The 60,948-nt window shown below is 31.9% G+C and overlaps 1 protein-coding gene and 2 long non-coding RNA genes across 3 annotated transcripts; 2 read left to right on the plus strand and 1 right to left on the minus strand.

The window, feature by feature from the left end:
* Positions 1 to 15,383: 15,383 nt before the first annotated feature.
* LOC139526140 (uncharacterized) lies at positions 15,384 to 35,046 on the plus strand. Its single transcript, XR_011665142.1, has 4 exons — positions 15,384 to 15,440; positions 20,890 to 20,984; positions 28,973 to 29,287; positions 35,005 to 35,046. It is a non-coding gene; the product is annotated as an uncharacterized lncRNA (long non-coding RNA).
* Positions 35,047 to 41,509: 6,463 nt separating this feature from the next.
* Positions 41,510 to 41,962, minus strand: LOC139526489 (uncharacterized). The gene has a single exon (XM_071321642.1). It carries the CDS (start codon positions 41,960 to 41,962, stop codon positions 41,510 to 41,512), a length of 453 nt encoding a protein of 150 aa, XP_071177743.1.
* A 3,855-nt stretch (positions 41,963 to 45,817) lies between these two features.
* On the plus strand, positions 45,818 to 53,569 carry LOC139526141 (uncharacterized). The gene is made up of 3 exons (XR_011665143.1): positions 45,818 to 45,873; positions 51,087 to 51,149; positions 53,432 to 53,569. It is a non-coding gene; the product is annotated as an uncharacterized lncRNA (long non-coding RNA).
* Positions 53,570 to 60,948: the final 7,379 nt, after the last annotated feature.

A 60,948-nucleotide genomic window follows, 5' to 3' on the forward strand; every position in this document is an offset into this window, starting at 1 on the left:
ACCAACTCGTCATGACGTCCGTAAAAGTTACGAAGTGATGATTTCAAGTTCACCATTTGGAACTCTTGGTTTAATAACTTCCTTGTGAGCAGCAGCCTTCTATCATGAAAATCATGATAGGAAATACAAGCACGGGGATATCGTATCAATTGGGAAATATATACACCGTATGCAGGTGTTGCTGGAATATTGCTACTTAGAAATGGAAAGTTCACAATTGGAAAGTTGAAATCATCTCTTTTGTCGTAAAGTTTTGTTTTCGACCGACCCTCATTGTCAATTTCTAGATGTAAGTCAAGATATGAGGCCGACTTAACTGTATCTGTTGTATTTTTTTTATCGCTAGTTCGATGGAATACAATGTAGATGCGTTCAACATAGTCACCAATTTTTTAATTATTAATGAAAAAACGTCATCTATATAATGTTTCCTCAATAGAACTTCTATGTTTACTTATGTTGTATCATATGAATGATTGCGATTACAAAATATGCATACTATTTTGCTTTACTCCTTTATTTTCAAATGTCATAATCATATATTTTGTAATATGCTATTCCGCAGCACACAAGAAGTAATAATATTACAGAGGTTGTCTTCAGGTGAGAACAAAATGTGTATTTATAAACCTCAGTCTTTATTATCTTTTGACATGTTTGTTTCTGAACGACTAATTGGAGCAGAGTAACTCTCTAGATAATCCATTTCATTAGTATTTAACGGAACATACGGGTTTAAATAGTCATCTTTTTGAGGGCTGGTTCCATCATTTCCAGCTGACGAATGAGTGCTGTTCGATGAGTTGGAAGAATTCCTGGACTCAAAAAGAATTTTAAACGACTCCGCTGAGTCTTTGTCGTCTGATGTACCTGTTTTAAATTGTGGGATTCTTACCTCCCGGATTTTATCTGTTGGGAAAATTGTTTCATAATCCTGAAGTTTGGTTTCTGAAGGTTTTGTTACGGTCGAATGACAACTAGGCGTACTACCATGTACACGTTTCTTCTGCTGTTGATAACAAGTATCATCAATCACATCCAAGTAAGGAGATACTTGTAAAGCGGAATTGTTATTTTTCACTTTTGAGTTTGTGGAAGCTTGTACATCATGATCTACGGCAGAGAAACATCCGTTCCTAATCATTTGCTTCTCATCAATAGATTCGTATTCGGAGGAGTAAATTTCATAAACAACCTTCTCGTCAATTCCAAGTTCTTGCACCGGTTCATTAATATCATTATTGGGCATTTGGTTTTCATTTTTAGGTGGAGACTTCTGCCCTTTACTGTTACGATTGATACATATGTTGCTCCCTACTGATAGACTTAGTATAACTATAAGACCAAATGCAAGTAATATGTAATACAAATGTTCTTGTAAAAACCCTGTAAAGAAAAATCACTGTTATAAAAACCGTTGAATCAGATCTATACGATAATCAACATATATCTATTTGAATTTTCCCTTCAAAACTGAACTTTAATCAATAAAACATACATGTACATGTACAAGGTGCAATTCAAACATAATTGATATGTTTATCAACATTTTCTACAACTATAAAAACAATAAAATATTGATATATTATTCCCAACTTTATCAAATATTTGTGATGATAATGCCCATTACATGCAAAAATACCCAAAGACTGCATATTTGGATACAAAAAAGAACATTAAAAAAACTGTTCTAGGATGCATATATGCGACAATCAAAAAATATTATAAAAAAGGAAGGAACACATCACTTGTGTATGGATCGACCAGTCTGATTTCTTCCTCCTTATCCTTATACCTGTACATGTACATACGGAAAAACACTATTAACTAATTTTTAAGTTTTCGATTAAAACTACTTGGACCCGAAACTGCGAGCTTCCATACTCGTGGCAAGCATCCTAAGTCAAATATAAAATTCCAATAGGAAGTGATTTTTTACTTGATGTATACAGATTATAATACATGTATAATGTTTTGAAAATATTTACCAATGCAGCTCGAGCCGATTGAAAAAAAAGAAAAACAATGAGTTCACATATGTTAGTTATATTTACAAGGTTAAAAAAAACTTCAGTTTCTTAAATACTATTTTGAATATTCTAGGAAAAATATTGACGATTACTTGCAAGTACTTGGATTATTGTAGTATCATATCATTTAAAGATAATAACAATCAAAACCAAGGAGTAAACAAAGACTCCCAAACCTAAAGGACATTTACATCAACAGTTATAAACAATAATTAAGAAACAACACGAACTCTACTAAAAACCGGGAGTGAAATCAGTTGCTCCGGAAGGCTAAGCATTTCCTGTACCGAATACGGCACCCGTCGTGTTATTTCTTTGTTCAGTTCGGTAATGATGGAAGGTTATTATGACTGAGGAAAAATATCAGATATGATTTCTGACACACTTTTGTCATAATGGCCAATCAGCTTATGATGGCGACCGTAATTTGATTGATTCATAGCCCTGTCTTCTGAATCTATTATTATTAAGAGAGAGTACATCATGAATATACCGAAATGTCAAATTAAAAGACTGGGCTAATTTCTTTTCTCCTTTCTGTATAAGCCCTTGGATACATTCTGCTTCATAGGAATATAAAAACAAATCTGCAAGTAGAGGAGCGCAATTGGTACCCATTGGGATTCCAATAGTCTGTTGGAAGACCAAACCTCCAAATTCAACAAATATGTTGTCAATTAAAAAGTCCAGCATGGCAGTGATATCCTCGTTGGCATATTTTCTCCTTGACTTTGTATGATTTTACCAGCCCAAAACTAGATATTTAAAACGCCTAGTGCCGTTTTTGTTAAAGAAACATAAGCTGACGAGTTCTTTCAGTCGAGATTTTAATTTAGTATGTGGAATAGTGGTATTAAGAGTTGAAAAATCAAAGGTTTTAATGTTGGTACAATGTTTTAATGATTGAGATTGTAAATTCACCAATAACTCTTAAATTTTTCAGTATCCACATCTGATAAACACAACTTCTTGAATATGCCATTTTTGGAATATATGTAAAGTCCTTCTTTGACTGCAGTGAGTATGGCAGGACGAACTTTAGAAAGGGGTTTAGTGGAAGACTTGGAAGAACCTGCAATATACCTTTCCTTATACGGATTCTTGTGAAGCTTAGGAATCCAATATAAGGATGGAAGATCCTGGTTTTCGTCCTTTGGATTAACACCAAATGAGATTAGAACCGATTTGTGGTTTTCCAGGATCGTACTTAGTGTATATGTTGGATTTCCAAGTGTGTTATTTATCCCCAGTTTCTTAATCAGGCAGTCAATGTAATGTTTCTTGCAAACAAAAACAATATTGTTTGAGGCTTTGTCAGCTGGAACGACAACATAATTGTCATGGAGGCAAGACAACTCCTCTATAACACGAGGGTCTTTAAAGAGGGAAGGAGCTTTGGTGCTCATTGACCCTTTACACTTACTTACTCTTATCTGAATCAATGATCCCACTGATTTTACCCACTCCGAAAGGGTGTCAACCTCAACATTTTCTCTTTTTGCACAGTCTTTTGTAAACCCTCAACAGAATCAATTAGTAGTTTGAAGTTCTGCTTCCAATTGATTGGCTGTGACTCTCAGTTTTTCGGACCCTTGGACAAAAGTTGTCTCAACTTGTAGTTATTGACTATGTTTAGGTCTCCAGAAATTACATGCAAGCAGGATTATACACGAAATGGGAATGTGAACAGGCATAATCAGGTGGTTTAGCTTTGAGGTCATCAATATTTAGATTCTGCATCACTTTTTTGTGATTAATTTTTTTAGATGCAACAGGGTTGTGTAGGAATACGATACTATAGAAGAAGACTAATCCTTAAAGTAAGAAGGAATGTTGCTTTTTACTCTTTTATGGTGAAGAGTTTTACGTATATGTATAGCATCAATACCCTTGTTTGTGAACTTCAAATTGAAGAATGAACATTTTTGCAGTTCCTCCGAATGTTTAAAAGCTGTCATGTGTTAATTCATGTCAATTTTGTAATGTGACCACTTCTTGGCTGTGTCTGAATATATTATACACTTATTAACCTTATAATGATTCAACTGATTATAAATCCCATTTTGAAACAGCAATACTTTGAGTTGTGATGAGATACTGCAGCCAATCAGAACAGAGTTTTCATTTTACTCTGGTTTCTGTGTTATAAAATGTCAGAAACTAATAGACAACTTTCGAATTCGATGCATTTCCGTCAAAAACTCTGGTCTAAAAAACTGTATGGTCAAACAAATAACATAAGAGCTGCGGTTCCGCAGCTAATAATTAACCATGAATTAAATAACTTTTTTGAAACTTATAACAAATTTTCATGCGTTGTGCATAATGATTATCTATCGTTCTGTAATTGTACCTGATGTATTTGTTGCGTCATTTCCATTTGCTTCATTTTGGTTTGTATCCATGGTAACTGAAGGTAAACATACATTATGCTTTTTAATTATATTAATAAAATAATTGTTTTCAAAACAATGCATCTATTAGTAACATTTCGGAACTGAAATTATTTAAAGAATTCAAATTAGACTAATCTCCTATTTGAAACCTTTCGAAATGCACATGTGGTGCAAACAAATGGGTACCGTTCATGTTATTACTACCACAAGGTCCATGCCTCTGCTGTTGGACTGATAGTCCACAAGGGTATCACCGTCCCAGTATTTATTTTTCATTGATAAAAATAATTAAAAATATTTTTTTCTTTTTTAACAAAAACTCTATGGGGAACAATTTCTATTTTGTTTTTTGGTAGATCTAGCCTTGCTGATAATTTATACTGTTCACCATTTGTATATCTTTAATAGTTTAAAGATACAGCAAATACTGTGGTATTTTATAGGATCAATAAAAAACATAAGATGATACCAGTCTAAGTTTGATTAATTAACTGGTCTCAAAAGGATTATCGTACTGAAAAGCATTGTAATATAAGCTACCACAACATTTATGTCAATTATAGAATGTTCTAAACCTTTCACCAAAACCATAATGTAAATAAACAGGGGGTGGTCAATGCGACAACAATAGTGTACAGGAAAAATGGTACTGTTAATGTTATTAACATCGCTAAAACTAAACCAGAACATGTCTAAATAATGATTACTAAAATCCGAATTCGAAGACGTCACAATATAATTAGAAACACACAAACATATTTTTGGCGATATTTTTATATAAAGAGCCTCCGATAAACACCTGCAGGATTGATACCAGAAACTTTAAAATATGGAACATTACAAGTAGTTTTCTATCGTAAACCTTTATCATACGAAAATTTTTAACAATTCATTGGATTAAAGGTAACTTATACTGGGATAATGTAAGACGGTTACTTTATAGGATCTTTTATTTAAAAACAAACTGAAAGTTATAAATAACTGAACTAAGATATAAAATAGTATGAGCCAATCCTCTTTGCTTATTTTTGACTGGTTTGAGAAACGTTTGCAGCTTGTTTCTCATTTATCAAATTGGTTTTATTTTCCAGGAACCAATGGTATAAGGATGCCTTGATACTTAATTGTTGTGTTTTTGTTCATATTGAATTTGTTAATTTTTTTTATTGAAACGACTTTTCGCACAGAGTTTTATGCTAAACTTTCAGTTATTACACTTAAGTTGTATATTTTTTCAATCTGCTGCTGAACTCATGTCAGTGTGCAAATCTAAAATGATTAGGTAACATAGTTTTTGCAAAACCTACGGAACAAACATATGAGTTTAAGTTAATTGACGTGAGCATTCGAGATTTAAGAAATGCATATTACAAATGTATTTTCACTCAATTTCTGAAACATAGAAACAGCTTGACTCTGTATGATTTTGGACGCATTTTGTGCAGGTCTGCCTTGAAAACATTCGATTTTTTTCAAAATATTTTAGTTTGTATATTCAAATATTTTTTAGTTTTTTGTGTGTTTTTTTAATCTCCGATGTATTACCATTATATTTTGATACCTAATAATAAAATTGTATTTTTAATTTGTACATGACATATACTAAAAGTTGAAAATAAAACATTATTCATGTAGCAACCCGTTGCCATGACACAGAATTGAAGCTAGCAATATGAATGCATCTCACTATATCCCGTCTTGAAAAAATAAATATATGAAACTGTTGGTTGAGACACCAGAACATCGAACCTGACAACGATTTCGTGATTGTGACCGTTGTATTCTTATTAATTTGTCGATTGCAGTCACTATATAGTAGTTTCTTCTCATTACTCAACACTTTTTAAGTAATGGGGCACAGTAAAAACGATGTTTGGTCATTAATATATACCTGTACTCGTTTGCTCTATTTGATAAACAGTTATGTTATCAGCAGATGTTGTTCTAGCTTCTCTTGGACCATCTTTATGAAAGACTGTATGATCAATTAAATAAAAAAAGGTCTTTAAAATACAATTATATTGATATGTTGTATGTAAGTTAGATATATTTTTAGTTAAGACTATATTTACAGTTCAGGTTTACTTTTGTCATGTTCATTCCATTTATATGTATGCATTTCGATAATCTGGTAATTGGTCGATCATTGAAATCTGACTTTAGTTTACAAACGTTTAAAAAATTTTCTATTACATTGCTAAGTGGTAAAAAAAAAGGCGAATTCAAAATCATGTAGCCTAACAAACCCGTCTAAGAAACAATGCATATTTAATCTCGAAATTGCCAAATTGGTGAATGAAATTAAATATTTGTACAATCAATATTTAAACCGTTCTGCATCATGATTATTTGACGAAATTTTTTGTTGTGCAAGTTGTCATCTGCATGTCAAATTTTGTTTTGATGCTCATTATTACTACATGTAGAATATGTAAAAAATAATATTTATTGGGTTTTGATCTTTAATGTCATGCATACCTTGCTGTATCAGGGTGATTTTACTCTTTAATGTAAAAACCCCCTGTTTGTTTTGAACTAGGCATTTGTAGTTCCCATAATCAGAGTCCCTAACATTTGAAATTAAAAGATTATATTTGTTATCTTTATAATTGACATCAATAGTATGTCTTTTGTGACCATTGTTTATTTTTCGGCCAGTGGTTAATATGGAACTTTCTTTTAACCATCTCTGATATGTATTATTCATTGCAAGTTTACAAGGCAATACAACGTCATCTCCAAGGAAAGAATACGTTTTATAACTCTGAATATAGTCTCCATTGCAGTCTGAAATGAAACGAAGAATATATATATACAACTTTTTTCCAAGAACGGTAATTAACATGCGGTCTCATAGTTGAAATGGCTAGTTATATAATCGAGCCGATCCTTTTTAAAATGTAACTACATGTGCAGCCTAATCATATAAACAGCTTTGATGCATGCCCAATTAACAATGTTTGATGAACCATCCATTACGGAACCCGTTTACTATATATATATATAGTTGTATATATATATATATATATATACATATTAATGTTCAAATAGTATAAGTGTTCATATAACTTGAAGGCTGATTTACATAATGTTATATATCTTACATTTAACCTCACTAAATAAACCAGGTTTATAAATTTGTACTACATAATTTTATTTATATAGTAAAAATTATTAGTGGTGCTTGAATTACAATCTGAAGGCCAAAGCAAATACGGAGTTGTAGCCGAGACATTACACGACTAAGGCTATCTATATGGCGATATCAACAGGAAACGACTCAAAACTAAAAATGCATTGTTTATAATCAATTTTATTAATAAAAAATCATTAGTTATTTCGATTTTGGGAGAAAGCATGAATAAAATGTCAAACTATTCACTTTATATCGATATGTATAAAGGTTAAAAAATTGCCATAACAGTCTAGGTAAGAGGGATGTTATTGATATTCATAACTCTCTATAAATAACAATGTTAAAGGCGGCCTCAAATTGTTGATATTTAACTGGGATTATTGAATCCTCCATAAAAAAAAAACAACGTCAAAGTTTTTCGTAAATGTTTTTTTTTTCTTAAATCGCGAAATTTAACACCCGCAAAAATAACCCGCTATACGGTTATACCAGGATGCAATCAGAAACAGGAGGTCGTATGAAAACAGACAACACCATTGCAAGCAGAAACAAGAATGTGTCCTCAGTACACGAATGCCCCACTCGCACTATCATTTTCTATGTTCAGTGGACCGTGAAATTAGGGTTAAATATCTAATTTGGCATTAAAATTTGAAAGATCATATCATAGGGAACATGTGTACCAAGTTTGAAGTCGATTGGACTTCAACTTCATCAAAAACTACCTCGACCAAAAACTTTAACCTGAAGCGGGACAGACGGACGAACGAACGGACGGACGAACGGACGCACAGACCAGAAAACATAATGCCCCTCTACTATCGTAGGTGGGGCATAAAAAAATCAAGTCAACCTAAGAACTGCAAAGAACACTAAAATTAGGCAACACAAACTCAGCATGACAACAAGGTTAACGCATGTGTGACCCGCTGTTAGCCTTCAACTAGTGACTTCCGTAATAATAATGTGTATCTAAATAGTTTATATACGGGAATTGATAAAATTTTGATTGGGTATTTCATGTACATTTTAAATGTCCCTAGCACTCACCCCTCCACCGCACGTTTACATGTATATCATTTGTACCCAGACGTGTAGAAAACAGCAACATGAAGACAATATAAACAACAAGATGTGGTATGATTGCCAATTAGACAACTCTTGACAAGAGAGCAAATGACACAGAATGCAAAATAGAGGCAAATAGAATTACATCTGACAAAAACACAGTGGACGTGGCCGGGTACCTTTATATACCAACTACAAAAAGACACTTATTACTGATCTGAGAGTATTCGAAGTTACAAACAGCTAGTTCAAAGCCGCTGGCAACTAATAAAAAAAAATCATGGATCTAATACTAAATTATCGATCAGTACGCATCCAACATCCAATGGATTGAGTGTAAAGACGTAATAAACAGTCAGAGAAAAACATAAACATGTACAATGCCAAGAAACAGGTATCGACATATTGCAGGTCCATGAATGTGTATACATGTATGTATATATCAATAATATTTGTTATATACATATCAATGATATTTGGTTAGTTTTTAATTTACTGATAACAAAATAAATATTAATACCAATATGAACAATATTCAATGATCTAATTACAGTGTTGAATTGGTAACCAATTAGATAAAGTTTATTTAAAGGAGCGATAGGTTTACCAGGATTATTTCTAAATTTCCGTGCACGGTAAACAACATTTCCGTTAAAATGAGGATGTGCTATCCCGTTTGAAATAAGTTTTTTACAGGTACAACCAAACTTCAAAACCAAATCTTGATATCTATGGAAGAATTAAGTAAAGTTTTAATTAATGTGTGCTAACGAAATACTTTGCTGAATAATTTACCATTAATTCATAGATTACGTTCGTTAACATCTAAAACGTCACAACAGACATGGGCACAGCGAACTATTAATACCGTATCACCATCACCACCCAAACAGGAAACATTAATTATAGGTAACGAATAGTCGTCCCTCTCATACACACTGACTAAGGTGTGAAAACTAATGATAGCTGTGATACATTTGACGACCAGTAACACCCTGAAAAGTGACCACACATAGCTGATAAGAATTAGTTTTAATGTTGGAACCAGCAGCAAACATCCACAGTCTGACAGACATATTTTAATAATTCTACACAAAGTGGTTGCGAGAACAGATAAAAGACAATTGTTACTTCGTATTGATACAAAATGCAGTGGTAGCAATCAATAAATGATATTTTGGTAAATAGCATACATATAGATTCTCGTTGTGAGGATAATTAAAAAAAAACGGGATAATAGTTTATATGGTAATAGTCAACCTAATATTATGGAAATAGTGAAAAATACATTGCAGCAGCCTATTTAAATGTACTACAAATTAAAATTGAAACGGAAACAATGAATATTTAAAAGGGACGACAACTCGACAACAGAGACAATAGAGACAAACTATATTCATGTATTCTAGTTAGCATATGTTCGCGCTTTTGCACTATATTTAGACAATACTTGTATTCGTTGTTAAGTCATAATTTTTAAAAGATGAACCGAAATAATAATGTGAAAGTAAACACTAAATTATAAAGGAATACTTCGTTAACTATTTCATATACATGATCTTGTCAACAATTGGTTAATGTTTGAATGGTTTTACACACGTGATTTACATTGTTCTGTGTGAGCCATTACATCTATCATATAACAGAAGTGAATAATAATGTTTAAATATTTGGTTTTAATTACCTTGTATGAAACAGATAAAAAATGAAGCTAGTAAACACTTGTTTGGTATGATGGCATTCATAATAATTCCTACGAAATAATAAAATATTAGAAAGAAAACCAGTACAATCGCTAAATAGATTTTTATCACATCAATATAATTTTCTATGACATACATCCACATTTGTTTTCAAAGTTACAAATATCTGATATAAAGGAAATCATTTTTATTTTTTGCAAAAAAATGCACACATAGACAATCTTACTGAATATCAATTACAGTCCGTAGAGGTTCAGTAATGAACCATAAAACGAAATTTATCGCACGAGAGACATTTTTTGCTGTGTTTTGTAGAAAAATAAATAATGAAACACAGCAACATTAATAGATGACGGCATCATTGAAAGTAGACGTGACCTCATGAACCCCTATGAAATTAACTATTCCCTACGGATCCAAATTGGTTCACCACGTGATGGAATTTAACCAATCACAACATGATAATTTACCCACGGTATCTAAAACACATATCAAAACATACATATTTGTGAAAGATAAGTTTTTAATAAATTGTATTTTGTTAATGTGACAACCTGTTTATTTGCAATGCTAGCGTAATGCAAGAGCAATTCCAATTACTGGTTGGCTGCGGATTGTTATCTTACTATTGATTGCTGTTAAAATCCATTCAAACACCCATCAGTTGAACATTGAATGTAAAACATTTCCAATTGGATTTTCTTTTAACTCTAGTTAATAACACTTACTGATTCCATACAGAACTGTATAAGTACAGCCACATTTAACTCAACATTAACTAAATGCAGTTCGTCCACCATTTAATCTTTCTACTAATTGGTTACTAGAATGTTCACAAGAATTTTCACTCTTACTCGTACCTAACGCCTTGATACAAATTGTATCCCTGTGTAATTACTCATACTCTTCTAATATCAGCGCATACATATTTTGAATGTGTTAAGGTTTTATACAGAGGATGTCATTTGTAAAAGGAAATGTTTACATAACTTTCGCGTAAAATAAAAACGCATCTTATACATACCTTTATTGTTAGAGTTAATGACAGAGTTATATATTCAAAATCAATGCATAATGAATAATTTCCTGATATTTTGGTTTTCGACGGCGTATGTATGCGGTACAATAATCCACATATTGAATTTCTGTTCAAAGGGCATATCAAGATTATTTTAGACTTTTGACATCAGATTATTTATGAAAATTTGAAAAAATAAGGACAAAGAAAAAGAATTATATACATATAGATGTCTGAATTGTATATCAATAATTAATGAAAATCTGAAACTTGAACACATTTAAAGAAATGAAAGAGTCAAAATCAATATACTGAAATAATGAACAATATAAACAATACGGGGGTGGAAGTTGTTCTCAGTCGCATAATATTCCTTTCAATAATGGGATTTAGGAGTAAACATGAATTAGTATTTGCCCCAATACAGGTATATTTCATATGTTCTTGAAAATAAAAGTTAAGTATGTCGGCATATTTTGATAGTTTCATGGGAAACATTTTACCTATTAACTGCAAATGGAGTTTGTGGAGCAGACACATAAACACTTTAAATACACAAGGACTTGAAAAAAATACGTTAAAATTATACAAAGATGCACGGTATTACAATCACAAATCAGAACAAACGGATTAAAAACATGATTTTGTATATGGTGTACATTTGTCACTATAAAATGGTATAACAAATATGTACCATAAATTTAACGTTTTAGCCATTGCTAGTACTAGAACAAATACAGCATAGGCTTCATATTCATTACAATAGAAACGTGTATATAAGACTTATTTAATTTTAGAAAAATTTCAACATGTTCAAAGTCTTACATATACATAGTGTGAGATTTAAAAGATTTGCAATTTAATTGACAACATTGGAAATACTGGTAAATATCTTTGAGTTGTCAATACTTGTATACATTTTGTATTTGCGCAAAATCTTTAATTGATTTTTTTGTTGCCCTTCTACAAACAATTATATTTGTCATTTATGATTATGATGTTATAAGACTAATATACAATACAATACAACACGTTTGCCCTTTTCGTCTCTTTATTTCAAAATATTTTAGAAAAGAGAAAAGTAAGGGGACATAGAAAATAAGTAAAATCAAACCCTACATCTTTAAATTGCAATACATCGAGAAATGACACTGAATAAAAAGCTCCATATAACAAGAAGATAGGAGATTACAAAGGAGTGTAGATAGACTGAACATCTGAAAACAGGATATCAACAAAGTAAACTGACAATGGATGATGAATAAAGGTACCAGCAGTATACCAATGTTCACAAGCAATAATCGACAAAGTATGTGGTAGTCATAATTGCGCGTGTAGTGAAAAGGCACAGGACATGAATATAAAAAGTAAAAACACAAAAATACTGAACTCCGAGGAAAATTCAAAAAGGAAAATCAAAAATCAAAAGGCAAAATCAAAAGTCCAAACACATCAAACGAATGGATAACAACTGTCATATTCCTGACTTAGTACAGGCATTTTCTAATGTAGAAAATGGTGGATTGAACCTGGTTTTATAGCTAGCTAAACCTTTCACTTGTATGACAGTAGCATCAAATTCCATTACATTGTCAACGATGCATGAACAAAACAAAACTACTCAAAGAGTAAAAATGTAAAAAATAGGGGTACAGCAGTCAATATTGTGTTATCATCTTAATATCACTATAAAAACATCAAATGTAACGAAGAAGCACAAAAAGGCATACATTAAATTTAACATACTCATATTGCTTTTCTTATACGACTTAATTTATCTATGTAAAGTCTACCCGTAAAGGATAGAAGGTTTTCAGTACTGGTGTAAAATTACGCGTTTGAAATTCGCACAGGTAGACATAAAAATAATTTTGTCGTTCGATTGACGGTATACATAAATGCAGTCACGTAAAGTAGATATAACAAAAGACAGACTTAACAGTAGAAGTAATAATAATAAATAAAATAATTGTGTGGTTCAAAGTATGACGGGATACATAAGATCAGTTTCACGTCAAATGTATATCATAAAAAACAGACTTAACAAAAAAAGTTGTATTATTGAATAAAATAGTTTTGTCGTACATAGTATGTCAAGATCCATAAGTAAAAGTAATATTAATAAATGAAATAATTTTGTCGTTCAAAGTATGATGTTTTACATAACCACAGAGTCACTTAAAAGCAAGAATCCTTCACATGTTTTTTTTTTTTTTTAAATACGCAAGTTTAAATTCGTCAACTGTTTTTATAGTACAAGTTCTACGTTTGAATAAATATACAAGTTCAGCAAAGTATGATGAGATATCAATCCACATGTATATTTTTAACATTGAATGGTAAGTCCCCATCAATCAAGAAATAGCACCTCTCACATGACTGATTAAAAAACGAAATTGAAATTTCATCAATGTTACTTTACCACAGGCATCAAATATATATTGAAATGGTTTTTTATTTTGTAAACAACACAGATTCAGCTTCATACTTTTTCCGAACTTAAAAGGACTTACATGTCCCTCTAATTTTATATTTTCCCATATATAAATAACGTCCTTTCACTAAATGTCACTGTGCTGAACGTATTTTTCAACTTGGGATTATGATGTTATAAGACTAAAATCAATACAACACGTTTGCCCTTTTCGTCTTTTTATTTCAAAATATTTTAGAAAAGGGAAAAAGAAGGGGACATAGAAAATAAGTAAAATAAAACCCTACACCTTTAATAGAACCTTTAACATTTGAATTAGAAATAAATGATATAAAAGATACAGTTATATCTCCATCGTATCTTTACTTCTATCTTTTGGCAATGGACGTCGATCGACAACAAAAAAATGTGATAAAAGTTATAAGTTAAGCTTCCAAATTGTGAACTTACATTTCTATATAGCAAAATTTCAGCACCTTCATTGTATGGATATGGAGTGTACAGTATATTATAGCTATTCCTTGACAAAGGGTAAATGCGTACAAGAAAGCGATTTAATAAAATACTTTAGGGACAACACCACGTGTTAGTCGACCGTAATTGAATATCTGTTTCACAGATGACAAAGAGGTTATTGTCTTTACCCTATTCTCATTCATAACCTCGTCCTACAAGGATACATTTGCTTTTCTGAATCACCTGAGATTACTCACGGATTTCTTTGGGTTCGTGTTGCTCAGTCTTTTAGTTTTCTATGATATGTTCTGTGTACTGTTATTTGAACTCTGAACGAGAGGTTCAAAACCCGCTCAGCCATGGGATAGAGTAAATTGTCTCTCTTGTATTAGCAAATCAAAATTTGGCATTTTAACGTGAAGTGAAATAATACTATTTAGTTTGCTTTTAATTCAATTTTACACAAACAATACTACTAAATGCAATATTTAAAGATCTTACTACAGTTTTGAATTGGTAAACCTATAAGAATAAGTTAATTTAACTTGTTCAATTGATTCATAAGTTAACCGAGATCGTTCCTAAATTTCCGTGCACGGTAAACATATCCGTAAAAATAAGAATGTGCTATCCCGTTCGACGGGTACAACAAAACTTCGAAACCAAATCTTAATATCTTCAGAAAAGAAAAAAAAATAGTAAAGGTTTTACCAGTAATGCACGAATTATGATAATTAAAATCCTAAAACGTCACAACAGACACTGCCACAGGGAAAGAGTTGTAATATATCAACACCGTTAGGATGGTGTCATGGAACATCAGCATCCATAAAAAGTAAAATTCAACATAGTGAACGAAAAATTGCCCCTTTTGTCGTAATTTGTTGTGTGTAAATTCTGAAAGAAAAATAAGATGATATTTAAAAAGTGTAGCGTAGAGGAGCATCAACTTATTTGTTATTATCAAAAGCAGTCTCTGAATGTCAATTGGCGTAGCTGTTCATTTTACATTTCTTTAAGTTTTATAATAATATTCACAGAAGTATTTATAAAAAAAGATTATTACGATAAATAGTAGGTTGCTACTTTCCTCCGAAAATGTATAGATAACGCTCGATAATTATCTGTTATTTCTTGTTAAAGGCAGCCATTTTGTTTTTGTCACATTTAAAAGGCGATTATCACTTTGTTGTGTAGAGGTAAGACATTTGTATTTGTTTTCGTTTTATTTTATTGTTCGTAATACGAAATTATGACACAAACCAAGTTTTCTTCTCCTTGTTAACCTCAAAATACTTATCTGTACTCTTAGATATTTTATCAGTATATTAGAGAATCTCTTTGTATGTATCCTGCCTACACCCTGGTGTTTGCAATCCAGATGTAACAAAATAATAAAAACCACCAACATGATTCTTTATCCTTACATATTTACAGTCCTAACTAAGAGTACTTTGCCTTGTTTTTTTTTATCATCCAAACGTATACATAAAACTGAGAGCAGAAATGGGGAATGTATATTTGCAAGCTTGATTTAGATATATCAATCGGACCTAATTGAAAACCTCTTTAATATATATGTTCAAGTATTAAAACATTTTTAGATTAACCGTTTAAAATATAGCTGGTGTTATCATTTAATATGTACTTGATATGGTACACTATTTACATGATTAAGATATATATGATGGCACGCTATATTTAACCTGGTAGTCGAAAAAGGAGATGATCATGTTTATTATTTTTGTTCAAGTGAAAATATTACAAGTGAAAATATTATGTCTTATATGAATTAATAAGGTTTATGAGCGAGGATAATGAAACAGTGTCATGTAATTTTAACTCAATATTGAACGACAAAACAATGTATCCTGTTTTATACATGTGCAAGTCCGTAGCGCCTTTCTGTAATAATCTGATGTACAGTAGTTGTCGTTTGTTTATGTAATATATACGTGTTTCTCGTTTCTCGTTTTGTTTATATAGATTAGACCGTTGGTTTTCCCGTTTGAATGGTTTTACACTAGTAATTTTGGGGCCCTTTATAGCTTGTTGTTCGGTGTGAGCCAAGGCTCCGTGTTGAAGGCCGTACTTTAACCTATAATGGTTTACTTTTTAAATTGTTATTTGTATGGAGAGTTGTCTCATTGGCACTCACACCACATCTTCCTATATCTATTAAAACGGCACTTTCAAACATTTGAAACTTAAAAATGTAAAGATATCTAAATAACATGAATAGTTTTCTGAACAATTAAGATATAAAAGTACAACCAAAATTCAAGATAGATTTAATTTGATGAGGCACTACCATGACAAGATATAATCTTAAGCTATAAACCAATAAGGCCTTGTAATATAGTGTCGAATCCTTATTATATAAATGGAATTGAATAATCAATCAATCAAACGTCACCAAATCTGAAACTGTAAATTGAAACTATTATCACACAATACGAGATCAAACTGAGGAATTTGATAAAGTGTGAAAAATACATTCTTTACTTTTTCAAAACCTGAAACAAAAATGAGGGTTCGGTACATATTTTGAAACACACTATCGGTAATATACTCTGTATGCATGCAAAAAAAGAAACAAAGAAAATCAATAAATGAATATGAATTACATTCCAACTCATGTTTCTTATCGTCATTTTATGATATTGGTCGTTTGCTAGAAAAAAGATTGCGAAAAAGTTAACCATGTTTACAACTGATAAAAAATATTAACGAAGACAGATTGTCCTTTGCCATTGACCAGTAGCATATACATATATTTAAAGACTTATTATTATAAACATGATAAAGGGGGCTCCAGGGTATAAACCCATTTCTTTTTTAAATATAGGATTTCCCTGTTTTTTCCCCTACGAATTCACTTGATCATATTCCTAATAGAAAAATAAAATAAAAAATGGGGTCACCGTTCTTTAAGTTTATAATCTACCTTTGAAAGAAGCATGTATTTTTGTTTAGGAACTTTTTTTTTGTGGAACTGATAGAAGTAATAGAAGTTACACCGAAATAAAAAAAAAATTACAGAAATCGATTAAATTTTACGATTGTTAAGTTTAAGTACAACTTATTTGAAAACAGTAATAAACAATATAGGTCATCGATGAGTTCAAAAAAGGTATTTCAATTTTTGGCAAAAATGTCAAAAAGGAGATAATTTGGAGCCGTTTCAATGATATAAACATTTCAAAAGTCATCTGGGGCAAAAAAGAATCGATTTTTTTGGTTAATTTTTGTACCATACTATAAGGTAACAACTAATAGAGTTGGAATGAAATACACAATGAATGAAATGTGTAATGAAAAAAAAATGTTAAATATTTTGCTGAAATTTTTGTACCCTCGAGCCTCCGTAATACATTTTTATTAAGTATTGACTATTCTTTTGAAAGCGGTGTGAATTCAAATACAAAACCAAACACAACTTAACAGTATCAAATAGATATATACAATGTAACATCCATCACAATAGGAACAATTTTAAACCGAAAAATAATAGGAAAACTGTTTTCTTTGTATCTTCTATAACATGTATAATCATGACAATTTTATCATATAGTTGTTGATAACATTGTTCGACTGAAATGATTTGAGATAATTAGGATTTGTAAGTAAATACACAATGTTTCAAGATATTTTGATATACTTTGATAATCTATTTTTAAAAGTTTGCATAAGATAAAATATCGTTTTTACGTTTACCTTAATTGTACGCCGTGATCTCTTCAACAGAACATATGAATATACATATATGCATTCTTCGTCTACATTCCCAATTGTACTCCTGACGAAAAATGTTATTATGTAATTAAATGTTTATTCAGGTAGACTGTAATTTTTACTAAACTGTACTCAATCATAAGAACACACTTTTATTTAATATGTTCTTTATTAGAAATTTCAGGCTGGCATTTTTAATTTTAGGTACATTGTATATTGTGTAAAACGACTCGACATTAGTGTACTAGCCACATGATCTTTGTTTTTAGTAAAAACATACCGTCTCTGATCTGTTACTGTTGTATTTAATTTGTTACACACATTGAAAATTCAATAATTGTGATAAGTTTACTTTTTTCTGGTTTGCCGGAATGCGGCTATAAAACATACTAATAATACAATTGCTGTAAATTTAAATGTAAATAAGTTACCAAATCGATTGTAGAATATGGCATGTAGGGTGAATGAACATCGTTCAGCAAAGATATCGCCTAAATTTGAACAAATATGAATTATGATATGCCTATGTGTTTCCATAAATTATAGTTATTAAGCCTTTTTGTTTTACATAGCCTATAGTTAGCAAACATATTCTTGTTATACAGTAAGCATGGTGATATACATCTTCGCTAGCCAAGGGTTACGATCCACTCCCGCTCTCTGGAGAGAGCGGGAATGGATCGTAACCCTTGGCTAGCGAAGATGGGTAATATATAACAATTATATAGTACTGTAGTCCTGTCATGTTATGTTGTCATTCCAGTGTTATATTTGATATTCCCATAAAAGCTCGAGGTTTGGCTAGTCACGAAACCAGGTTCAACCGAACATGTTTTCTTAAAATGTCCTGTACCATATCAGAGAAATGGCAGTTGTTATCTTATAGTTCGTTTCGGTGTGTGTGAAATTGTCGTTTTTTTTGCACTTAAATGTTTCTGTTGTTTCGTAGTTTCCCTCTTATAGGTGACGTGCTTCCCTCGGTGTTAGTTTGTAACCCGGATGTTTTGCTTCTCAATCGATTTATGACATTTGAACAGCGGTATACTACTGTTGCCTTTATATAATACTTTAAACGACTACACTAGGTTTTCTGTATATGTAAACACCTTTATGTACTTCTTCTGATTTTTAAGTGTTACCTCATTTCAATAGGTTTATAGTGATTATATTTTATGGATATCATTGGAGTATCGCAATATGTTAAGCACTTAGCAGGTGATATTGTACTGTTATTGCGATTTTTAAACTAACCTTTTTAACCACAATATTGTCACTAATAACAGTTATCTCTCTAAACAATTTTCGTTACGTCTTCTTAACCCTAAAATAAAACAACAATGTTTTTTATCCCCAAATTGCTCCGTATATCCTTAGAATTTTGAGAATCATTAATTTTGACTGAAACGACCCGGACACCTCTTATATATAAACATGTTTTGATCCTATTAAAAAAACAAACTTGACATTTAATTTTAACCTTTAAACTGTAAGTTATAACAATACAAGTCCTATTTATTTGATTTGATATGCAATACATTCATGTTTTCTTCACTTTAAAGTTTGAAATACGCTCAAATTGAGAACTAACTTAAGTTCAGTTGATGTAAAATGTTAGAATTCATATTGGGTTCAAAAGAGGTTTATTTTAAACAATAATTTCTTGCACAACATAATTAATCATACTTAAACAAGCGAGTTTTCCTTGTTTTTAACTTAACAGGAAAATCTCTGTTAAATGAAGTCTTGATTTCTTTTATGTACATGTAGTGGTTTAAAGGAGTAGGTACGGTAAGGGCCCGTTTTGGCCTCAAATTACAGGTTCATCTGATAAAAGATTTTGTACGCTTTTTAAACACCTCAGTGGCTACTTCAGTTGATTCAATTAGTTTGTGTGAAAGATTTAAACTGATTTAGTCATTTCAGACGCTCATATTCAAGCTTTAGTATGACAAATCTATCAAATATGCCTTAATATGTCATTTTTCAGATAGTTTTTGTCAAAAATTAAAGTGGCCGCATCCTTGTTCATCGTTAACCTTTATATATGTTATGTATTATCATCAAATACATCTTACATTAAATATTAAGAATGAACACGGATGCGGCCACTTCCATTTAAGACGAAAACTGTCTAGAATTGAACTCAAATGCTAGAAGATTTCAGTAATTTAGCATGATTAAATGATGCTAGTACCCGATATATGTGCGTTTTATTGTCATAAAACTGCCCATGTTATGTAGCAGAAGTATTATACTTTCCATTAAATAGCTTAAAGTTTTCAATTTAACAATTTTGTAAAACTGATATACTTTTAGGCCAAAAAAGGAGTCTTACTGAACCTTCTCCTTTCCACAAAATTCCCTTTATCTGTTACATACATGTGGAGTAAAAAAATAAAATATGTTTTGTATCGGTAAATGCCAAGATCGGCAGCTTACATTTATTCAGTATTTTTGTTGTCTTCATATTATTGCAATTGAAGTTTTCTTGGCACTAAGACATACAAAAATCCATAAACCTCCAGCTTTAAATACAATCTGAGCTATTCATTTCTATTGCAGTATATATTTTACAGTATGAAAAGGATAGAACATTTTATTTCATTATGTTTTTAGTCTAGGTGACAATGTAATATTACGTTAATGCAAATAACAGAAAATTACGGAATAACGATGATACTCAATATTTATTCTCATGCTATAAAAATAATAATAAAGAAGTTGTTGAATATATATCTAGAGTTGTCGATATAAATATATTGATTATTAGGTAACAGTGTATAGTTCAGAAATTATCTTTAGATAAGAAATATTTGTACTCGTAATTTAAAATGCACTAAGCAAGATAATTCATTTTAAAATGTGGTTACTTGTTGTTAATCGTTTAAACTTTATTTGATATATTCATTTCAGATAAACATTGGCACATTTGAAGAACAGATTCCTTTTCGAGATGATACCAAATTATACCATATATCTTGTTTTGATATCTTTCTTGAAAACAGAAGGTATTATTTAAATCGACAAAATTTAGTTTGCTTCCAAATATTGCTCAACATGATATAATACTGTGTGTGCATATATTGTATGGTATTTTAAAGTTGTGAAGGAGAAACATGTCTTTCTTTATTTTATGGATTAATTCGCCTTTTCAGAATCTAAAAGGACTGTGGGTAATCTCATTGTTCGTACAACAAAATAAAAATAACGGTACGTCATTGTATGGATTTCAATTGTTCAAAAAGTTTAAAACCAATCACAACGTGTTGGTGTACGCTTTTAAAATTATTTCCCAGAATGCATTAGATTCTGAAACAGTTAATTAGTAGGATCCTGTATTTTATTGCATATGACAGCAAATTGACAAGAAATCATAACTAGTATCATTTAAATACATTTCATGTCGCTTTCAAAAAGAATCAGTTTGTCAACAATATCCCCACACAGTGTACTAGTGGTAAAGTATTTTCCAATTAAGGCACATCAAGTAATCAATCATCAACTGCCTACCTCTACATTGATACCTAGAATATAAAAATGATTTATTTGGTTAATGACGATGTAAACGTTGACAAATCAAGTAGAAACTCAATCGACAAGTATCTTTGTAAACATATTCGTTTTTCATTTCTAAAAAAGAAACATTTTTATTCATTTTTCCGTTCAGTCAACTGTATCAAGTCCTGTTAGATTACTGAAAGTGTTGTACATATATCTGGAATCCTTGGACGAATGATGTTGGAAGCCACAGTTTAATAACTTGTTTGCAATACATAATATTGTAATTACTGGATGACAAAAGGCCTAACTGAAATACTCATGATTGTATTTCGAATCAAAACAGCACAAAGTGTGTGTACAAACCGGCATGGTATGAGGTAAATACGTGACGGAGTTCTATAAAATTTAATTAGAAATTCCACCACAGTGTTATCCATGTGCTCCACAGAGAATTATCTAATAATCAATCATTTTATTACAAATTCTCAGCTGAAGGCCATTTGAACATGTTGAAATTTTCTACTGTTATCATTACCTAAACTATACAAAACAACATAGACTATCGTTTTATCTAGACCTCTTGTAAGTTTTCTAAAACTTATTTTTTAGTGCTTTGAACTAGTTCCCAAATTTTTTATCAAAAAGCCGTTAATAAACTTTTGTAATAAAGCAAACGCTAATAGTTGAATGAAACTCAATTAAAAACCGATCTCTCATCGCGTCGCTCCCGTTTTCTGATATGTCGCGTGAGAGATCTAACGAAACCCGCTTTGAGGTCACATGTGAGTGAACTGGAAGTTATGAATTTATAATGATATGCAAATGAGTTGACGACCTATTAATAAGCCAATCAAAAAAGTTTATGAATTATTTTGACAGACGATTTCGTCGTATATAAAATTAGTTACATCCCTTTACCTTACGATAAACTTTCAAGATAGTGGAAGACTCAATTTCATTGGTCGGAAAAGACACACCTAGGAGGTCACTCACAAAAATGTGACCTCAAAACGGGTTTCGTTAGATCTCCCACGCGACATATCAGAAAACGGGAGCGATGAGAGATCGGTTTTTAATTAGATTGAGTTGAATAAACCTTTTGTTTTAGCAAATTTATAAAGATGTTAAACATGAATAAAGTGCTTTTGGTGATCATTTTAATATGAAACAAAGTTAGGTTATCGTCTAAAAATTTTTATTGTAGCTTTATCTACTGTAACTTTTATAACATGTGTTTAATTGCAATACTCATATAATAGACCCTATATCAGTACTGAACGAATAACAATGAGATGAAGAACAACGATCAAGAGTTGTTGACGTATTTTCTAAACTATGTTAAAAATTAATCTAGAGTTGTTTCTCTTTGTCTGTTGTTAATTATAATTCACACATACCAAAATTAAAATACTACAGATTTTCTGTATATTATACTCATTTGTTTAGAGGTTCCATCCTAAGTATTTCATTTACAACTTATACAAAAACAATCCTTTGAATTAAACATACATTTTATTACACCAACTTGTATTTACATTTACATTACTAGAATATACATTTTTACTTTTGATGCATTACTTTGGCTACAGAGCATTCTATAATATTTTGTTGAGGCGCCAGGTTGACTACCAATTACCTATACACAATGGCTATCAGCTGACCTATGTTGACATAGTGTCATTAAACCCCTGGTAGTTAAACACGGTTACACCACCACCTACGATTGGGAGTGACCGGGGAAAACACTCGTATTACCAATGCTCTAGTTATTAGTGCCCCACCTGTTGGCAGGTGTAAGCCTCACCTCTATAAGATGAGGTGGAGGATGTCCCAGAGTCACCCATCTGTAGACCCCACTGTTACCACTAACCACATTTTACAAACCTGAAATTTTAGAACTTGTCAGGCACAGAGCAAGGAGAGAGTAAACTAATCCCCCAATCACTATCAGTCTCCCTTGACCTTCCCCCATTCAAAATTGACTCTGCGCCTAAGGATAGTAGAAAATAATTAATTTCTTTAAAATGTCTTGTTTTCTTTCCAATTAATAAAATTGTTAATTACTAAAAACTAAAATTAATTTTGGATGCTTAAATGACAATAGTCCATAATATGTTAATAAAGTGCTTAATAACGGAAATGTCCAATTCATAGAAACGCAAGTTTATTCGAAATTATCCTGTATATGTCCAATACTATGAAGGTCCTGCTTGGATACTGGTAACCATAATATTTCAATCAAATACAGCAAACAAGTGCCTGAAAATATATAACAAAAACAGTAGCATCTATTCTCATAGAGAGGGTGGGCGGGTTTTAAAAAGTTTAACTAATTTGTGTAACACCTGCTTTCTAGTCGACAGCAAATTGACAAGTGCCTGACACGGGAATTTCAAAATTCTAATTTTAGCTGATACAGGAATTTCAAAATTCTGATTCAAGCTGCGAGCGCCCTATATGGCCATGCCGAATATGGCAATGAGCTACAGGCTGCAACACCCACGCACCCTCACAAATATTTGATTGAATTAAACCAGATTATTGAAAATATAATTTTTTTATAATCTCTATTAAGGTGGTACCTAACACTACAGGGAGACAACTCTGTAAAATCAGCAGAACGTTTTAATGACGTTGTGTTCTTAAGGGAATATAAAGCTTCTCAATGATCAAAATGAGTGTTTGTCAAACTGCTATATAACCAGTGTAATTTTTCTGATTAAACGGTTGGTTCAATTTTTCTGATTTTTTGATAATTTTGTCAAAGGGTCAAAGTTAATAATATGTCAAAATTTTAAGAAAATTAAACGAGCCAAATTAATCTTAATTCAGGTGTTAGGTACCACCTTAATTGCAATACTCATATAAAAAGACCCCATATCAGTACTGAACGAATAACAATGAGTGTAAGCCTCTCCTCTATAAGATGGGGTGGAGGAGATCACAGAGTCACCCATCTGTAGACCCCAATGTTACCACTAACCATATTTTCCAAACCTGCAAATTTTAGAACTTGTCAGGCCCAGAGCAAGGGCCTAGTGAAATAATCCCCCAATCACTACCAGTCTCCCTGGACCACCACATGAGAGCCCAAGTCAGCTACCATATCTGACATGGGTTCTAACATTAGCTCCACAGTAAATAATAATAAGATGAGGAGATGGTGAACAAATATTCTGCATCCAGTAGGGCGGGAGTCCAACTCTTAAAGACACTATAGAGACACTTACAAGTGGAAACAAGGAGTTACCGTTCGTAAACTTGGAACAGTAACTTATCAAGTCCAAGTTGGAGATTTAGTATGGAAGAGACATATTGATCAGATTCGTGAAATCGTACCACAGGAAAACAAAGACATATATTATACTGGATGATACGACGCCCAGGATAAAAAGGTGTCAATCGGCTGTTGTCAAGGACATCTTAAATGATGTTACCCCGATTTTGTTTTTTGTCCATGGATTTATGAGTTTGAACAGCGGTATACTACTATTGCCTTTATATACCAAACATACTTGAAATTACCTAATCTGATATTGACACTGAATTCATTACAGTACCAACATGTAATTCAAACTGCGATACCAAAAACTCTGAAAATAACAATGAATCCGAACAAACTAAAATAACCGAAAAAAAACCAGTTGAAAATGCTAATGACACTATCGTTACGAACCGCACAGAAAGAGTAAGAAAGGCACCAGAGAGACTTATTGAAAACATGTGACTGTAAATATTTGTGGTTAAGTTAGTGTAGTGATATAACTGTAGGTTTAGGATTTCATAATTGAACAATTAATATATAGCCAGTAACGCTTGTAGCTATTTAGTTCAATATTGAGTGCCAATTGAATTTATTACTTTCATTCACTAGAGATTAATCTTGTTTATCTTGATCTTCTAAATTAAAAGGGGAAAGATTGTTATGTTTACATTATACGTTATAACTATTATAGTTGAATTGGCTTATAATTAATACTGACAGTTTTATTGACAGGAATTTATAATCATCAAATAAGTGGGTGTTGTGTATTTGGTCTATAACCCTGTGATTGCACTGACACACTGTTTTGTACTGTGGGAGATGTGATGTGTAATAGCCAATATTCACCGTGTATGTTTCCCCAAGATAAATTTTGATTATTTTCTATTTTTAGCCTAAGTTACTCGTCATAGGTGGCCCAGTTTTCTGACCTCGTTGCCGCTAATCTTATATCGCGCATATATTATAACGATTCCTGTGCCCGTGTACTGTATTTCTCAATGTAGACACTCATAAAAACTATGAATGCTGAAGTCCATTCATTTATGGACAAATAAACACTCGACGATCTTTTGTCAATGCAAATTTTCCCCCTTTTTAATTTCAAATCGCCCTCGTCTACCTCTTCCCTTGCTTTTTGCGTTCTCAAAAGAGAATGAAGCTCAATAAACTTTCCCTCCCAAATTTGTTCCTTAATTTTAAAAGGCACGTGTTCCCCCACTGTGTCACGAATGCTAGATTCTTGTGACGGAGTAAAATCAATGGAATTATTTGCAATTTCAAAGTTTTGGTGTACCGAGTTTTGCCTTAAAGCGGGGAACGCTCGTGCATCCTCCTCCGACTCATTACCTGATGAGAAATCAGTAGTTTCCAACAAAGTTAAATAATCGTTTTACAAAATCTTCTGATACATTGGAACAGATATGATAAGGTAACAAAAAAGGCAAATATGCTAAAATACTTTGTAAAAGTGTATTGATATAATAAAAACATGTACATTTTCTCCTTGATATTTATGTATAGTTTTACCAATAATGATCATATAGGCACCAATTATACCTTTTTGGAGCACTTTTGTTGCTGCATTGTTCTACATATCATTTACATGTTATGGCTACACTCATTTAAGATGCGTCTCTTTTTTTCATTTACAATAAGTTCCCCAATATTACCTATTCTAATGGTATTTTTTGTTAGATAATCAACAACTATTAAAATATACTGCCGAAATTACCAAAGGAGAAATAAACTCATTACAGATACCTGGGTTAAAAGTGTGTACGACAGACGCAAGTTGACTCACAAAACAAAATTAATATAATATAAAAAGAAATAAATGTCATTCTCAGATCAATAGAAAACAGGTTTACACGCGAAACTCTCCTCAGTTATTGACGCTAAAGGGTCGAATTTTCAGTCCTAACTGGGGTTTTTTTTCTGATTTTTTTTTTAAAACGGGGCTTTTACTTCTTACAACATCTCACAGTGTAAAAATATCCCTGCACATATGTTGGTGCTTATAGTGAGGTCTTATGTGTCAATGAACGTAATCTATGTATTGAGTTAAGTCCTTCCAATTTATATTTTATAGTATGTATGTCTATGTTGTGATGTTATACTACTGTTTTAACAAAGACAGAAGGTTTGGTACCGTTAAAACGTTTAATCCCGCTGCAGTTGTTTGCACCTGTCCTAAGTTAGGAATCTGATGTTCAGTGGTTGTCGTCTGTTTATGTGGTTCATTCGTGATTCTCGTTTCTCGCTTTTTTATATAGATTAGACCGTTGGTTTTCGTTTGAAGGGTATTTCTCTAGTAATTTTTTTCCGGCCCTTTAAAGCTTGCTGTTCGGTGTGAGCCTAGGCTCAGCCATATGATGTTTTCATATTGTAATTGTATAACTAAATGTGTCATCATCTTTATAGCTAATAACTCAAAGTGATGGATAGTGACTGTCTATTTAAATTCTGATATTGATGACAAAATGCCTACTAAATAGATAGAGTGTGTATGCGTCTATGTATGTCAACACAATATTACGTACAAAGATGACATAAAATAAATAATTTATTTTTATTTGTCTTGACTGATTATTATAAGTCGATATCTAATTGGACTCGCTTATATATAATAATGACAGTGGTTTTAGTGATACAATGATAACAATTGTATATAGGCATATACACTGAAGTACAACAAATCCTTCAAGCAGGAATGCAAAAGAACTTATGCCATTTCTATGAATTTTCTTTTTCTAGTGAAGCCATAACTCTTTATAAACAGGAACTGCTAAAAGTTAGGGGCTATTTATATAGGTGTCATAACTTTCTAGTAAGACATTGGCGTCTTAACTTGTCCAGTCAGTAAGAAGTGTCATGATTCAATTCATGAGCAAAAAATAAAAAAAGTTACATGAAAGGTATTAACACTGCTCCAAAAAGGTAAAACGAAAAATAGAAAATGCTTATTTTATATTTTATTATACACTAGTAGAAATAATGTTTGCAATTTAAACCCTCTTGAAACAGGAGCACTCCAGATCTTTACGCAATAGATGTATAAAATTGAGAATGGAAATTGGGAATGTGGCAAAGAGACAATAACCTGACCACAGAAAAAAAAACAACAGCAGAAGGTCACAAACAGGTCTTCAATGTAGCCAGAAATTCCCGCACCTAGAGGCGTCCTTCAGCTGGCCCCTAAACAAATATACACTAGTTTAGAGATAATGAACGCCATACTTATTTCCAAATTGTACACAAGAAACTAAAATTAAAATATTAATTTTTAATAGTGTTTGATTTGATTAAATAACTTCTTCTTTTGTTTATCTTGCTCACTTAATTATAAACGTTTTCCGTCGCTCTTTCGATTTTGTTGATAATTTATCATAAATTACCCTGCTGCTACAATATCAAAATCAAATAGATGTAAGCAATCATCGGCAACTGTACGGCCTTAGACAATGATACAATAATTTACCGTATAATCAGCTCAAAGACCCCGACACAAAAGTATGAGAAACACGGATTAATTTATAATAAAACAATTTACTAAAAACAGACAATAAAACTGACAACCACTGACCTATATGATCCTGGCTTATGACAGGCACATGAATAATGTAGCGTTGATAAACATGTTTATGATGCTCAATGTCATACAAACCTGCGACAAGTGTCTCCATCAGAATTGTTTTAAGGATGGGTTAACTGAAGAGCAGTGGTCATGCATTTTGAAGGAACTGCATTGGGTTGATTATGTAGTTAAACACGAACGGGGTCTTAATTAATGCATAAAGACATCACCTTGCATACGTCTAATCGTGTTTCATTTTACTGTTTTTTTTTAAAAAGTCAATTTTGGCCACCACTGTCTAGAATAGAGCCAAGCCTTTTGAGAAAACTCACTAAACGGCTCCCTGATAAACTTTTAAAACCAAAGGCCTCACTTTCACAATTTGGAAATCTTTTATAAGGGTCTTGGGGTTGTGGTAGCTGATGAACTGTATCATTTGATATGGGTCGCTAATTTAAAAGTTAGGGTTTCGCAGCTAGGCTAGTGGCTGATTGTGAATATTGCAGTGTCCGAGCATAACACGTTCCAATACACTACTCAGGCGTTGACTTAGCTTTTTTAAATTGAGGAGGGGGTTCCAACACATGCCGGTCATATAAAAAGGGGGTCCAACCATATAATGGATGCTTGTGATTGACTGCAAGTTTTATTTTCAGGTAAAATAAGCTGGACTATTAAGAATAAAATATCAGATTATGGACAAAATTTGACTTTGATCTGCAAGATTTCAAGCTGTTGTTCTAAAGAGGCAGGATGGGAAGCATGGGATCCAGAACTAAGGACAATATTTATAGATATACGTACATTGACCGTTCCTGCAACATCAAAATATACTGGAGACGTACACAATTTTGGATATAGCCTTATAATCAGGAATGTTTCTTTTGAGGATGTAAATATTATGTATACATGCGTCTATGGGACTGACAGAAGTGACAAAAAAATGTTATTTGAAAAAGATATTTTCCTTAGTAAGTTTCAAATCAGACTCCCCCTTTATTTAGCTGTAAAATGTTAATAAGTGTTTCAGTAACATATGTCAAATGAACAACCGGTCCAATAAGTCAAATTTGCTATGTACAACTGTATCAGTTGTTGTATCTCAAATAAACATGATCACTGGGTTAATTGGAACCAATATTTTTTGCATAATTATAATGCAATTTGTTATGTAACATTTTTTTTCGTTGGCCAAAAGTTACCGTCAAATCCACAGAAGACCAGTCGTCACTAAGGCAGGACCCGCCATTTGGAATTAAATGGATCAACAAATATTCAATTACTATAACATTATAGAAAACAAAGCAGAAAAAAGAGTTATTCGGAAATTCTAAAAATAAAATATAATGCACCATTTACTATCTAATTTTGAGAATTAAATAGTTGTTCTCCTTTTAGAAATATTATATGACGGCTTTAACCGTCTTCTCATTTTAAAGTTTGATAAAATGCTATTAAAATTGTGCATATTGCTTAACTTAATATCAACATTTCTCACATTATTTCCTTCTATATGGAACCATGACACTCCTATATTTATTAAGACCACGTTTTTATCAACTTTATATATTTTTTAATTTATATATATATTGATATAAGCTACAGGTTCGGCTAGCTATAAAATGAAGTTCATCCCACCCCTTTTTACTCAACTCAGGAACATTACAGTTGTTATCAGATAACTCGTTTCTATTTATTGTATATATATATATTATACATTATGTACACAGCCATGTATCACCATCATTGATGGCGATCCGATGGATACATCTGTTGTAGGGTTGTCACTGACTCAGACGTATATGTATATATATATATATATATATATACATAAATTGAAAGGGGGGGCCTAGATAAAATGTAAGTGTACTTGTATTGTTTAAATCTGTATTCTCATTGTTTGACCTCATGATGTAATTAATGAATCCAACGAATAAACTATAAATCAAAATCACTAAAGAAATTATGTTTCATTTGGCTGTAAATTTGTCATGGCATTTATTGCAAGAAAGAAACACAATCAACTTGTCAATCAAAACTTGATGACGATTGAATTACTGAAGGGCGATCCAGCAGTAACAAAGTTATATCAGGAGCCACTGGGTAGTCCATAGCAGCTTAAAGTAAATTCCGCCTGTCCATTCACAATACAAAAAAGCTCCAAACTCAGTCTGTTATATATGCCATGACGCTGGTTCTATAATCATTCTTCCAAAACTGAAACGATAAATGAAAAGCAGCAGAAAATATTCATAATGGGGAAAAGGGAGGGCGGGTAAATTCTATAGCTTTGGTCAAGCTCCGTGTAAGGTTTGAATTCAAATGACCAAACCACACGAGGTAAATTGCACGGACTAACATTTCGCGGGCTAAACTAATTAGCATATTAAAGTGACCAGTATAAAATGAATCGAACACACCGTCAATTTAAATCAATAATAGGCATACCAAGTTATATAATTACAATAACTGAATTTAATTATTATTGAATTAAATTCTAGTATGTTTTTATTGTCTCAATCATTTATGACGTGTATACAACTGTTGGCGTTGTTAATTTGAATGAAATGAATGATATTTTAAAAGTGGCAATCAAATTCAATTTGTAATGCACAAAAATACGGGTATCATTCAATGATACATCGTCTCAACGACAACAGAAAAGATTTTATGTTTGTATTTGTGTTCGCATGACAATACTTCAATTGTCAAATGCATTTATTGACAATCAACATTGCATTTATCGAAAGGCAAACAACGAGTATTTTTTTCACAAAATTCATAAGCAAATTATTGTGCTCTCAAAACAAATAGTTTCCTTCTCAGTTTCATGAATGGTACATTAAGTCCAAGGATATCTGATGATATCTTATAAAATGTATTGGCCTGGAAATATCAAAATCTAAGGTAAATTGAGTGTCACTAAATTACAATACATGATAACACCATAGGGCCTTTTTCAAAGGCTTTGGTGACATATGACCTTGTAAATATCAAACGGAACGTAAATTTTATTGCAGTTATGCAAGGGAAAAAGTACTTAGAAACAATATATATTTTAAGAATCAGAAAACAGTAAACATAAAATGACACCAAATGTCACCTATTCTAAACCGGAAGTAATACATTATTTCCTTTAATTTAATGAAATATAAATAGAAACCATCAATTTTTGTAATCAGTTTAAGTACGTAATCGTATGCCCGGAAAATCAGTAAACCAATCGTGGCTCCCCTTATTTCAAGAAATAAACATCGCATCTTTATATTTTTGGAATCCGTGCAAAGAAAGCAATCATATAACGATTGAAGGTGACTTCTAATTAACCTGAAGGAGCAAATTATCTCAAATATTTAATACAAACCTACAGGTCACCTACTTGTTTTTTAAATCAGTGTTAATATAGGGATCATCATAATCATACGATGCCAGAAGTACTATTTAAAAGATCCGGAAGAAGCAAATATCTCCCTTATTTCAGACAAAAGTATATCGAAACCATACAATAAATGTCCTCATGTGCATATTGAAGTATTTCGCAAAATACCTAACAATTCATATCACATGTCATGATTATTGATGATATCAAATATATGAACAACAGCATTAACTAGTAAACGTTTGCATTACCTATGCGCATGATGAAGATCATACTAAAGTTTTAAAACTATGAGAAACATCAATAGTTTTTTCTCAGTTTCATAATATTTGTCTTTAGTCAAGTTTTATTACACCTATACATTGAAAACATAATATTGATGTATAATGTCCAACATGTGCCGAGATACGACGAATTACCATCCGATAGCGTTACTGACATGTGATACTTACCGGGCACAGTTATTGTATCTATATTTCAGGCCATGACGGAACATACGAAATTTAAGCGAAATGAAAACATTTTATCTAAACACATTGTTGTGTCGACATTTTATTGTTTTATCCGTTATCTATTTTTGTAATTAGATTATCATTTACCGGTAATAAACCATTTTGTAATCCTTAACTGACTATTTTTTTTAGAATATTTGACAGGTGAAGATAGCATAATGAATTTTCAACGGTAGATTATAGTCCAGAAACTAAACAAAAACAATCAAACGCACAATTGTTTTCTTTGTGTGAAAAAATAATAAATCGAAATTACACAAAACCATTTTATCAATGTAACCTTCAAATACAATCATGTTTTCAATCTTCAAGACGGTTTCAAAAGAAAAAAAACCTTTCATATTGATTTTACCATTGCAGGTACTTATTTCACAGCTGATTTTCTAATGTAAATTTTTTGAAAAACTAAGAATTTTCTTATCTCAGAAATAAATGAACTCGGTCGTATTTCGCACACATTTTTGGAATTTTTGGTCATTAATGCTTTTCAACTTTGTACTTGTTTTGCTTTATAACTTTGTTTGGTCTGAGCGTCACTGATGTGTCTTATGTAGTCGAAACTCGCGTCCTGCGTATGAAATTATTATCCTGGTACCCTTTATAACTATTTACACTATTAGGTCAATGCCACTATTGGTGGACGTTTCGTTCTCCAGGGTATCACTAGCTCAGTAGTAAGCACAAATTAAGGATGTTCTTATCTCAAGAATGATTACCTTAGCCGTATTTGGCAAAACTTTTTGAAATTTTTGATTATTAATACTAAACAAGTACAAAGTTGTAGAGCATTTAAAAATTACCATATAAATTCATGTGAACACCGAAGTGCTGACTACTGGGCTCGTGATACCCTGGAGAATGAAACGTTCACCAACAGTGGCATCGACCCAGTTGTGTAAAAGATTATCAAAGGTACCAGGATTATAACTTAATACGCCAGACGCGCGTTTTGTCTACATGAAATTCATCAGTGACGCTCAGATAAAAAAGTTATAAAACCAAACAAGTACAAAAATGTAGAGCATTTATGACCCAAAATTCCAAAAAGTTGTGCCAAATACGGCTCAGTTAATCTATTCTTAGGATAAGAACCACATATTGTTTTTTTTTCTCGACTAAATCATTAATCAAGAATTCGATTAACAATCAAAAACTCACCCTGTGTACAAAATGTCAATCGAGAATTTGCTACATAAACTAGGGGATATCATAAGTTTAAATAATTTTTTCAGATGTCGACTTAAGGTAACAATTTTTATCCTCATAAATCTTATATGTTCTCTTGCATAGGAATATAGTGCAAAACTAGGCTTATCGACGACAACAAACAGTTGTTCTGGAAATATATGAACACGTTACTGCATGTTATCGGTTAAATAAATATGTGTTCGATTCGCACTTTTTTCGTAGTGATATCTTTTTTTAAACCGATGTACACTCTTGAATTCAAATATGCGTAAGTACTAGATTTATATAACGAATCACATGTGTGTTAAAGAGGATTAAGACATTTTGTATTGTGTTATGTAAATATGATAACACAATCATTTCCTGTATTGAGTTAGTTGAAATAGTGGGGATAATGAAAGTAGTTTTACTATGTTGAACATAAAAGTACTAATTACATTTTTCTCTCTCAAATGTACTTTCGAAACAGTTTCAGACACGTCACATTAGTTAGGTCTTAAATTTAAAAAATATCGAACGCAATAAAGATTTAGCAACGGAATACGACAATGTACACTTAGAATGCAATTTACCAACCGATATGGTTGAACCTGTTTCTTCACCGTGAACATGTTTCCACATATTTGTCTCATTCATCTAATAACAAACAAAATCCCAAAAAAGGAATTAATAAGAGATGACTAGATGCAACAACTAATTCCCCTTTGTTGTCCGGAATGACATCGAATAACTCTGAATACACATTTTATTTTAGTTCAAGTTTGAAACAACCCGATTACTGATAACGACATCACTTTCCTAATATTTTGCATTAGGAATATACTTTCCGTTTCACGAACATTTTTAGTCCTAGTGCAAGCAAAAATTATGATACGCATACACTGTATTTTAATGTGTATGTAGAAATACATGTTGTGTGACTTCAACTGTACTTTGTTTCTGTTAAAGGGGTCAACATGTGATACATTTAAAAAGAGTCAATCTACCACACGTGTTATGAAAATCAATCTTTACAAAATTTTGTGTTTGTTTGATTTTTTCATCTTATTTGAAATATTAAACAATATTAAAGTCAAATAAAAAAAAAAACCTTAACAGTCAAATCTGAAAAAATACGACAGCTTCAACGTTTCCAACATTTTACAGATTGGACTGCTTATATCCTTATCAAAATGTATCAATTTCAAATTATTAAATATAATTATGTAGTGAAATAAACGAAATATACGATTACAATATATATAATCATGTTTATAATGAAATTTTACACGGTTAGGTGCCGAAATAATGTGTCACCTTTTTTTTGTATTTCATATGTTAATCAATAAATAGATTTCAGTAATAATAATACATATGATTATGTTAACAGTTTACATCTTCCTTTTTCGGAAATATAGTATAGGACATTTAGGAACACGTTACTGCATGTTTTCGATCGATGAATGTTTGCGGTAATATTTATTTTAAAACAGATCATAATGGTGCCATGAAAATGTAGTATATGGCAACCCGACTCGTGTAGTTGCGGGCGACGTTTCACGAATATTTTGATTCAAATGATAATTTTTAATGCATATTATTTGATCTGAAATTGTGCTTTCTTTTGTAGCTGAGAAAAAAAGTACAAGCGGTTACAAAAATCTGCATATAGGCAAGTATAGCACTTTTCCAACAACAGTATCACATAATTACCGACATTTTCTATTGAACAGTTCTGTTCATACTTATAAATGTACTAATTATATTCTAAATGTCTAATATCCTAAATTTGTTTCGTATAATTATTTACATCAAATCAATTACAATAAATAAGCTTTCGGGTAGAAAAAATCTCTACACAAAGTCTAAACTTTTTGAAAAAAGTTTGATCCCTATTCAAATTTTATTTCGTATTCAAATGTCCCAAAATCAATAAAAATCAATTTCTGGAAAGACCAATTGTATTCGTTTTGATAATTATTATGTTTTTCTTTTTATTCTCGGTATAACTAGATAATGTAAGAGGTCGCTATGATTTAATGTATATCATATCAAACGGTAGTGTGTATTTTTAAACTTACCCTGTGTAGCCAAACCAATTTTGAAAGAGCTACTTCCAAAAATCCATTTGGTTCTTTGAGAGCGCATCTCTTCTGCAACCGTAAAAGAAATCACATATATCCGTTTCCAAATTTCTCGTTTTAATTGATCATGATTTTTAATTTTCTCGCGGTATAATGGGGTTATGCAAGAAGTCGGTAAGATGTATTGTAAATTATATTGAAAAGTTATTTCACATAAAAAAACATAATTTACTGGTTACATTCATTAAGCATTCTAGTTAAAAACTTTAAAAAAATGCACTTATTGAATATTTTGTTTGTAGCTTTCCAACCATCCAACACGAACCAAAATGAAATAAATATAGAAAATACAGAAAATATAACCATTGGTCTGTAAGTATATATGTAGTACATCTTCGCAATTGGGCATTGTGTGAATTTTTCTGAGTCTATCTTTGAAATCTAATAAAAAGGAATACACTGTTTATTAATGGCATCGTACATGTATATGCTATCACAATTGTTGAACAAAAAGTACGACATAGAGTTTAGAAAATAAAAACACAATATGAAAACGAGATCATCACTTTTATCCAACAACAAAACGAAAATAAAAATAAAAAATCTCGATTATTTATATTTCTTTAAAGATACATAATTGAAGTTATGCAATGATGATAAATCTTTGTGTCATGCATAACCATTCTATTGCAGAATAGGTTTGGGAATATTCTTTGCATCCTGTTTATTACTTGTTGTTTATTGCATGATAAGCAATCGCAAAGAGACAAGGTCAAAATCAGAAAGTTGGTATAGTATTCTATAATTAGTTAACGAGTATTGTTACTTATAAAGCAATGGATATTTTTGGCAAAAGTCGATGATCATGTCACTTGGTTATTCGTATTTGTTACGTTTAACAATAACATGTAAAATATAGATAGTTCTATCAATAAGACAGCTATACAGTTAGGTTGTTAAAACATTGTGTGTTTTGTGAACTATACATGAAATATGTATTTGATTGAATGAGACGTGAATCACTTGATATAAGGGATGATAAATTAAAGCTTTTCAGGCTGATTTTTGTTTAACGATTATTTTTATACAACACTTTGTTTAATGTTAAAATTTGAGCATCGCAACAGGAGTTTGGCTTTATTTAAATAAGAACCATTTTTATTAGAGGAATAAACCATCAAGTGTATGTATATTCTCCAACATGTGAATTTGTGCTACAGTTGTAAATTTTTGTAGCAGTTGGATGCATATCACAAAATATTCATGTGTATATAATACTAAGTAAATACATAACTGGGTCGATACCTCTGTCGGTGGACTATCAGTTTAAAATGGTATCATCCACGCAGTAGTCAGTATTTCAATACTGACATGTTATAATGAAATTTACTGTGCGTATTGCTATGTGTTACTTTATTCTACATTGGCCAGAGGTATAGGGGAGAAATGAAAGCTTACAATACGTGTTTGACCCCGCCGCATTTTTGCGCCAGTACCAGGCCAGAAGTCTCTTCCCTATGTTAGTCTTGTATATTTTTTTTAATTTTAGTTCATTTATATTTTTACGAATTAGAGACGAAACAAAATGTTTCCAAGAGTTTGACAGTTAATTTATCCTACGTTGCATTGCAGTGCATAAAAACAAACTTCCATAGACATATATCTTGGCTGTTTCAAAGCATCATTTTTTATCCTTTTGGTGTGTCTATAGAATATTTTTGAAACTTGGGGTTACAAGGTTGCTAAAGATAGTACACAGGAAGAAAAAAGGACAAACGTTCGATTGGTCAACTCACAGTGATGGTACTTCGAATTCTCATTTATTCAATGGAAAATTATGTGAATTTTTTTCTATAGAACTGGCCAGGATATTTCTTTACTCGTTCCAAGTATTTCTTTCTTTGAAGAAAAAATATCATCTGCACAATTTTGTGAAAAGTGCAAAAAAGAAAATCTAAAAATGCCCAAATACTGTTAACTTTTTTAGCTTAAATTTCAAATTCAGGATGTGTTGACCAATATCACAATGAATCATACCTAATACAATTACTAGATATAAAATAAGCCTATTTGTTAAAAATTTACGTTCTTGTGTTTTATTAATGACGTCACAAATAGTACTCATTCTGATTAGCAATGAAAATGGGTAAACTTCTATAGATTATTATCTTCGCTAGCCAAGGGTAACGATCCACTCCCGTTCCCTTCACCCTTGGCGGATTGAGATAAAATTTCGGAGACACAATGTAAGGATTTTTATTGGTTGCAGTCGAAACTCGCTGCATCCAATCAAAAAGCATCTCTTACATGATCACCTGTAAATGTAGAAAGTGTTTGTAAACAATTGCCACGCGTGTATTGTGCAACAAGTCTTTACATCCCTAAACTTACGACTACATTTAGTGAGAACTTGAATGTTTTTAATCAACTAAAGAAGTTCCGGTGTATGTTCCATGCACAAATGCATGAGTATTGACGTATAATTTTCTTTCCGGCTTCACCAAGTGTGTAGAATCTAGACGCACTGTGTTTTACCTCCAAATTGAAGAGTTCAAGTGCTACCATTGGTCAAGAATAATGTATTTGGAATGGGCGAGACGACGTCTGCGCTCTATATGTTCTGGTCTAAAATGTGGTTGACATTTGGTCGAATTTGTCAAATGTTGCCAAAATCTCTTATCTCGATTTTTTTAGATGTAAAACTCAACGATTTAAAATAAAACTTTGACTATTTAACTTTCTCATATGTCTCTACGTCAACTTTTAACATTTCTTTATCTTGTAACATTGAATTTTATATTCGGGACCAAGTATGGCTCTTAACGATCGTACTCTTTTAAAAAAAAGACTAATAGGGGAAATCAATGGTGATATAACACCTAATACTACATAGGTTGCATTTCTGTAAATATTGACAATGGAATTTCCCATAGGAACTTCTTTTACGGCTAAAACTGTACCACTTGTACTATGAAGTTTTTAAAACAATCTTATCCTAGAATTGAAAGTTCATATGCACCACAAATTTTTATCAAAGATCAAAATATAGGGCTGTGCGGCATATTTTCAACGTTTATATGCACTGAACTTCTCAGAGTTTAAAATGACACTAATTTTCTTAACAACCCCTACCTCGAATGAAAGGTTACTACAGATTTAAATGTTAACAATATGCACATGTTTATTTGCTGGTAACATTCCCAAGTTATGTCTCTGTGAGATGGAACACAGAGAGCATAACTGGGAACCAGTATGTAAACAAATTAATTTTCTATGAATATTCATGCCCTTTCCAAAAGAGGCGTGGTCTGAGAAACAGCTGTATTTACAAAGTGCAACCTACAAGGTATAGATTGCGATGACAATATATTTGTCCGACAATTTTTTATAGAATTTTTGACAACTCTACATGACCGAAATTTAGAGATACTAAAGTTTAATGTATTGTTTTTTGTATTACTTGTCATTTGTTTTTGTTGCATTTCAGTGTTTCTGTTGTTTCGTTGTATTTCTCTCGTAGTTGGTGTGTTTTCATCGGTTTCAGTTTGTGACCAGTATTTGTTTTCTCTTAATCGATTTGTGGCTTTCGAACAGGGTATACATGTACTTCTGCCTTTAATCTGTTATTTTGGTTTTTTGTTATTTGTTCTTTTTTCACTATCTTCAAGATTAAAGGAATTAAGAGAATAATTATTTTCATTGCCAAAAAATGTAAAGTATAATTTATAGATATTACACGTGTAATACAATGTATTGTCCCTTTTTTTATTAATAAAAGTAACACCTCATCAATATTTCGTTCTAGAAAACAGCGAAGAGGGAATGCTAATGGTGAATGGAGGTAACTACATATTGTTTTATTAAATTATTCTATATTTTTAGTATTGGCGTGAAAAGCAGCATAATTGTTATAATAATCAGATATCAAACTTATAAATTAACGTGTTGGAACGTGTTGGAACTAATATACAAGTATATCGCTAAAATTTTGTCAACACAAATTGCACTATAAACACATACATTGTACGCACATTCAAGGTTTTACAATGTATAATACCTCTATCATGACATTGCAAAAGTTCATGTGTTACTCTGACAATTCATGACTGCTTTACACTAAATCCATTGGCAGTAAATATGTACTGGTTCAATCAGTAATTGTTATTTTAATCTTTTATATATGGTTGTTTTATAAATTGTAACTATATTATTTAGCCGTGAGTAACTTCAACATCATCAATTACTCGCAAATATGTTTATGTTATACTTTGTGTCTTTCGTGGTTAACAAAGAAATTAAAAAAAAAACAACACATGTACTATATTAAAAAGACAATTCCCTAAATGATTGAAGGGTGAGCCTAGGGAAATTGAAATAGAAAATTAAAGATTTGAAGCATTAACAATTTTTCTTTTAAAAAACCAATAGATAAAGTAGCAACAACGAAAAGGAATAAAACTGAGATTGTTATCATGAATCCATTTCAACTCCAAAATGCAGACCAAGTTCCAAATCCTAGACGGGAAACACCTAGAACAGGTAATGCATTTTTACATATTATATTTTTTGCAATAAAACAGCAACAAATTTAAATGATTAGTTTTCATAAAAGGTCTTTATGGAAAAAAGAGTGTTGTTTAAACATATTGTTTCATTTAAGGAAAATGAGTTGCAAAATTATTTTAAAATCATTGAAAGGCTGTAAAACTATTAAAACGATATTTGATCAGTTTCTTCTGTTTCAATGGTACAGTCCCTGGTACCTTAAATTTAACACCAGAAAGGTGCAAGAATCATGTATGCCTACCGAAAGGTGTACCAATTCAAACGGGACGCTTTCCGAATGTTGTACAGACGCTCAACAAATAATACACGAAAGAAAACACGTATCATAAGGTCGTGGGGAAGGGGGCAATTCAATACCCAATTGGTAGGTGGTCGACTGGGTTTTTGTCACACCATATTTTCATATAATTTAGATTTCAGAAATGTATACCTTTTCGTATATTGCGTATGTAAAACTGTTACATTTTCCCAATTTTGGGGGCTTTGTGTGTAATGTAAAAATTTAATACAAAAGTGTTAAAAGAGAGAACATTGGTACCTTAAAAAAGGGCCGGAAACACAAAGACAGATGACAGACGAAATTATGGTACCTGTATTGACCTTATCATATATTTTTGATAGCTTTCCCGACCTATTTACACATTTTCAAGTCACCTTGTATATAGAAAGTGGACCACCTCTCGATATCAAAAGCGACATTATAAGCGCTCTTTCAACGTACATTTTTGGAATTTGCTTAAGTCGTTTAGGTAAGCGCATATAGTATCGTTTGCGTACATAAGTATGTCTAGCGTATATGTATGAGTTTCGAACAGCGGTATACTACAGTTGCCTTGATGTATTTGTTATTTGTACAGTCATGATAAAGATAATTGTGTTCTGTTAACATCTGGCATAATATCTTTGTATACGTAATCAATGGCCTAACATCTAGATTGAAAAAAATATTTTAGTTTGTTTGTAAATCTAATTATTCAATCAATTATTTTTCATTAGACTCTTGATTTATGGCTTTTTACATTAAATAATTAAAAGTTTTTTGTAATCAAAAGATGTTTTAGTGATTTTTTGTCAGCCATAGAAATATTTACAATTGTAAATAGGGGGGTTAAATTAAGGCTTATTGATAATCGGTCAACATTTTTGAAAAAAAAACCTAATGTTAACAAGTTCCTCCGACCTATATTTTGGTGTGCCTTTTGTCTAAAAGAGTTCCTAACATTTTTTATCATGAAATAATCATCGACTTAATTTTGATAGCAGTTTTATTGCTATAAGAATTATATTACTTTTTGCATACACGAGACAAATCAATGCTTAGTAGTATTTGTATGATTACAAACTCTCACTAGCATTGACATGAGGAACACCAGCACCAGAAAGCGCTCTGTTACGAGGAAGTATACACGTACATGTCATGCTGATACTTGCGTCATCAGCTATGTTAGCATCACTTATTTCAATTCCCATTGTTTCTGTTTTTACTTAAAGACATTGCTGAATCATGCCCATTCTATTCAGTTTCAGTGTTAATAAAGTGCCAGTAATAATATCATTATCAGACATTGCTTTGTCAGTTTCAATTTCAGTGTCAGTATTATGTTCTGCCTCGGAAAAAGGGTATTCACTATCATTATTGTCAGTGGCTACAGAACTTGCTTCAAATATTATTTCTAGGTCTTCTTCTGTTTGAATACCTGGAAGAAGATCTCTAGGAACTAAACACTCCAATCCTACTTTTGGCTCAGAACCAAACAATGCTTTGCATGGAGATTGTCCTATCACACGATGATACGATCGATTTTTCTGAAATTCAATAAATTGCACAGCCCATTGTGTAGAATTATTTTTACTAAGCCATGCTTGAAGCATATTTTTTAACATCAGCATTCGCCCATTCCACAGATCCCTGGCTCTGTGGATGAAGTGGTCTGCCATGAACAATTTTAAGATCAGGCCAGGATGACTTGGTTAGCTCAGTAATTATGTAAGCAGTGAATTCACGCCTGTTATCACTCTGTAGAATCATTGGAGCTTCTAATATGAGAAAAAATATCAAGAAGAATGTATGCTACCTCTGCAGCTGTTCCCGATTTGAATTGATGAAAAATACTGAATTGTAGGTTTTATGCAGTCCACCATGACCCACAGCAGTGTGACTCTGCTTAAAAATTGCAAACAGTTACTAAATGGCCACAAAGTAGATAATTAGTTCATCTGATATTTTAAAGAACAATGCATTAAAGACTAGAATTATACACACCCCTGTGTATGTAACAAGCAAAAGGGAAAGCAAGGTCTTCAATACCTACTATATAAAAGCCAGAGAGAGAAAATGTTTTCGTTTAACCAAGCTTAATTATAAATAACTATGGAATTATTGAATCTGCTCTTCGAATTTTTTACCTTCAGCAAAACTAATGGATATGCAAATCATATGCAGCTTTTTTCATATTTTTTTTTATAAATAAATAGATCATTGAATAAGTCTAATATAAAAAAAAAAGCTCGTTCTGAACATGCCTGAAATATTTGCCACTGGACGTAAAGCAACCAACAATCAATCAATCAATAATATAAAGAAGAATATGTGGTATGATGGTCAATGAGACAACGCTCCTCAAGAGACCTAAAAACAGTTACTAGAAGATCAAACAACAATTTTCATACATGTCACAAAGTTACAGTAAAATTGCAGGTTGATTAATAACACTTGGTCCAAATTAAACACATGACATACATTAAAAGAAACACTTTAATAAGTTTTAAGTATCCCAATAAAGGTTTTTTTTTACAGGTAAAAAGAAACCCTTGTTTTATCATACTTGTGACACTGTATTACGTATCTAGTGAATTCAAAAGGCCTTGTTATTCAAGTTTTACATGATCACTTTTAGATATAAACATATAAAATACCATAGGAAAGTAGATCGTATAACATATTCGGTATCATCTGTGACACGGTTATTCCATTAAGGTAAACCAAATCGTGGTGGCGTCCGAAAAATTAGCCTACCTAATTCTACTTTGAAGAATTGTAGATAAAGATGCGTACATCATATTATATTGAGAAATTCAGAGAACCTTATTAAATTATCATATGAGTGTGATCCATAAAAAAATATAACTAAATCTATTGAGATTTAAAAACATTTCAAGTACTATATTTACCGATAGTAAACGTGTTTATTTAAAGAAAATGTGCCAATACATTCAGAAGCAGAAACAGATACAGAAACGACGACCAATATCATTGATAACACTTCAACAAGCATTGCAAACAAAACTGACCATGTTTATCGAGATCCTCGTTTGCAATGCAACAGAAATGAAGTTCAAAATTTAGGAAATGACACACCAAAACCAGGTACATGTAGTATATTATTTTGATCAACGGATTACACAATAATTATTTTCGTATATTCAAAGCAGGTCTGAGAACAAAATATGTCAATAAAAAGTCCTTCTTAACGTGCAGGTCAATACCAGTAGCTAGTTGTAATAACCCTCTTTTTTTCTTCACAAAATAGCAAAACTCAATATCTAATTGCCTATCATTTTACCATATGCTAAGGGATATAGAAAACTAATGAATAAACAACACGAACCCCACCAAAAACTAGGGGTGATCTCAGGTGCTCCGGAAGGGTAAGCAGATCCTGCTCCACATGTGGCACCCGTCGTGTTGCTTATGTGATTACAAATCCGGTAAATAGTCTTATTCGGTAGGTCACATTCATGAAAGGGAAGGGGATTGTAGTTACGACGTAAGGAAAATATCCGATATCATTTGTGAAACGGTCATTCCATAACGGTCAATCAACTCGTGATGGCGTCCGTAAAATTTACGAAGGGATGATTTCAACTTCAGCATTTGGAACTCTTGGTTTAATAGCTTCCTTGTGAGCAGTAACCCTCTATCAAGAAAATCATGATAGGAAAAGCAAGCACGGGAATATCGTATCAATTGGGAGATATATACCCCGTATGCAGGTGCTGCTGGAATGTTGCTACTTAGAAATGGAAAGTTCACAATTGGAAAGCTGAAATCATCTCTTTTGTCGTAAAGTTTTGTTTTCAACCGACCCTCATTGTCAATTTCTAGATGTATGTCAAGATATGAAGCCGACTTAACTGTATCTGTAGTATCCTTTATCTCCAATTCGATGGGATAAATGCGTTCCACATAGTCACCAAATTTTGAATTGTTTAGTGAAAGAACGTCATCTATATAGCGGAAAGTAGAGTTAAAGGATATTGCTAACTTCTTATCTTTCTTCCTAAGAAGTTCCTGCATGAAGTCAGCCTCATAATAATAAAGAAACAAGTCGGCAAGTATAAGGGCACAGTTTGTTCCCATTGGGATGCCGACAGTCTGTTGAAAAACACGTCCTCCGAACGTTACTAATATGTTGTCAATCAAGCATCTTGATAATATCGGTTTCAGAGAATTTTTTGTTTGAATCAGAGTGATTCTTTACAAAGTATGATTTATCCCTCCCTAAGACAAGATAAAAGATGATGCATTTATATAAGGGCTGTCAATTCGATGAAGATTTGCGAATCGATTACTTGTTGGATTTATCTAGCGATACTCAAGTGCTCGTTCGGTAAAAAATTACAAAATAAAACACACATTTATTTCATTGTATGATGTGAAGGTCGTTGTTATATGATCGTAAAACTTTCAACATTTTCACCTATGACTGGATAATAGTCCAATGAATTTTAAACAAAAATTAGGAACTCATTTATTACATGTACTAATTGTTTTAACTGGCAATAATTTCGTCAAGTAATTACACGTTTTTGCAGGGTCGATACAAGGTATCTTTTAAACTTTTTTTAAGGACGTAGCGATTTCTCAAATCGTACACCTCTGTTTAGAGGAATTTACATGACAGTTAGACGCAAACATTCGAATCGTATTTGATAAAAAGTTAAATGCTACAGTGTCTTTAGTTAATCTTGGCAAGAGAACCACATTTGCAGATTTATATGTTGCTACTTTTATTATTCATAGAATTACCATACAAAATAATGGAATATAAATTGCTTGCTATTCTGGTATGTATTAACAGAAGTTAACTAAATTTGACTGTATGGCTGCTTTGTCCTTGAAGGATCTCTAATTGGTACAAGAAACCCTTCCTTGACCGACAAAAATATACTGACAACGTCGATAGATAAAGGGATAGTTATAAAAATAAAAGTATATATCACACTATAATGATAAGTAATTATACATGTACATATATACCAAAATTCATATCAAACACTTTAACAACTACACCCCAAGTGGACAAATTGCATGTCAAAAACATCCAATACAAATGTTATCTGTATGTATGTGTGTAGGTGTTTGTTTTTGTTTATTGAATTATAATATGGTTAGCTTACATTTAGCAGGTACGACGCTTACTGTAAATATCATGACTCATCTTTTTTTAATGAAAAACCAAATTATACCCTTTAATTTCAACAAATAAGAAACAAACAAAAAAATAGACATTTTAGAAATTTTTGAACTAGATGAACTAGATGTTTAACTTGTTTAGAAATCACATTCCTTGAAAATTCAACAATGTTGACATTTTCAACTCCTTGCCAAGAACATACTTTGGCATATTGCTTAATGTTCACCAACCCGTAGCCTGTACGAACGAACGAATATAACGTTGTTTTTTCTCAGGTTAAGCATTTGTATTGTCCCCCAACTTTTCGATAACACTAGTCACTACAATGAACATGTATCCAAGAATCATAATTAATGAACGTAAATGATATCTTTGTAGAATTTGTCATGAACAGGAACATGATGGTGATAAGGTATACAAAACAACCGAAAGGTAAAGTATCAAATTAATGCAAATAACAATGTAAGAAATGGTGACAACAAGCGCGAGCCATGTTATATTGGCCTTTTCGTTTTCACATTTCCCACACTTTTACGAGCAGAGAAACGACCCTTAGTGATTCTTGTGAACGTCGCTTGAACATCTGACAGTAAACGATGACAAGTTGTTCCACATATTCTATTTTCAGAAAATTTGACTGTTTCTACAAATTATCACTCGTATTTTGGAAATGACGATAAATGAACAAAATGAGTACTTTTTATACATGTTATACGCAATTCAACGTTAACTGCATACTTTACAGAACACATATATCCATTAGAAAAGACTCGAGGTTGTCATGTTAGAAAGTATCATTTTTTCTAAAGTGTGTATACATTAATGCATTTCTTGAGTGATTTGTTCAAAACAAAAACAAAATTTAATGGCGAGCTCGAAGTAACAACATGTTCTATTCTAATTTCAAAAAGTTATATGCAAACCACAGAATTTGAACGCTCGTAATTGCCTTAACCACAGCACTGAATTTATATTATTGATGAAAAGCATTGATAAAAGTAATAACTCATCACAAAAACTTTATATTATTTTCTTAACACTTGATCGTAACGGAGTGCATACATAATGTGGAGATTTTTAAATACTGATATAAATATATTTACAAATTTCAAAGGGTATGCATGACAGATTTTGATATTCCTATTGATTTATTTACACACATGTTACGTCTGTTATTCTTTTCGTGATTTTGAGTTTGAAATAAATTGTATATTATTGAAGATTTTTGTAACTATGGATGCCTTTGAGTTGTTGTTGTATATCGTTTTGGTGGTTTCGTGAGGCTATATTTTCATAAACATAAGCATAACACAGTTCGAATTATGTATTATACAACCAACATTCATTATCGCTGAAAACTTTAAACTAAAGGCTCTATAGAGCCTATGTCGCTCTACTTAGTGCATATCCATATTCCCAGAGGACACTCTCTATATAAAAGAGGGTAAACAAATCCTCATTTCATCAATTACGCGTGTAAGAAGTGACACTCTACAAAGTTTAACAGCAACATTATACTTGTAAGTATACCTTGCGTTGCTAATCATTTTTGTGTTTTAAAGTGTGTTTATCAAATACATTCTTACATATAAGGCAAAGCGCAGAACGAAATGGTAAAATTGTCGTTAAACGGCAATAACTCACTACAAACCAGTAAAGGTCTGACATGGCCTATATCTGTTCTCATCTGTACTGACTTTTTACTAGACCAGTATAAATTGAACTGACTGTTACTTGATATTACTCTATCCCAGTATTATCAATACTCGAATATTGTGATTCATATTTGACCATGTTGACCTTATCTTTTCTCTTTATATAGTCTGAACTATTACACAACCAGTTCGCTATGCCCGTGTCTGTTGTGACATATTTGATTTTATTGAACGCAATCCATGTATTACTGGTAAATTATTAAACCAGGAATATCGGTACCATAAATTACTTAAAACCTTTACTGAATTTTTCCATAGATATAAAGATTTGGTTGTACCTGTAGCAAACTTATTTCAAGTTCCAGGTTAGTGGAGGGTTGGGATCCCGCTAACATGTTAAACCCCGCCACATTATTTAAGTATGTGCCTGCCCCAGGTCAGGAGCCTGCAATTCAGTGGTTTTCGTTTGTTTATATGTTACATATTTGTTTTTCGTTCATATTTTTATACAAATTAAGCCGTTAGTTTTCTCGTTTGAATTGTTTTACATTGTCATATCGGGGCCTTTTATAGCTGACTATGCAGTATGGGCTGTTGTTAATATCTGTGTCATTTTGGTCTCTTATGGATATATGTCTCATTGGCAATCATACCACATCTTCTTTTTTTATATGAAACAATTGCAGTCTTAAGTAACATTGTATTAAAAAAAAGTAAAATCACAATAATACTCCGAGGAAAATTCAAAACGGAAAGTCCCTGATCAAATGGCAAAATCAAATGATAACCACACCAAACGAATAGACAACAGCTGGCACATTCCTGACTTGGTACATGCATTTTTCAAAGTAGAAAATGGTGGATTGAACCTGATTTTATAGCGCTAGACCTCTCACTTAACTTTTACAACGATGCCTGACTGAACAAAACAAACAGACTCTATAAAATAGTCAAAATATGGTAAAAGCAGTCATCACTGTGTTACAATCTTAAAACAAACAAAGGTTTACTAAAAAGCACAAAAGCATCTATCAAATAAAAAAAAAACACATTCCTGGTTTCACGTGTATGGCGTCAAACGTCACATTGAAATTTTATCGTTCAATGTATATTAAAAAAAAATATATAATTTCACATGGGGAATGGCGGTATGCAGGGTTAAAAATCAAAAGTTATGTTAGAATTTTGTCGTTTGTCATATCATCACAATTAAAGATCAATAACATAATGACGGGATCTTTATTAGTAAAGGGTGACGTTATAAGAAGCAAAGAAACACAAAACGCCGCATATACAAATCACACCAGCAAAAATGCAAGGGTGGAAATTAATATGTAATCCTTGTAAATTCATCGAACCTAAATGCAAACTAATAAGTATAAGTTATCTTATCAACATTGTTATTTGATCTTTGAAATTGTTTAACAGTTGCACACATGCCGATTTTGTCATTAGCAAACTAAAACATACATCGTGTAACTAAATTTGTAATTTTTCAATTTGTTATTTTGGGATATAAAAATACACATCTATATACATGATATATACGGGTTAAAACGGGTATACAATAGTTAAGTACTTGTCTAGTTGTTTCATACCTGTCACTAGCAACATGAAGATTGTTACGACTTTCATTTCTAGACGACAATCGTGAGCCCTTCGTGCTCGATTTATCTTACGTTGTCTGTGCTGAGATTGAACTACCAGCGCAAATTTAACCAAACTTGGTCAAAATCATTATATTTGTACCGTAAAGTGCATAATGATCGTGCTTGCGTACCTAGACAGCTAATATGACTTAAATTTATCATCGGAGTGAAATGTCAGTGCTGTCTTTATTTTTGAAAACCGTTATAAGTTGAAAATCTGACAGAGGCACACAGGTTCAGAATATGGATTTCTACCAATAATTCAATACGTCTAAACTGTCAGACAACTTCCTATAGCAGTAAATGAAATTTATTCCTTATAAAGAAACTATGCAGGCATGTAATCATAGCCAACTTGTCGTATCTATCAGATAATACTGAACGCTACTAACTTTGAAAGGAACATATTTGTCCTCTATTTGATATTGTGATATTCTAACAACTATTTATGGTTATTTGTTCGAAACTTTAAATTTAATATCTTCATAGAAAACTGTCGTTGCCGTTTGTAAATTTTCTTCTCTCAATCCACCTATTTCAGAAACTCTTAACAGTAAAAATCATCTATATTTGATCTTGTATAACGAACTCAAAAATTCAGCTATGCTTGACTCAAGTATTAATACTATTTGTATTTAACACGAATGGTTACCTTTATGTGGATGTATATGTGATTGTCATAATAGTGAAAGGCTTAGCAAGCTATAATCATTGAACCCATCATTTTCTACAGAAGAAAATGCCTGTATCAAGGGAATATTATAACTGTTGTTTTCCATTCGTTTGATGCATTTGTGCCTTAACTTTGCCTTTTGATAAATTACTTTACGTTTCGAATTTTCCTTAGAAAGCGATTTTTGTTGGTGATTTTGATTTATGTAAAAGTTTTAAATTTATTCTACGGTTTAAATAGATTGATGCAATGTTAACAAAACCTTTCCATTTTTAGAGTTCCGTTTGCCCTTCTGTATCATATAGTGATATAACATATTTTATCACCTTTTTTTGGCTTGAATGCTTAAAATTACATTAATTTGAATATAACTTCCAAATGAATGATCTAAAGATCGAATTTATTTCTGACGAAAAATTTACATATATTGTTTCGTTTAACTTTCAATTTGTGTGATGGGTTTTGAATATTAATATGAAATATTTTTTCAGTGATTTATTTTTACTTAAAAGGAAGTATGAATGTTTGCAGTAATTAACGGGGAAAATACTTAAAACCGATATATTTGTAGAATCAACAAGCAATAACCTTTAAATGACATCTGACACATGATGGTATAATACTAAACCCTTAACGGGAGGGATTGTGTTTGTTATTCATATGATGACGACATTATATTTCAGTCAGTTGAATGAGGTCTGGCGCTGGCATGTCAGTTAGTCTTTTGTTATTTATGTATTATAGTCATTTTGTTTATTTCTTTTATTACATATTCTGACATCAGACATGGATTTCTCTTAAACTGTAAACTGAGTTTTACTGTGCTTACTGTTGTACGTTTTTTTTTTTACACTGGCTAGAGGTATAGGGGGAGGGTTCAGAATTAAAAACCATGTTTAACTCCGCCTCGTTTTTTTCTCGCCTGTACCAAGTCAGAAGCCGCTGGCCTTTGTTAGTCGTGTATGCTTTTTATATTTAGTTTCCTGTGTATAATTCGGAGTTTAAAACATGTAGCATGACGTCCATGATCACTAAACTAATATTCCTTTTTGTTCAGGGGTCAGCTTAAGGACGCCTCCGAGTGCGGGAGTTTCTCGTTGCATGGAAAGACCCATCGGTGGCCTTCGGCTGTTGTGCGTACTGTTGTACATTTTTTTTTACATTGACTAGAGGTATAGGGGGAGGGTTTAGAACTAAAAAACATGTGTAACCAAGCCTCGTCTTTTTGTGCCGGTCCAAAGTCAGGAGCCGCTGGCCTTTGCTTGTCTTGTATGATTTTTAAATTTAGTTTCTTGTGTATAATTCAGAGTTTAAAACATGTAGCATGATATCCATGATCACTAAACTAATATTCCTTTTTGTTCAGGGGTCAGCTGAAGGACGCCTCCGAGTGCGGGAGTTTCTCGTTGCAATGAAGACCCCTATGGTCGGGATGTTGTCTCTTTGACACATTCCCCATTTTCATTCTCAATTTTAAAATTTATATAGCATTTAGTTAGTATGAAGACATATATGATTAGAAGTCAATAATAAATTTGAATTTACCAGAAGTAACTTTTTATCAGTTATTCAGAAATTGTACATTGAAAGACCCCCAATTGATCTCTAGACAATTGGTTTTTAATTGCTATTTTTTTTGTTTTTTTTATAATTTTACTATTATTTCAGAAGACGAGAATGATGACGAATCTAACACTATTCCAAAGCAGTATGAGGGGCAATAATGTATTGGTAAGTCCTATATTTCGATACAAGGAAGACAAATAAAAAGTGCAATCGGGTAAGTGACGTGAAAGAGAAAAGTTGACTGCCATGAGAGTATTAAAAAAAACCATAATTTAACCTTTTATGCTGTTTGAATTTTCAATAAACCTACTTGTCTACCAGTAGGTTAATTTTTTTTATATTTGTTTGTTTTTTGTTCTGATTGAGATTGTGACACGGTGATGATGGCAGTATCCCTATTTTGATAATTTTACCTATAGTGCCTGTTTTGTTCACGCATTTGTATAAATATATTGTTATTTGATGCATCTGCCATACAAATGAGATGTATAACGCTTATACATATATAAAAAAAACCAGGTTTAATTCACCATTTTCTACATTTGAGAATTCCTGTAACAAATCAGGAATATGACAGTTGTTGTCCATTCGTTTGATGTGATATATCATTTGATTTTGCCATTTGATAAGAACTATCCGTTTTTTTGGGTAAATTGATTGAGGTGTACATTTTGTGTGAAGTGAAAATGTGCGCTCGGTTAACGCTTTAACAATTCTATGAAATAACAAAAAAGAAGCATTCAATACTTAAAATTACATTGGTTTCGCTATGATCAAGAAAACATGATTACAATCTAGTTTTTCTTGTATTGACCTGACGTGTGTACTTATTGAAATGTGCACATGTGAAATCATGAATATTACAATTCATTGTGAAATATAGGTTAATGTTCATGTCGCGAGACTGCTTTTAGCTAATCAGAATAACATATAGTAATGAAACATACATCAAATGTAATTATATACCAGAAGACTATTTGATTACACTACATGAAAATTTCATCTTTTACTTTCCATTATATAAGACGTTTCTTTCAATACATGTGCAAATATTCCATTTTTGTTTAATTAACTTGTTCTCAAAGGGGTTTGCAATTAACTTAAGATGATTAGAGGATTTCATAGTATTTATATTTTTTTTTATCAAATTTTGTATCATAGTATTGATCGACTTAGTTTCCAAATTTTACAGCCTGTTTGTTCCAGGAAACGGACTTTGGTCGATAATTCTCAAGGTTTCAACTAATAAATGCGACGTTTTATCAGAGACCAGCTTTTTTTTTATCTATTCTGACAAAATCTCCAGTTACATTTCTTCTCGTTAAGGCAATCATAAATGCGCTAGTATAGTTCTCCGTGGAATCCGTGATTATCTTGAATATATATATATCTATATATATATCACCTTTCGTAGATGTTAATGTTAAATTCTGTTTCGATCCTAAGTAATAACATGACCAGAGAAAATGTGAATACAAGGAGAGTTGGTCAGATGTCAGTTGATTTTAAACGGACGTTTCAGACTAGATATATGACAGAATGAGTATGATCTTGATCTCTGAGATAAGCAACACCATGTTAATCAGAATTTCTAAACACATCTAAAGACCAATGTTGGTCGATAAAAAAGAACACGACCCCAGACTGACATAAATGCCAAATATCTTTTATCAAAACTTTTAGGAATTTTGGTTCTCAATGCTCTTCAACTTCGTACTTTATTTGGCCTTTTTAACTTTTTTGGATTCAAGCGTCACTGATGAGTCTTTTGTAGACGAAACGTGCGTCTGGCGTATATACTAAATTTAGTCCTGGTATCTATGATAAGTTTAGTTGGAATCTCGTAAACAAATTTCACAAAACGACATAAAAAAAATTTGAAAAAAAAGAAGTTTGTCTGGGCATCTTATTATTTAAAAGGTTTTAATCACAGTGGTTTATGAAATCTGTTTCAGTTCTATAATTGAAGTTTAACATATCAAAACCATAAATCAGTATGTAGGTCAAATAAAAGAACAGGGTAATAAAATTCAAGAAATGTTATGGTTAGTGTTAACATTAATACACCATACTTATTAACATGGTTATATTTAACATTGCCATAAAAGTGGGAGGTTTGGCATGCCATAAATCCAGGTTCAACCCAACATTTTTTTTTATAAAATGACCTGTATCAAATGAAAATGGCCATTGTTGTATTATAGTTTGTTTCTGCGTGTGTTACAATTCAATGTTGTGTTTCTGTTGTGTCGTAGTTCTCTTATATTTGATGCGTTTCCCTCAGTTTTAGAGTATAACCCGGATTTGGTTTTTTTCTCAATCGCTTTATGAATTTCGAACAGCGATATATTGTACTATTGTTGCCTTTATTTAATTCTTTTTATTTTATTTCTATACTTATTATCTATTTCAAAGGTATTAAGTATTAATTATTTTTTCTGTTCCAGGTGCGGTTAAGAGGAAGAACAAAAATCAAAATGCAGCATTTCATTTAAAACATAATTCAAAGTAACAAGTCCTTTATGTTTGAAAATTATTTGTAAATGGCAAAGGCATAAAAAAAACAATATTTGTTAATGGCAAAGGCATAAAATGGAAGATAAACAAAAATTGCTAACAAATAAGAATTAGCAGCAAAGCGAAACCCTATGTAGTTATTCTTGGTGAGGATATTTTAGAAGATAAACGTTTTGAACACATGATAAAATAATTATACAAAAAGAGTAGATTGAAATTGTACATGTAGATATAGATTTTTAACCAAAAGATAAAAAAAAAAAAAACGGATTTTAAAATGAATCAACAGAAAAAACATCATCACATGAAAATAAAAATGTCCGGTTGTTTCTTTTCAGCTTAACTTGATCCTAATTTTTTTTTAATTTTGCACAGTTGCTCGTTATGTTTTTTGATATCATTGTTACAACATAATTACCGTATTGAGATGCTTTTTTATCCATATTTAGCCTTATGTAATATTAAAATGTCTAGCATTATTCATGTTATTAATCATAAATTATTTTTGCACACACTGCAAGTTGTTTAGCACATATTAAAACTTATTCATATTATATATTAATACATTTTAACAGTTTTTAATAAAAATAGCATTTAGTAAAGATACTTTAATTCATAAATACACATCTGGTTTCTAGTTTTACAAGATATGAACGTTCAAAACAGCTTAAGTACTGTGATATTTAGAATTGATATTTGCATAATATCTGCCAACCCTTTATAGCATTGTGTAGCTCATTACTCCAGTTACTTTGGAAGATTAAAACGTCCCTTTACATTAAGTTATACATCTGTACCTGTTGTTTACCACGTGGCGTTATTTGAAACAAAACAGGGGAGTGATATATAAAGGGTTCAACAGCAAGTCATAAGTCGAAGAAAAACAAATAGCATTAAGTACATACCCCAAATTTAATTCAAATGTGTCTACTATTATCTTTTAGTTTTTTTATAAGAAAACTTATATGTTTGGTTGAAAACACACATGTTAACTTGTGAAATTTCTAACACATATATTTCATAACCTTAATGATTGTTATTTACTAGTAAGTTTTACCGGTGATCGTAACCTTAGAAAAAAACTTTATTTAACAGATTTTGATCAAAGTATTTGCCTAACAGAGAATTGAAGTGTTTCATATATAAATCTTGCCAATACTGAAACACAACATGCCAAAAAAAAATTGCGCCTACATGATTACACTTTCGAAAACATTTATGTCGAGCGACATATTACAAGTTCTAGAAGTAGGGATATCTAATTAAAAATACGAAGTGTGATGGTATGTAATCTGAATTTTAATAGTGTGGTGTAAGGAAACTATAATCCAATAAAGCCTCGGTCACACCTTACCGGATAGCACGAACGGACGCCTAATGGATGAAAATAAAAGTTGTTCGTTGACAAAATTGTTATCCGCTGGGAGTCCGTTGGTGTACTGATAAAATAAAGCGGACGAGAAACGAATGTATAACGGACACACCGGATATGCAAAGTACGAGAAACCGAAACGTACCGGACAGAACGGATGTTGAACGTACATCCAACGGACGAGTACCGCATAAAATGGACACCTAACGGAAGCGTACCGGATAAAACGGATTAACAAGATATACGGAAAAATTAAAGGCGACAATAAAAATACATGTAAATCGCATAAATATGCAAAATGTAACTGGTTTTGGTTTGTTCTTCAAAATGCCGCCAAAGGGCAGTGTCTTTCCTGAATATGAGCTGCTAGATAGGGAAGACACACCCTTTCTCTAAGATCGATTATGAATAATAAGAATGGATGAACTTTAAGAAATCTGACATACTAATAATTGGCATTTCTGATGCAAAATTTTCAATAGGCATTATGTCTGTCCATCTGATCAGTTGAGCCTTTTTCAACTGATTTTTATAGTTTGTGCTTATGTTGTAGCGTTCTACCACTGTCCCAGGTTAGAGAAGGGTTGGGATCCCCGCCACATTATGTATGTATGTGCCTGTCCAAAAGTCAGGAGCCTGTAATTCAGTGGTTGTCATTTGTTTATGTGTTACATATTTGTTTTTCGTTCATTTTTCTTTATATAAATAAGGCTGTTTGTTTTCTCGTTTGAATTGTTTTACATTGTTATTTATGGAACCTTTATAGCTGACTATGCGGTATGGGGTTTGCTCATTGTTGAAGGCCATACGGTTACCTATAATTGTTAATTTCTGTGATATTTTGGTCTCTTTTGGAGAGTTGTCTCATTGGCAATCATCTTCTTTTTTTATATTTATCCGTTTCAGAATCGTTCATCATTCGTTGTATCTGTTATACGTATACGTCCGGTAGAAGTCCGTTTCATATTCGTCCAACATCCGTTTTATCTGTTGAACGTCCGGTAGAATTCCGTTGGTGAATTTATCTACAAGACCTCAAACGGATGTATAACGGACACGTAAGGGATACAAAACGGAAACGAAACGGACGAGTACCGTAAAAATCGGACGCCTACCAGACGTTCAACGGACATTTCATCCGTTAGACGTCCGTTCAAAGTTTTGAACGTGCTCAAAATTTTTCACCGGACAGAACGGACGTCGACGGATAAAACGTACGCTAAACGGACATGCAACGGGTATGGACGGACTTATAACGGATAAGAATGGACGTCTAACGGACACGAACGGATTGAAAAAAAGTTATTCGTTAGGCATCTGTTCGAGCTATCTGTTAAGGTGTGACCGAGGCTTAAGAAAACGACATTGGTGTTAGCAATAATTGGTCAAAATATGGCCTTCAACAATGAGCAAAACTCAACTAGCTGTCAATCAAGAACATGTTGGCTTCATTTAAAGCAATCCAATGAATGACAAAACAGAAAGGATACATATGTAGCAATGAAAATCATTAACAAATTTAAGACAGGCTGCTAACTTTTAAGATCGGAACACATCAATATTCCAACTATTAATATTAAAAAATACTACACTAAAATGGAATGTTGAACATCACGCGTGTCACATTAATATCGATATCTATACACAGCATGTGCATTACACATAAACACATAAAAATGTCATTAAACAGAATCAAGTTAATGTTCAATTGATAAATCCAGTTGCAGCAAATCATATAAAACATTCTTCCGTTATGAAAACGTGAATTATTCAAGATGTACCTACTGGAACTCTGACTAACGATTGGAAATTTTCTCTTTTACAACATGTATACTATATATGCAGGTTTCAATGATAGAGTGTATCCCCATTTATCTTACCTCCTATAGATTTATAGAGATATGATTGGTTAAAGGACTACTATGTATATTTGATATAGGGTGTCCTAAAAAATAAAGGCTTAGCAACCGGTAATGGTTAGTTACCATATGGGGTAAGTAAGCAGAAACTTCCCTTTCAAAACAAAAATAATGCCACAACTCTTCTTGAAAGCAACACGGTGTTAAGGAAAAATCTGAAAGGATTCAACAGACGAAGAAGTTGTTGATGAAAGGTTAAAATAAGTTCATAAAACATAATAAAAAAATATCAAGTTATAATTATTATTGTCAAAACGGGGTTACTTCCCTTTCAAAAAACAAAATAGAAATCGGAAAGGATGAAATAGACGAAGTAATTAAAATACATGTAATGAACGATTGAAATTAATTCATAAAACATATTTAAAGCTTACAAGTTGCTATTGTTGGCATTTGTTTTCTGTATAGACAAATGGAAGCTGGATCTTAAGAAAGACTTAATCACCTTGATTAGGCCGCTGGTCAAAATACCACATGCGAAGATAGTCGGTAAGAAAAATTCGGTACACGGTGTGCTTCGCTCTAACCCCATATGAAACTTACTGACCCCATATATATCGTCACTAACACATCATGTAACTAATAATATTAGGTAGTCCGACGATCAATTACGTCCCGTGTTAGCATACTTGTTCAAATATTGACATTAATGTGTGTCCCAAGCACGAAACCTAGAAAACAGTGTCATATTGGTTGAAGTAGTTTTATGGATTGTGCTGTTTTTGTTTGCCCGTTTCGATTGTTTCACATTTGTTCTGTCAATGCCCTTTATATCCTACTATATGTTAATTATTTTTCTTCTTGGTGCAGGCCTTTCATTTGAATACAGATGATTTCAACAACCACATTTTAACACTGTTAGAGTGTTGTATTATTCGAATTCATCTCCTTAGGTTCATAATACTAGTAACCGCCAAATAATTATGATGTACAGCAACATAAAAAAAAACTTAATAACTCCTAAATTGAGACAGACACACACACAACATGGCGGGGTTATAAAAGTATGCTGGGCCAAACTCACCTCTATCTTAGTACAACAGTACTACATTAGAACGAATTTAAAAAAGAGTTGAAAATTGCTTAACTCAGATCGATACATGACAAAAATTATTTACAAAACCCCAAAAACACAAAAACATATCTGTGATTACTCGCAATAACTGAAATATACAGTGGACATCACTTCTAACCTCTCATTAAATCTGTCAGAATCTGTCAGGAGAACTGCTCTAGGACAGTACGAAGAACTGTCAGCCTGGCACCTTTTAGTCAGTTCTAGCTAGAACATTTCTAACCTAGAACTGATTTGGTCGTAAACTGGACATCTGTTGTGTTCACTTATCGCTACACTGACTTCGGTGCGAAGCTATAGATAGAACGGCGGACCAGTTTAATTTGGTCAGTTCTACCTAGAACTGATCCTGACAGTTCTATCCTAGAACAGTTTTAGACAGTTCTACCTAGAACTTACCAAATCTTTAGTCAGTTCTTCTTCTAGAACAGTTCTACGGTCAGAGTTGATTACAAATTCTATGGCTAGAATTGATTTATAAATTCTACGGCTAAAACTGATTTATAAATTCTACGGCTAAAATTGATTTATAAATTCTACGGCTCAGAATTGATTTATAAGTTTTAAGAATTCTTTGTGTAAATGTAAAGGCTTTGTCAAAATAGCGATTAATAGTATATAGCATGTATAGAGTTTTGCTATTTTGGCGGTTTTATTTCAGATTTCTAATCGGCAAGAGAACATGTTTAACCCCGCCATATTCTACATTTGTCATTTCGGGAGTCAGGATGGCCCGTTTCACATAAAAAAATTGTCTGACCTAATTAACCAAATGTAATAACTTGTTTCCCAATCCACTAGGATAAATCATAAATAAATATGTTTTTAAATTAAACTTAAACTGACCATATTTGCTTTCATCATGTAAATCTATATATATTTAGCTGCACACTGCAGTAGTTCAGTTATATGTTTAGGAAGGATAGCAATTATATTGGAAAACAATGATTTCAAAATTTTATTTGCACTCAATTTATAGTACTAGCATGTCCTCTTTTTATTCAAAATATTGATATCTGTTTACGAGTATTTTTCATACATGTACCTCGGACGGACCTGTTTAATAAAAATCTTTTGACCGCATCAATCTAAACTGACATTATTTACTCTTTCTATTTTATAGAAAATCTGCTATTATATAGTAAAGTAATTGGAACTAATTTTTTCTTTTAAATGCTAAAGTGTCCTTACTGCAGTGACGTCATTTAGAATTGTTCTACAGTCCTGACTGATTTAGTCAGTTCTGCTGACAGTTCTACGGTTATATCTGATTTGAACAGTTCTACATAGAACAGTTTTAGACAGTTCTACCCTAGAACTGATCCTGACAGTTCTACCTAGAACTGATTTAGTCAAAATTCAATTTTGTGAGACAAAATTCAATTTTGTCAATTTTGTCTCATAAAAGGCAATTTTGTTTCACAAATGTCAATTTTGTCTCATAAAAGGCAATTTTGTCTCACAAAGTAAATTTTGTCTCACAAAAGTCGATTTTGTATGTAAATTAGTTCACAGAATCCAAACTAAACTAATTTTCCTACAAAATTGACTTCTGTCGGACAATTTTCAAATTAGGTAACAAAAGTAAAGTCTGTGTTACAAAAATGAATTTTGTCATGACAAAAGTAATTTTTGTCCACTGAAAGATAATTTTATATGACAAAATTTTAAATTTGTAGTATGCTACTTTAAAAGAAAAAGGTTTAACAACTCATGAGAAGATGATATCGCTTAATATCAACTGTCGGTAGATAACTTAAAAAAAGTGATGATTAACTCGCCGAAGCTCGTTTAGGAATATGTTGAAATTTAATAACTAGAGTTGATATCAAACGATATCCAATTCTCACTCGTAATGAAACCTAAACATATGTAATTGAACTAAATAAAATAAACATACAACACTTACAAAGACTAAAGGCTCCTGATAATTATAGGTTAGGCATGTTTTGTGATAACTCAACCCTCGGTCCCTCAACATATACTTCAAGATAATGTAGAATAAACAATACTTAAAAAGTAAAGTCACATATATACATAACTCCGGTGAAAATTCAACGCGGAAAGTCCCTAATCAAATGGCAAAATTAAATAATAAAACAATTCAATCCAATGGACAACAACTTTCATATTCCTAACTTGGTTCAGTCATTTTCAAATGTAGAAAATAATAGATCGAAACTGGTTTTATAGAGCTAATACGGGGCGCCGAATGGGGTTCTTGTTGTTTTGTACAAAATTCAATTCTGTCATAACAAAATCATTTTTGTCTTACAACATGTACAAAACTATGTGATACAGACATGTTTTATGAGAACTTCAATTTTGTGATGACAAAATTCAATTTTGTAGACAAAATTCATTTTTGTTATGACAAAAGTTATGACAAAAGTCAATTTTGTCAAAAAGGTATGCAAATATAAACTTTTTTTGCATACAAAATTGACTTTTGTTACCTGATATGGAAATTAAAAAACACAAAAGTCAATTGTGTGAGACAAATTTGACTTATGTGACACAAAATTGACTTTTGTGAGACAAAATTGACTTTTGTGAGACAAAATTGACTTTTGTGAGACAAAATTGACTTATGTAAGACAAAATTGACTTTTGTGAGACAAAATTCAATTTTGTGACGACAAAATTCAGACAAAATTGACCTTTGTGAGACAAAATTGGCTTTTGTGAGACAAAATTGGCTTTTGTAAGACAAAATTGACTTTTGAGACAATTTTGTGACGACAAAATTCAGACAAAATTGACTTTTGTGAGACAAAATTGACTTTTCTGAGACAAAATTGTGTTTTGTGAGACAAAACTCAATTTTGAGAGGCAAAATTCAATTTTGTCTCACAAAAGTCAATTTTGTCTCACAAATGTCAATTTTGTCTCACAAATGTCAATTTTGTCTCATAAAAGTCAATTTTGTCCCACAAAAGACGATTTTGTATGCAAATTAGTTCACAGAATCCAAGCTAAACTAATTCGTCTACAAAATTGACTTTTGTCGCCCAATTTTTCAAATTAGGTAACAAAAGTAAAGACTGTGTTACAAAAATGAATTTTGTCATGAAAAAAGAT

Source organism: Mytilus edulis, chromosome 6 (assembly GCF_963676685.1).
Source record: "Mytilus edulis chromosome 6, xbMytEdul2.2, whole genome shotgun sequence".
NCBI lineage: Eukaryota > Metazoa > Mollusca > Bivalvia > Mytilida > Mytilidae > Mytilus > Mytilus edulis.

Bases quoted from the DNA above. Each gene is read 5' to 3' on its own strand.
- LOC139526489 (XM_071321642.1), bottom strand. From the start codon at position 41,962: ATGGCAGACCACTTCATCCACAGAGCCAGGGATCTGTGGAATGGGCGA.